Genomic DNA, 72,089 nt, shown 5'->3' on the forward strand with positions numbered 1-72,089 from the left:
TTCCTCATAAAAGCTTTAGCTTCTCCGCGTTTGAACTATTGTACGGTAGGACAGTTCGTGGTCCTATGCGCATTTTACGCGAACTGTGGTCAAACGAAGTCGCGTACGAAGAAGTCAAGACTACTTACCAATACGCAGTAGATTTGCGCGAACTATTAGAGAGTACATGTCGAATGACGCAGGACAAACTCGCGAAATCTAGTCGTAGGTACGCGAAGTACTACAACCGAGGAACACGGAGTAAAACGTTTGATGTAGGCAATCAAGTGTTCGTGCTTCTCCCAACAAATAAAAATAAGCTGTTATTCCAATGGAAAGGGCCATACGAAGTCAAACAGGTGAAAGGCGAAATGGAATAAATCATTGACGTGGAGGGTAAGTCCAATATATTTCACGCCAGTATGCTTAAACTCTACCTAGAAAGACCTAGACAAACAATAGATAAAGGGATCTTGAATGTAGTATGCATAGCGGTGATAAAGGATAAGCCGTGTGACGAATCGGAATCGTCTCCAGTACAGAAATGCCCCTTGAATACCCCATTGGCGTAGGGAAAGAAGGTATTGACCAGATCAATGTATGCCCGAATTTATCAGTGGGTCAGCATACACAGATATTGGAGGTTTTGTCCCAATACCCTGACGTGTTTACGGACAAACCGGGCCGTACTGGATTGATTCAACACGAGATCAAGTTGAATACCTCTGACCCGATCAGGATTAAAGAATATCCAATACCCTTTAATGCGCGGGAGACAGTCAACGAAGAAGTGGGGAAAATGTTAGACAAGGAAGTGATAGAACCTTCCAGTTCCCCGTACTCGTCCTCTGTTGTGTTAGTCAGAAAGAAAGACGGGAAGAACCGTTTTTGCATCGATTTTCAGCAATAGAACAAAATCACCGTGTTCGACGCAGAACCAGTGCCAGATATGGAAAGTTTATTTTCGAACTTGGCAGGTCATAAATACATTCCCAAATTAGACCTTACCAAGGGATATTTGCAGATACCAATCGCTGTAATGTCCGCGAGTTAGCGGCATTCTCGAATCCGAAAGGTCTTTATCAATTTAAAGTTATGCCTTTCGGTTTAGTCAACGCCGGTGCGTCATGCGTTCGTCTCATGCGCAAACTGTTGAACGGTATGGAAAAAGTCGACAGTTTTGTAGATGGTATCTTTGTTTATACACATACCCATGTATGAACATGTTAAGGTATTACTGGATCTGTTCGATAGACTTCACACTGCAAATCTTACAGCATAGCCCACCAAATGTAGTATAGGGTATTTTAGCCTAAAGTGTTTGGAACATCTCGTGAGTGGACTCTGTCACTTGAAACCTCACCCAGATAAAATAGGAGCAATCAAAGATGCACCTAGACCAGAAACTAAAAAACAAGTACGATCTTTCCTAGGTTTGATTGGGTTTTACAGGAAACGTGTCCCCAATTTTGCGGCTATTGCCAGTCCATTAACAGACTTGACTAGGAAAGGGCAACCTAATAAAGTTCCCTGGGGGGTGTGCCAGGAAAAAGCATTTAATGCTTTAAAACAGAAACTGGTAAGTGCACCAATCTTAAAGTTACCAGAATTGAACAAAACGTTTGTGATGAGGACTGATGCGTCCGATACGGGTCTTGGGTCTGTTTTACTACAGGAGCAAGAGGGGATGAAACTGCCCATTGCTTATGCAAGTAGGAAATTGCTCCCTAGGGAGCAAAACTACTCCGTTATTGATAAGGAGTACCTAGACTTAGTATAGTGGATAGGAAAATTCCATACGTACCTTTTCGGGAGAGAGTTTACCTTACAAACGGACCATCAGTCGCTCTTATACTTGAACAAAGAAAAGGTCACCAATGCAAGATTGGTGCGTTGGGCGTTGTCTTTGCAATCATATAGTTTCCGGATCTAAGCGATTCGAGAATCGGAAAATGTGGGTGCTGATTTTTTAAGTAGGGTGTAATTAGCAGATCATTTTCGTTCAGTATTCAAATTGATAGTTTTAACAATTGTTTATGTTCACATTCCGTGATTTTTCTAAAAGTGTTACCACTTATTTTGGGGGGGGGGATGTATTGTCACGGAATTAAATTCTTTTATTTATTGAATACATGTACTCGGGTTTTGTTTTTTGTTACAACTTTTACGAAGAGTTTTGCTTCGTAAACTCTAAGTCAATCCGATTCTCAATTCCGAGAGAGAGAGATAGAGAGAAGAAAGGAAGTTCAAGTTATTTGATGTAAGTGTCACTCGATGATGAAGACGTGACTACATTCTTGGGGAATTGAAGGTACTCGGGATCTAGCTGCAAAGACAAAGCCTGTTTGAGCTTCTGGCCAGCAAAACTTTATTGAAATACTCAACATATAAACTTACATTTCAATATCAAACTACAACAAGCTCAATTTTCGGATATAAGAAATACATATAAAACTACGATATTCTTTCACTTACCAACATCATACTTGTACAACAACTGCCTTTTTAGAATGTAATACAGATACTTAAATATCGAATAAATTCACGATAGCAAAAGAATCTAAAATTCAATATTTCAGACTAATACCGTAATTGAAATATATTTTACTGAATTAATTCTAAAATGTCAACATATGAAACTCTATTATTTAAAGAGTATTTTATCTCTAAATTAACTAGTACTGAGTATGAAGTTGGTAGCGAACGTTGCTTTTACTATAATCAATAATATAATTATAAGTAAATATGAGTTCTTCAAACAATTAAACTTTCCGATACATTATATTAAAGAATAGCAAAGAAATATTAAAATTATCTAATGTTTAAACATACTGATGTTAGGTTAGCATCTTAACACTAAAAATTCTTATAACACTAAAAAGTCTTATACTATGAAAAATTGTACATAGACGGTTATCTTACCTGCAAAGACAAAGCCTGTTTGAGCTTCTGGCCAGCAAAACTTTATTGAAATACTCAACATATAAACTTACATTTCAATATCAAACTACAACAAGCTCAATTTTCGGATATAAGAAATACGTATAAAACTACGATATTCTTTCACTTACCAACATCATACTTGTATAATAACTGCCGTTTAGAATGTAATACAGATAATTAAATATCGAATAAATTCACGATAGCAAAAGAATCTAAAATTCAATATTTCAGACTAATACCGTAATTGAAATATATTTTACTGAATTAATTCTAAAATGTCAGCATATTAAACTCTATTATTTAAAGAGTATTTTATTTCTAAATTAACTATTACTGAGTATGAAGTTGGTAGCGAACGTTGCTTTTACTATAATCAATAATATAATTATAAGTAAATATGAGTTCTTCAAACAGTTAAACTTTCTAAAACATTAGGTTAAATAATAGTAAAGAAATATTAAAATGATCTAATGTTTATACATACTGATATTAGGTTAACATCTTAGCACTAAAAATTCTTATAACACTAAAAAGTCTTATACTAAGAAAAACTGTACATAGACGGTTATCTTACCTGCAAAGACAAAGCCTGTTTGAGCTTCTGGCCAGCAAAACTGGTGTCGGCCCGTGGCTGGGGCTTTTTATACCCGCTTTCTTAAGACAACGCCAAATATGGCGCGTTCCTTGCTCTTTGCAAAGGCCAGAATCTCAAAGTGAGGCTTCGTAGTCTTTTACAGATTATTGTCTAGGTCTATGTACATTATTACGTAAGTACTTATGCAATATCAGCACATTTGCCCTCCATGGGAATCTTAGGAATCTGTCTAGTTCGCTATTTTCATAACCTGATGAATGTACTTTTTTGTGCTGAGTCAGAGATACAAGTAATGTTTTGTATAAGACGGTTCGTACTTGATCATAATAGCGTAATCATTGTTGAATAGTAGTATATAATTGTAACACGAATAAATGGATTAAATCTCAATATATTTTAGTAGAAGATTACTTCCAATATGATTTATCAATTTACTTCTAATACAATTTAATCAAAACTTACTCTTAATACAATTTAGAGGAATTTTCAATCTTGTTACTTGTACTAAAAAATTCTGTCCTAATACAACGATACCCGAGGATGATTTATGTATATTGTGTCGTATTTCGAAATAGATAGTGAGTTCGGTTCATCCCATGCCACACGTGCGAAGTGCTCTCGATGGGACGAACCAATGCATATAATGCACAGACTATGTTTGTGTATAAATACTTCACCGTACGTAAGTTTCTTTACAATACGGAAGTCTTGTCAGCCTGCAGTCTGCTTCAAAAACTTGCACATCTTCAGCTGTCGAGGTCTGTAAGTTTATTAATTTCTAGTTTATAAGCTATAACTACTGTACTACCACGTTTATTTTTTAATCTTTGCTATGTAGGTTTGGTTTACGCAATATAATGCACACATTTCTATTCTAGTTTTCTACTTAGCAAGGGATTTATATTAGTAATGAAAGGCTACATTTTCTAAAAAAACTTTAATATAGTAGGATTCTTATCGAGCAAGATTAGGTGTTATTTTTTAACCTGTCATTTTGTTAATTATTGTGCTGATAATGTAATCTATATAACTTATAGTGTATAACGTCATTACGTTATTATGCCCGTGTCATATATAGCATACGGTATTGGATATATTTTCAGCTGTCTGTGACTGGAACGTCTGTGACAAAGTGTCTGTGTCTGTGACCAGAGTGTCTTTGTCTGGAGTGACCGGAGTGTCTGTCTGTGACCGGAGTGTCTGTGTCTGGAGTGACGTGTCTGTGTCTGTGACCAGAGTGTCTTTGTCTGGAGTGACCGGAGTGTCTGTCTGTGACCGGAGTGTCTGTGCCTGGAGTGACCTGAGTGTCTGTGTCTGGAGTGACCGGAGTGTCTAATTTCCGGGGTGTCCGGAGTGTCTAATGTCCGGGTGTCCGGAGGGTCTAATGTTCGGAGTGTTCTGAGTGTTTCGAAGTGTTCCGAGTGTCCAGAGTCTGTAGCAACCGTGGAGCTGAAACAAAGTGTACTGATGACGGAGTGTCTCCGTACATGTAATTTGTTAGCCGTGGGCTAATTTTGGGGTTCGTAAAACCCAGCGTATCTTTCGGGACTGTACGGATAAGTTGTATATCTGTCCTTCTTTTTTATCACCATAATTTCGCTACCCGAGTGAATGCATTTTACTACTTGAGTAAAATTTTACATCGTTTACTACCTGAGTAAACTACATCCATCGTTTCATTGCCAAATCGTTGTGAACCATTCACCTCTTGTCTTTGTATTTGCTAAATAAATTTTTTATTTTTCAAGTCTGTGCGTTCTTATGTTAATTAAATCCAATATTCGGATTATATATACACGCACATATTCATAATTAATTGCTCATGCAAGTCATCCATTATTAAACCTAGTAGTTATATCATCGTCAAAAGTGTTCTGTTGTGAATCCGAAAAACCCACCCGGTTATCTTGTTACACCATGGTGCGCCCTTATTTCGCTGTTTTCTCTCGACGAAATGTCATGACGTCCTTGGTTAGTGGACTTTATACCCTAGGATTAAAATATCCATGTAAAAACCTAATAAAGAGGGGCCGTAATGGCTCAAATGGAAACGTGAGATATAATCTTACAGCATCTAAAGAGTTCTGATTGCTTTATCTAGCCACGATGTTCTAGAAACAGGCTGGAATTTTTTTTTTCTTTCTAATTTTCATACTGTTAGGACGGATCACTACTTTCCTACTGTTCAACAGGCGTTGAGATCAAAGTTCTCTAATCAGAAGTTCAGTTAGTACAAACTCTTTGATTCAGTCTATTAATCTGTGCGTGTTTTTTATACTTGGTACCCGTCGGACGCACCTTATATCGCGGTTTGCTATCGACAAAATTCGTCAGGACTTCGTTCGAGAGTTGACTCTATCCCCTAGAGATAAAATATAAAAGAAGGTTCCATATCAAAACGGTATATAAAGATATAATGTTCTCACGGCATGTCTTACTCGACTTTCATCTAGCAGTATATTTCTCGAAGTCGTCTCGACGAATTTTTTTATATAAGAAAAAACTTTTAGAACGTGTACCTAGTTAGATAATATGCAGAAAACGTTGAAATCAAAATCCTCTTAGAAGGTGTTCAATTAGTACAAACTATCGATGCAGTATATTATTTGCGTGTTGTTGTTTTTGTTGGGTTTTTTCGGGGGTGGGGGTGGGGTAATACCACATACCCATAAGGCGTCCCTTATTATGCTGTTTCCTCTCTACGAAATTCGTTAAGACATTTTTTGTGGACGGATCTCTATCCCCTAGAGATAAAATGTCAAAGAAGGGTCTATGTTATAATCTTACGGTATGTGTCGTACGAGACCTCCGTCATCTAGCTGATTTCTCGAAATCGGCTCAACGAAATTTCTCAGGACTTCTTTCGTTACTACACTATCATCTAGAGGTAACATCTCATGAAGGGTCCTCGTCAACTCTAAAGTCTTTAAAGATGATACTTAACGACCAAACTGTATAAGTAAGATATAATCTTCTTGCGTCATGTGCTTTACCAGCCCTCCACTCCTCTTTATAACCCCAATTTCTGGAAATCGGTTACAAGTATGCTAAGTTCCCCAGTTCCAAGGACTTCAAGACAATATTCAAGTCAACTGAAGGCGGCTTAAACTCGTAAATACTCCACATAAATCTCCTCTAAGGACATGACGACCACACACGATAAATCTCCAAGTTCACACTTGTATGTTTTTTTTTTGTTGTTGTGGTTTCCCTTTTACTGAGTCATTAGTAAGCTTTTCGAACCCGAATACTAATACTTAACGCTATGCAACACAAGACACGACCCAAATGCCTAACACAACTAATTAATCCTATATCAAATTACAAAACACGTATTCCTATCAATATCCTAAACGATTCCTACATATAGTCAGTGATCTGTCTATATTTAGCTTCATATAACACTCTCCAATCAGGTTAGAATTACACCACTGCATGCCCTAAAAAGCTTTCATCTGCATTAACTAGGTGGTAACCAATTACACACTGAATTGGGAATAATGAATAAAAAAAATTTAAAAAACCGTGTGAACAAGGAATAAGTATTAAAATGTCTAAAAATATTTGAATCGGGAATAAGCAACTGGTTACTTATTCCTTATTGAATCGGTAACTGGTTACTTATTCCTTATTGAATCAGGAATAAGGAATAAGTAACCAACTTGATTTCGCTCAATATTATTTATTCCTATTTTAAGTTATGTCTCTGAATTTTAACTGTTGTGTTCAGATATATTTTGAGAGGAATAATTTAAGATTTATTGGAATGTCACTAAAAGGATACTCTTAATGAGATTGCTAAAATTTAAGCCAGATTTCTGGTCACTCCATGCAGTATGATACTTTGTAATTGTCAACGCTGCAATACTTCATAAGTGATGTTATTGCTCATATGCTTATCTCGTGTTAAAAAACACAAAGAATTAAGGATCAATATATTTGGTCGCATATTATCAATAATTTTGATGTTCTACTTGATGCATATCTTCATGATATAGCTGACCTATCTTCATAATATATCTGACAAACATTTCTTCAGCGCTTACTATGGAAGGAATGTCCATACATATGTACAGAATGAACCTGAAGTCTACAAATGACCCTAAAGTCTACAAATACTGTATGTCAGCAGCAGTATTTTCTGCAGGAAGCTTAAATGAATTCTGCATCAAATCAGAATGTTTATTTGCTTGTTTGCTTGTAAAAAAAATTTAAAAGGCTAACAAAATGATGATAAATCAATGAATATTATCTATTAGTTTGCTTTGATGCAAGCAACCTTTAAAAAGTATGCTTACTCAGTTATGGTAGTTGTGCTAACATCATGCACCCAAGGTGATAAAAGGATGTTGCAGAACAAAGGCTCACTGGTACTGTATTCTGAGAAAATTCCCTCTTTACTCAATCTAGATTTATGGTTTAAACAATTAACTATCCTGGATTTTTGTTGGAAATAAAAGGCTAATCCAACAATTATAATCAAAAGGAGAATGAATAATGTGTGGAAAACTATGATTCGGTGTTGGTCTGGAAGACAAAATCAAACTAGATCAATGATGATCTATATTCAGAATTTTGACCTATATAATGGTCAGTCTTTAATGAACCCTGTATGATAGTTGTGTGAAATATGCTGGTATTGTGCCTAATGTGATTATTATTATTCATACAGATTACGTAACTTTGTAGGATCTTTTATATGACTGAATAAAGTACCTCTTAAGCATGTGAAACTAAATAAAATAACAATGGGTACATAGCTAAATTGTGTTCTGGAAGAAAGAGATTTGTTGAAAACAAATGAATAAAGCAAAATCTGCATGAAATAGTTTGAAAATGTTGGCAGGTATTTTGTGCCAAATAGTTCCAAAGTACCTCTAAGCATATAAATCAGGTACAAAGGTTCACAGGTATCTTTGATTTCAACGTGATGTACATGTGATGAAATTAACAACACAAAGAATGAACGAAATTTATGAAATAATAATACATGTAATAATAATTGAACAGACTCATTCTTTTTATATATTTTGAATGAACATTTTTGATTAAAAGTACCATAATTGAAATAATATAAATGGCTAAAATTCATAATGAAATATAAATCTTTTAGCTGTTAGAACATTCATTATCAGTTGCAAGTACCCTGTATTATCTGTGAAAATTGGATTCTAATGAGTGTAACACTCGAAGGCAGGCTCAAAATTTATACCTCTCTCTGTCTCTGGACTTGATACAGAATCCTGCATGTCGTAAGAGGCAGCTTATGGTGGAAACCTGTGTGCCAAGGGATACATCCTGTGATTACTGAAAAGATTTTGGATGTATGAAGAAAGTGTGGTTCCTGTAACAAGACTGACCCTGTATTTAGGAAAATGACCTTTATTTTCCCTTATCATGGTTTTCTTACGCTTTATTTGTGTGATTTTAACATCTTTGCCATTCATCTATTGTCTCATGGTGTATATTAACTTCTGGTTGGTGATGATTCAAGTAAAGTTTTGCCTTTACCAGTGCATGGCACGTAAGAGCCAGCAATGTGCTAATTTGCCATGAAACCACATATGTAATTATGTTGCAGTAGTCCACATGAGGTTGAATATATATAAAAGTTATAAAATATTATCATGTGGTTTAAGGTTAGAAATTCTTTAACTTTTTATAGTAACCAGATATTCTTGGCCATCTTTTTGATATTACTTATATGCTCTTTCCATAACATACTTGTATCAACTTAACTCCTGAAAGTGCCGCATCATTAAAATGGTTGTGGAGAATATTAACCTCTCCCTCGACAACTCACGCACAATGGTGTCCACAAACATCGACTGCACTTTAAGCAAGGGCGCAAGTTACCTAGGAACCTCTAAAAATTGAAAAATTCCACTTAGACATCGAGAAAAGCATGGGGGCGGGTGAGGTTGCTAGGGAACTGGGCTGTTTAATGGCTGAATCTTCCTTTTACAATCACCTCGATAATAATTGTTAATAACATGCTTTCTAACTAACATTTTTTTTTCAAAATGTCCAACATGTGAAAGATCATTCCAACTGGTTTCAACAGCCATCACATGTACACGGAAACATCTGTGCATTATGTCACTGCTTTTTTTTTTGTTGATTAGTCTGCTTCCCGGAGTGGTATAATATAATACAGTGCCAAAATGGGAGTGAAAGCAGCAGGGAACTAGACTAACTGTTGATGCACCATCAAACAGGATTCCTTTTCTTAAAAAACTAGCAATATTTATTTCATGAGACAATTGTCTAAGTTGAAACTCAATGTTTGTGTTGTTCAATTAGTACAATACTGACATAGTGACGTCATTGGAAGTAATAGTAAAACTTTTTATTGTCCTTGAGGACATCTCTAAGTGCCAGTTCTGGAATTCTCTGAAACTCGCTTGCCTACAATGGTCTATATCTATTTTGATTGGTTGCCTTGCTACTTTTGATCATAGTTTTGAAAGAGTCGGTTAATTTATGGTAGCTTAATTATGTTACATACACAATAACATTTATAACAGTGTTCGATTGATCAACTGAAGTGAGTTCACCCAACATATGACTGGGGCTGCTAGAATTTAAGTATGTAGGATTTGCATGCATTTTAACTTTTCTTATATTCCACCTCCTTTATTTGATTCCAAATAGGTAATTAACATAAAAAGAAGGCCAGCTTTTAATACAGTGCAACAATACAACAAATAATTCTTCAAGTCAGTTATCAAAACACGGTTATCACTTTATTAGGTTCTCATAGACACGCTTGCGGAGATAGCTGTTACAGTAGATTGACACATTTTACGTTTAAATATACATTGCATTTATGATTACACTTAAGAGGAACAAGAAGATAGAATTAAAACACAAATTTCACTTTTAATTGGCATTTAAGTATTAATGTACTGCCTACACTAGGCATGACATTTTTCTTTATAGAAATTTCCTCGAATATCTTTAATTACGGTGAACTAAGAATGTTGTTTGGAAAGAAAATGTAACCAGTTGTATGACTTCTTATTAGAAGCTGATAATTTCAAAATGTTGATTAAAATGTCCAGGTCCTATCTACCGTTTGTGACCATAAAACGAGCAATATATCATTGTTTCAGTTACCAAGCTTGATCATAATTTTCTTGAAGTTCAAGAAATAGGGATCAGTTTTTGGAGTATTTTCTGGTTTTAAAAAATGCGATCCATGCCTGACCCCGCGTCATTAGTGGGTTTGCAAGTTATCAGGGCACAAGTTATCGTGGGAGTGATGTATCTATAATTTTGCTAAGTATGTGAGATGAATGGTTTTTAGCATTACTTTAGTTTTGGCTACATTAATGACCATTCCATAAGTTTACAATATTCGGAGAGTTTTACAATTTCATTATGTATTTTTTCTACAGTATATTTAAATGAGCTAGTATCATATGCGGTGGTGTCACTATACCAAGGTTCTTACAGTAGCATAACGTGCACACAATACAAAGTCCCAAAGATACAAGTACTAGACTAAATGGATGAAGGTGCCACCCAGAATGTGCATTAACTTGACATAAGTGTAATGACACTCAGTACATTTTACAACATAATGTGCACTGGCTCTGGCCTTGATATATATATATATATATATATATATATATATATATGCACACACTATCAAAGTAGTCTCTAACATATCGTATAAAACCTATCATATAAAAAAGTAAGTTTCAAACGTGTACAAACAACTGCATTCAAAGTTCAGTGTATCAGTTACAAAGTTCTCTGGAGATAATCACCTCTCTGCTTAAAATATTATTTCCACATTATCATCTCAGGATTTCAGTTCCACAATGCAAGAGCTTATGAGCCATGGCTGGTTATAAAAAGGTGTAAACAAAGATGGAAACAGAAATATCTTGCTGAATTCTATGAAATCAGATTGAATCTCCTGTACTGGACACTGCTGCGCGCAGTTTTGATACTCGCCATCCTGGCAGCAGTAACAAGCAACCAATCAGAATACTCACTAGACCACTGGCAAAAGTAAGCAAATAAGGCTGCTTCAAATCAACGGAGGACAGTGGATGTTACATAACAACATCGGCATCCTCATTTCACAAAGTTCATATTGAGTGGAAAAACTGCTATTTAAACATACGATCACCAGGTACCATATTTACTGTATGTATTAGGACACCGTATATGTTGGGACACGAATATATTAATTTTTTTTGTGCACTATATGTTCTGGGACACGGTTTTTCGTAAGATGTGGGAAGAAATTCATTTATTTTTATAACAGTATATAAATATTTTTAGTTCATAACATAGGGGCACATTTGTAATCATCAGTAACTGGAACCATCTCAAAGACAAAACTATGGAATAATACTTGAAATTGTAGCATCATAGCATGATACCTCATCCATATCTGGCTAGTTCTACAAAACTATAATTTTCCAAAAAGACTTCAGAAACTATGACCTTGACATTCAACCTTTTCATCTCATTTCAAAAAGCTTTTATCCATGGAAGAAAGGAACATCACAGAATGTGCTGAAATCTATTATGTGCCAAGTTAAAAGGTAAAAACATATGTTTAGGAACAGTGCCCTTGCTGTTGCATCTAATATAATGTACCAACACCTGAATCCAGTTGCTTCTTTGGTTTTTGTGGAACATACACAATATATTTCACAGACATCTGCCTACTAGACCTTAAATATTGTGTGAATATGGCAAGGATTTAAATTTACTAGCAGTGACACACTGATCTTCAAGAATCTGAACCTAAAATACAGGGTTTTTCCTTTCTTTCATTAAAAGATACACAATAAAATTGAATCTGGCTCTGTTTTCAAGCTCAATTTCAAAATTTTTGCTCAAGTAGATTTTACCCAAACAAAATCACTCAATTTATGTGGTTTCTTAACTGAGAATTAGATAAATTATTTTTTAAGATACAAACATGCACCATTTTGCTCGCTTGACTAAATAGTACTGTATATATTGACTTATAAGTCAAGTCTGAATACAAACTGCACAGACTCAAATCTGCCATCACATAATATGCCAGAAGATCTGGCTCTATGGAGATTGTTGGGCGTAAACAGTAGAACAAGCGACACAATGATCTGTGAGCAGATTATGTAATGGCAGACCATGGTCTATGTTGTTTGCAGCTGACTCAATTTAAAAAGAATATATGGTATTATTCAGGTAGTTACTGAAATTTAATCACTGATGGGACCAATTAAGTATTTTTAGTGGTTTACATTTAAAGGTTTGTAATAGATATATACACTAATGGCAATTTCTTCTTTTATAAAGAGCTTATACAGTCTGACTAAACATCCATGTTTGTTTGTACCCCTCTTCCAACTTACATGACAAAAATGTTTAATGAGATAAAAAGTGCACAGAAATAAGTCAAATGAATCACTGATTTATAATTTCGAACCTGACTGTGACCAGAATGGCACTAATACTGGCATCAGCTACACCTTTCATGTTTAATGGACTTTACATATCAACAAGGCGCCATACTGCGTAACCTATGGGCTAGTTTATTTCTATCATACAACATAATGATGTATTTTATCCTATTTGGTAACTGCCGGATAATTACGTAAATTACCATAACATTGAGCGTTTGGAATTATATCCCTTTGCAGACATCAACATAGGAATCATACCGCTTGTTAAATCCACATGAAAGGCAAATATGTTGTTGTCATTCTTTTCTTTTGCTTGATTCAATATTGTAAATATCAGAAGCAGACGACATATGTATGTACATTTGTAGTGAACACACCCCTTTGCTGAAAGTGGACTTGTCCAGGAACTGGAAATGGATCTTGAGCATGTCCGTCTATTATATTCAAAACTTCTGTTAAGCGTGAAACACACAGACAATGATGGTGTTAGGACCACTCTACACACAGTTAGGTTAGAAATTATAAACCAATGAATGAATTGACTAAGTTCCTTGCACTTTTTTCATATTAAAGGTTTCCATTACTGAAATCAGTTGGGGGGTACAAGCAAACGGTTTGGTATAGTCAGACTACAGTTCATTATGCACCCACTTTTCCATGAAATCAGCTAGATCTTTAAACCTAGAAATTGAAACTTTTACAGGAGTGCTTATTTCAAATGATATGTATGAAATTAGTTTGATTAATTTATATCTTTTGCAAATCCTGGCAAACAAATTAATGAAATGATGTCCTTCATTAATTTCACTTGCAATGAGCACAAATGCATGATTATTTTGATCACATTAAAAAATCCTTAAATGCAGTATGTATCCGATAATAAAACCAATGTCTGATGATAAGGTCACCCCAATACCAAATCACATTTTGACAAAATTATGGCGTATAGATTAAATTTAGAAAGAATATCTTTGCCAAATGATAATCCCCCCCCACCAAGTTTTGATAAATATATTAGGCTGGCTACATGGTCTTATCATAAGACAAAAAATGTGATATGCCAAATGTGTATTCAGAATGGCTTATAAATGTAAAGAATTTTATTACCTCAGATAAGCACTGGAATACATAGCACTGAAAAACTGTCTTGGTGACTTGCCCGATCTTAACAGCAATATCATGTTTTCCCATGGCATCATTATACTGAATCACTTGAGGTACTGTATGTAGCGGATGGCGTTGGAGATTCTCCTTTAAGTAAATGAAAAATTACTTCAATGCAATACATCAGTTGGTTGTTTTTTAATGGTAATTGTAACACAGTATTGGTAATACCATGCTGATGAAATGGAAATATACGCCTTTTCCAAAGACACAATGACGTGGCCAACCTAGTCTGGCCCAGTCAGGTATCTAACCTATAACCGTAAGATTACAAGACCCACTGTATCTAGCCTATAGACTGCAATAATCATGTAATGTAACTTTCAAAAGTTGAATATTGAACTCTGATGTTGATATCTGCATGTAATGCTTATATTTATGAATCTGCTAAAAATAGGCTGGTAGCACAACACGAGTTCGATTACAGAAGTTCATACTTATCTTTTTTGATGTTTCTGATCACAGATACTTCTGGTGTAGATGTAATTATACACTGTACATACACTTAAACTGCTTATTGGTGAAGTGATTCATGATATGAATTGTATCAATATCTGTGTTACTGATACCAATATTTATACAGACCCAAGAATCTTGATGCAAAAAAACTCATTTAAAATATCACTGTTCTTCTGTAAGAAACTATCTTTAAATACATCTTTATGAATATATTTAGACCATAATAAAACCTTGTGAACTTACTGTATATACATTCATAGAAGTCAAGTACAAGTCCAAACAACACAGACCTATATCTGCCATTACATAATGTGCTGGCAGATCTGAGTCTATTCAGTTTGTTATGAGTAATTAGTAGCAAAAAAACACAGACCCTGATCTGACAGTGAAATATGTGATGGCAGATCTGGGCCAATACAGTTTGTTAGGAGTAATTAGTAGAACAAAATAACAGAGACCCTGATCTGCAAGTGCAGTATGTGATGGCAGATAGGGTCTATGTTTTTTTGGGGGGTGGGATGGATGCACTTATAAGTTGGCATTTAAGGTAATCATTTTTAATAATACATTTGGGGAAGAAACAAACAAAATACATATTTCTGTCAACCCACTTTGTATTTTGTGTGAAAGAAAATAACATTAACATTATGCCTGATCTAAACAAGTCCTTCAATGAGACTGATGTTCTTCTGGCTGAAAAGAATATTCAGGAATCCAAAATTAGATGATTTATTCTTTATAAATGCTGAGTACTGAAACCATCTAACATCCTTCAGCAACAAAAACAGTTTTAAAATAGCAACAATGGTAGCTATATTGGATACATGACTGACATCAATTTCATTTAAGACCAAATAGAGATCATAAGAGGTCTTTTGGTCAACAGGATACAAATTGTATCTGCAAATGGAATACACTCCAGCCCAGTTGATCTATGTTGTGGTGTTCTACAGGGGTCTGTTGTTGGACCTGTTCTCTTCATTATGTACACTCCGCAGCTCTCAAGTGTCATAGATCCTCATCCAGTGTCTCACAATTGTACACTGATGACACCCAGATATACAAATCTAGCCACCCAACTGAAGTTGATGCTACCATCCAAAGTGTAGAGAGGTGCATTTCTGATGTGAAATCATGGATGACATGTAACAAGCTGCAGATGAATGATGATAAAACTGAGGCTATTTTGATCACAACATAAAGACTTTCACATTCACATCCTTTACCTCAAACAATAAATATCAGCAACACCAACATTAAATTAACACAATCAGTACGAAACCTAGGTGTTACTCTGGACAGTACTCTCACATTGCACCAACATGTCATGAACAGATGCAAGGCTGCATATCTTGAGCTGAGACGCATCAGCTCAGTTCGCAAATATCTTTCAGCTGATGCCACTAAAACACTTGTGTGTTCATTAGTACTTTCAAGACTGGACTATTGTAACTCAATTCTGTCTGGTTCATCTCAATATCTGCTCCAGAAACTTCAAAAAGTTCAAAACACAGCTGCTCGGATCATACTTAGAGTACCACGATCAGAGCACACCTCCCCGCTGCTCTGTACCCTACACTGGCTATCCATTCGATCCAGAATCAAACACAAAATTTGTTCTCTGTGCTATGTGTCACTGTCGGACTCTAGTCCAACATACCCACCCAACCTCACCCAAGTGTACACACCAGCAAGATACTTACGATCCTCTTCTGACAAGTGTATACTCATTATTCCCACTATGGAAACAAAGTCATATGGACAGCGTTCTTTTGCATACCAGGGCCCAGCAACGTGGAATGAATTGCCCATTGAACTTAGACATAAAGACACAGTGATCACATTCACGAGGGCTCTCAAAACTCACTTATTTCGACTGCAAGAACAAACTTAAAGACCTGAGAATGTTTCCTACCTTAAATATTCTCAGCATGGTGTTTGTTTTTGTAATCATATCATTATATGTTTTTTCTCTTATAGGTGTTGTCTAATGTAAAGCGCTTAGAGCTCCTAAAGATTAGGCGCTATACAAAGTCCTCATTATTATTATTGATATTAAAACTGTCATACAGTCCATAATGACTACTCTCTATATGAAGTCTGTGTAATGTGCAAAGAATAAAATGCTCCCTTTGCTGCTTTACTTCATAGATTAAATTGTCAACCTGGAGTTGTGAAATTAAGTTTTACTGGGCTTTGGTTGCTTTGCAGATGGACCATCCTTTCCTAAATCACAGCTGCATTTCAACATTTTGCCTTCAGAAAAAGAACCACACTTCGATACTACACCAACTAACACAATAATCATGTTTTGCATTTTATATATGAAGAGAAATCAAACTTCAAAGAAACATCACCACTGATCAGAAACTTATCAATAATCTTACAGGCACTTTAAAAACTGTCATTAAAGCAATGAGGTGGAACATCGGAATTACCTAACTTCAAATGAATCCAGATGTTCCACTTTACCTATGCAATCAGCCTAATGGGCCCTCACAGATATTGGACACGATATCAAATAGAAATTAACAGTAAGGAAGACAGTTTACTATTTATACATGGGTTAATCATATATTGTGCTAGTCAATGAACAACCATGACCATGCCAATAGTCTAGGAGTCAAAACCATGTTTCTTACATGATACACTGTGTTATGGCAGGTATGATATGACCATCCATTAAAAAGAAATGATCAGATATTTAAGATGACTACTACAGCAGTCATGCAAGAGGTCAGACCAGTACCATTTCTATTTAGTAATAAAAATTCTGGTGACAATCCCTATGTTGACATGACTTTCCATTTGAGATGAGAAGCGATAACAAGATTTTCAGGGGCCCCGAGTGGCCAAGTAGTCTAAAGCGCTCTCCGTTACGGATCACTGCCATCTCACCTCTGGGTGGGTTTGAGTCTCGGATTCAGCCAATGTGGGTATGTGAGAAAGCTTGCCAGTAGCTTCTCCTGGGGCGGTGGTTCTTTCTGGGGTTTTGCCTGGGTTCTTCCTCCAGCATTAATACTGGCCGCCATGTATAGCCTAACATGTGCTAAAAATGGCGTTAAACCCTACAACAACAACAACAAGATTTTCAAGATGGCTGTAGTGGCAGCCAGAATGAATACAAGATTGACACAGTTTCATTTAGGACCAAAATGATATTGTAATAAGTCTTTTGGTGAAAAGCCCATTTTGATATGACCATCTTTCCACCAGAAGAAACAAAAACATTTTCAAGAGGACCACCATGGCAGCCATACTGGAGGTCAGATAAGTACCATCATCATTTAGGACAAACTAGATATAAAAAGGTCTTCAGAATCTGGTGAAAACTCCATGTCAATAGAACGTTTGAGTAGCAACAAGAAATAGTGATTGTTGCAACGAGACTGGATGTCAGATCAACACCATTTTCATTCTGAACAAACCAATCATAATAAGAACCCATTATATGACCATCTTTTCAGTTTTTCCCTTTCTAGGCCTCTCCCCAAAATATAGACTCTTTTTCTCTAGTTGAGTTATATAGAAGCTGTCTCACATACCTTAGGAGACCAGAGATGGTCTCTCCAGAGTAAGTTGATGTATCTTCCTCCACCTCTTACCTATTCTCCAAAGGTGTAATGATCAGGTAACATATTTGAAGAAACCAATTTTTTCTTGTAAAATGTTTCTTCAATAACACATAGTCAATTATAATACACATACACCCTCTCAACCTCCCTGCAGTTACATAGCAAGCGTGCCTTCAGCTCCAGTAGTAACTGAAGAATTCAAGGGATTTGCCACCAATCCCTGTACTAAGAGGAGATCAATCTAACTGCCACCCTGGTGGGCAGATAACTTTAAGCTTTTCAACTAAAATGTTTTAGCCGGGGAGGGCTAGATTTGCATCGCAGTAGTAGTTATCCTAAGGTATTATGAATAGGTGACATATTTGATTTGGATTAGGGTTTTTAACGTAGCTTTAACAATTTTTCAGTCATAATGCTACACAGTCTGCATTGTGGCAGTTTATAGTGATGTTTAGCATTGGGGCATCATGCCGCAGACATATAGCATGATGTCCCACTCAGTTACATTATCTTGACACCAGGCCGACCAGTTCTAACACTAACCTCTTAATGCTGAGCTCCTAGCAAGGCTGCTGTTAGTACCATTTTTGAAAGTCTTTGGTATGACTCGGCCGGAGCTCAAACCCATGCTCTAACCGCTAGGCCACTGAAGTGGTTTGACATATTTGAAGAAGAAAATATTGATACAACAAGGAAATGATCAGTGGCAGTATGGTATTATTCCAAAACATGATCTGAAAACAAAACACTTGGCACAAATTACCAGTGTGAAAAATGCCCACAGTGACCTATATTTTTGTCATAATGTATTAGTAATGATAAAGCATCTGCTTATTAAGTCATCTGATTCAGAAGGAAATAGGTCAAAGAAACTTATCAAAGCTTTAATACATATATTATCACTTTTGTGAACTCAAATTTTATTTGGCACTATATAGCAAGAATTGAGCTGATGTGCTCTTAAACCATTTACATATGTGCCTACCTACCTAACTACCTACCTACCCATCCACCAACCTACCTACCTACATAAATACATTTTTAATTATAGGCAAATGTAGTCTAATTTTTTGGGAAAGATATAATATTTCTCTTTACAAATCAACAAAGAATGTAGATGGCACTAACATGACTATAGAGCACGCAGATGTTTTAAATGTACAGGTTGCAGGGTCTATTTAAAGATGATCAATTGTGGAATTCACGCTGAATTCTCAAAAGAATCATGCCCAAAACTCAAATGAATGCCAAAAATTGTGAATTATATTTGCTAGCCATACCTGAACTTCAACATTAAATATCTTCAACAGATTTTCCAGTGGACAGTTCTTCAATATTTACCTGAACCTGTCTGATATGTGTTACTAGATGTATTTTCCATTAAGGTACTGATTACATGTAGAGTCTATATGTACCTGACAAAATACTGAATGAAACAAGATATTTTCCATATCATATTATTGTTGTAAAATAACTTTATTTCCACATTAATCTTTGAATATGTACTATCAAACACTGGAGTTAAGAGTTACATCAGAATATATGTATAATAAAAAGTACACATTATTCAGAGTATTTGTGTTCACAAAATACATGTCTTTATTTCTCAAAAATTATTGAGCAGGAAAACTGAGCAATTACTGTCCATTTAATTTTAATGGAGCAAAACATTTCTTTTATTAGAATTTGTCAAATTTTAACTTTCAGAAATTCTGAAATTTTGCAAACAATCTATAATGGAAAAACGAGACAGAAATGAAAAAGAGACAGAAATGACAAAGTAATTGGAGAATCAGCCATTTTGATATATCATTGTTTCCTTGTTTACCTCTTTCATGTGTAATAAAAAAACATCAAAAATACAGAAACAAATTGGCATTAGGATTACTGTACAATCCTTGAAAATTGAAAAAGCAATTACTGTAATTCAATATTTTTGAAAGATAAATTGTTCAATGTTGGTTTTTTTTTAACTTTCTAATAAGTAGTTTGTGTGAAGAACAAACTTTTTTGCTTTCATACTATTTATGAAAAGTAAATAAGTAAATAATTACCTTTATCATTACTGATTCTGAATATGAATTCAATTAATAAATGACAAAAAATTATACAGATGTAACTAAAGTCTCTGATAGTCAAAACTGTTTACATATTTAAGTATGCAGGACATATTCAAATTTGATCAATATAATGAACATAAATTTATTTATTGCTCTATTAATAAATTGTCTATTTAAATTAATGATTTAACTCACATGTGTGTTTATTTCTCAGGGATAATACTGTTCTCACAATAATGCAAACGAATTAGTTATGAAAAGTGAAGGTACACATTGTTCAGAACTTTAGCTGGATTGATTGATAAGGGCCAAACATAAAAAATTTAATTTCTTTTGAAGACAAATCTGATAAAATTATTTAAATAATTCAAAATTTAGAACTATGAAATAAATAACTGATAAAAATAAGAATTCAATGAATTACAGCCTTGGAATAAAAACAAGTTACCAATTTATTCAAAATTACATGAAGAAAAGGTTTAAATTATAACAATCCAACTTTAAGGTACTCAACTCACAACTAGTTTTTTTACAATGATGCACTGTTGCACTAATAATTGTCCAAATAAATTATATTTACAGTAAATGTGTACAAATTATAGCTTCCACAGCACTGAGTACTGGGTAATATCATTACCATAATGGCGGAGTTTTACACGATACATAGGAGTACCCCTTAAAATCATAACTAAAACGTCTAAATTTTTAAAGTTCCATCTTTTTTTCAAATGGGGGTTGGGGGATTTCTAATACATTTTCAATTCTAGAATATGCCCTCAGAGCTGGATTATACTGCAATCTGGCCAAAAATATGGTTTCTAACATCTATTTCAATTATTCTTGTGTAATGCACTAGCAGATCTGGTCTATGAGTTTGTTAGGAGTAATTGGTAAAACAAGCATCACAAACACTGATCTGCTGGTTTATTATGTGATAGCATATCAGGGTACATGTTGCTTGCAGATGTATTTGACTTATAATGCTAATATGTACAGGAATTTAAAATGTTACCAAAATAATATGCATTTTTGAAATGTGTCAACTAAGATAAAATGATACAAACATGGACTGCCATACCTTTCCTTTGATGTCCAGGACCGGCAATCCATATTGTGACACACTCAGTTTCACTTTGCTATCCTCCTGCACCAAGCTGGGCAGCTTGCCATCAATCTGTATAAATGGACAATGAAATGTATGAAGTGCACTTAAGTTTAGAGCAAGAAATTCACTGGCTTTACAGTCAGCACACCTTAGGCTGCCACTGAGGCCCCAATCAAAACATGCTGATTGATGGCCACCCTCCTCGCTGTACACAATTTTCCTGTGCCCTTTGAAGGAGTTGCCACATCAAAACAAGAAACACTTCATGTCCTGGATTGGATGACGAGTTTCTCTAAAAGGGTTCAAGTATACAAGGGCTGGTTCATTTGCATAAAATTGGAGCAGTTCAGTCCCTCCAAACTGTACCCCTCTAAATAAAATCCTGCTCCTGTACCTGGTTTTTGAAAATGTTAAGATTTTGTGCATCAGATAATTTCAAAGTGAGTGTTTCTGCTAAACTGAAATGGAAGTTTGTTCCCTGCATACCACTGCCACAAATCACCATTGCTCTATTTTGAGACTTCCGAACTCAATAAAATGCCTCATGGAAACATTCTTATTCCTATCAGTTGCATATGTGTATGTTGAAATTTATGCAGAATACAAAAGTGAATGTGCTTTTGTCTACTTTTTATCTGAAAAAGATAAAGAACTTTATTATCAGTAACATGTACATCAAAATATTCTCTTATCTGACAACAGTACCCCTTCCATTAGAGTGTTTGTCATACTCCACTCCTCTGTAATCTCCCTTATTTAATAAGAGTGACCCTACCATACAAGTGCCAATCTGGCTCCACTCCTCTGTAAGTTTCCTTATTTGATAACAGCACCCCTCTCATAAAAGGTTCCCATCATATTCCCTTCCTTTTTAAGCCTCCTTATATGTTAAAAGTGATATTTCATAGAAGATGCCCATCATACTCCACTCCTGAACAGTCCGGTGGCCTCAGTGGTTCGAGTGTCTGCCTTGGACACTGGAGGTTGCAGGTTCCAGACATGATTTTGGTCTTCCATAAAAAAGACTGAAAAAATTGTAAGGGGGGGGGGGGGGTTCCTCCCTAACGGGGTCTCGAGGGGCTGTGCCCCTGATCATAAAAAACTGCTCCTGGTGCAACTTATAATCATAAAATAAACCAAAATAATCATTTAAAAAAACTAATAAACTTACCAAAAATGTTCAACTTGACTTCAATAATTTCACAATATTTATAGTCACATGAATTTATTCTCCAATACTATTGATGCAGTTTATTTCATGTGCTTGTCAGTGTTCACATCGTAATTGTCACAATAATTTCTCAAATTTTGCAGCAAATATATCATACTTCTTTTTTTTCATAACAAATCTGGAAAATAAATACTCTAGTACATCAACCATATACAAATAATCTTATGCATTCACTTGTCTTTTTCTCCAATGGGCACAACCTGTTGACATGCCAGTCAAGCTCTTTTTGTGACTTTGGCAAAGATTTCTTTAGCCTTCCTGTTTTGTCACCACGGACTTTTTGCGCTCAATGCGGAATCATTTTTTAACCTTCTCAATGACAGCCTTTTTCCTTTCAAGCTGGTGATTGTACTGGCGACATGCAGTACGCATATTCTCACAGAGGGCTACATCTGTTCTCTCATGCAAGAAATCTTTCTCTCTATAATAATTAACTGCACTTTTTCCAGATCCCTTCTGAGCTTAAATTATTCCATATGCAGCTTCTTTTGAAGGTGATGTTCCAAACTTTTCCAACCGTGATTACCGTAATTCAGAACTTTATTGCAGAGGTCACAAAATGCCAGTCCTCTAGCAGTCAGTTTTCTTATAAACTGACCAACTAAATTTCTGTCAAATGTTTGCTCCAGTCATTCCCATTTCCATACGTTTTTTAAACCTTTATGTAAACTTTTCGTGTCATGGTCTCTCTGAACAACTCGGGACGCCATGTTTTGCATGCATGCTTCTTTCCATTGCCATCAGTTTCCATTACATGAAGATTCACTGGATAAATTTAAACCTTTGTCCAATCAGAATACTTTTTATGAGAGTCATGTGTTAACTAATACATGGAACAAACCATTTACAAGGGTCATTGCGGAATGAGACTGGACAGACCGTTTAAAAAAACGGATTGGAGGTGAGATAAAAAACATACTACCGGTATATCAAGAAAAATCTGATTCAAGTCAGGGGAAAAGGAGAATTCCGCTTTAAAATGGAGAAAAATAATGTCTGAGGTTCACACCCATGACGAGTCATAATAAACACTAATAAAAATGGTGGAATGAGCTGCCTCACTTGGCACTCAGCATTAGGAGGTTAGTTTTAGGACTGGTCGTTCTAGTGTCTGTATAATGTGTCTGGGTGGGACATGATGCCATATGTCTGCGGCATGATGCCCCAGTCCTAGACATCACTATAAACTGTCACACTGCATACATCATAGCAATATGACTCAAATTGTTAGAGTTACGTTAAAATCCAAAAATACACAAGCATACTCCACTCCTTTGTAAGCTTGAAATGAATTCAAGGAACACAAATTATGAAATGCATCCAAACCAATGGTTGAAAGTTGAACTAAATGTTAAACTAAACTGGACATCAAGATGAATAGAAAAGGGTTACACAATCACTAGGTGATTGGGCATAAAAATAGCATATACTTGGAGCACTACAACATTTGCTACAATAACTGACCATTTCTTTCAAAGAAATGTTTATAATGAAGTGTGTTTGCTAGGTATTTAGCAAAGATTTATTATAATAAGAGCCCACTTATGCTTTCCTATTAAAACCATGACCTGTATTCTGGAAAGGTTTTGAGCATCTTTGTGAGTTCAAACTAAAGCTATAAAAAAATCAGATAGAATTTTACGCATGGAATATGTCTACTTGGTAAATTTAACATGCACTTAGGAAACTTGGAAAAATGTCAAGTTCTACAATTCTAATTTTAAGTTACAAAATGTCACCATTTGTGGACCTTAATAGCATTCTTCGGTTGACCATGTTCAAGCAGTAACATCTGGTGGAGACCAAACTTGTAATTCAAGGGAAATTCAAGCTTGCAAGGCAATTACATTTCAACTTTTTTGATAATGGAGTTTATCATTTGATGCCTTTGTGAGCATAATTACCAAGTCATTTAGTATTGAAATTTCAGCAAATAGGAGAAGCAGGTCAAAAGGGAAATAGAAACAAAATACTTGGGGATTTATATAATTACAACTCATATGATCAATAAAAAGATGTATACGTGTACATGTAAAATTAATAGTGCGAAACAAACTGATCCCAAACAACATTGAAAAAAGCCAAACTGATGTGAAACAGGAGATTTTTGGAGTGACGATGTCATATATACCACTAAGCATCCACAAAAGGTACATAATCAAGTTTGCTTGAGAAACTGGCATAAATGTATACTTCACCATGGTGGATGTGTGAAATGTAGGTCAGTGACCTAGTTTTGATGTGATGATCTAGTACTCGATATAATGGATCCATAGACAAAGCTAAATGATTGTACACTCAAAGTTGTAGGACATGCTGACTATTTGCCCAAGGAAAAAAGGTCCCTAAAGCGTGAAATAAAAACCATGGTGATCTATTTATCAAGTTGGATTCACACTTAACTACAAGTGAGAGTGTCTGATCTATTCTTTAACTTTGAAAAGTCAATGGTAAAGATTGTCAATCATTATTTGTTTTCTTTTCATTATTAAAAGTTAAATAAATTCTATATTTTATATACCTGAATTATTTATCAAACCTCTGATCAAGTTTCAATTACACAAAACATAATGCAACCAAATAAAAAATATCCTTTGTTTATTTCATATGAATAACTGAGTAATTAGAATTGTCAAAATTTAGGGCAACCAGACTGGGACCATCCCAATGGCAACCAAGATTTTTGAAAATATTTCTGCCCTTGCATTAAGCATAAGCTTAAACCTAAAACATTACCCACAAATTGCACTCAAAATACCTGGACCAGGTACAGAAAAGTAATGAATAATGGCAGGCATGAATTACTTGACACACAAAAGCAAAATTCAAGTGCAGAGTTCCTCCTTACAAGCAGCAAAGAAAACATACATGTAAACTTTAACCTAAAACCTTTTCCTGCATAAATTGCAAAAATATGAGTAAAACTGGGTACAAAATAATTGTACAAGGTCTGTCACAAGTTATTTAACACACAGACATAAAATGTAATTGCATATTTCTTTCACATAACTATAAATAAAATACTTACATAAGCTTCATATAAGCTATACATTAAAAGCTAAACCAAACTTTAACCTGCAGTCTATACAGTGGAAACCTTAATGCAAACTTTAACCTCAAACTCTGCCAGTAGTGCATATGAATATATTTCCTTTTTAATCTTGGAGTATAAGATGATGATTTTAAATCATGACAAATAAATGTTCAAATTATTCTTCGTGCCAGTAAAAGCCACTGTTAACATTTTTCTGCCTATTTATTTTTCCAATTTATCCTGTATTTAACACTTGAAAGTTTGTTTTTTCTTCTGACTATTTATAGTTTTCTCCACATGTGTTCAAAGGTTTATGCAAATCATAACAATTTACTGATTTCTAAAAACCTACAGAGTTTTACGGTTATTTACCTGTGCCTCTTCTATGTGGTCAATAAGTTGGGCCTCAGTGTCTCGCTGCTGAGAATTCCCCATATTAATATTTGGCACCATTCCAATGAAGTACACTTCAAACGTGACTTTTTGGTACAACACCCGCATGTCTATCACATCCTGCCCCTCCTTTAGACTGCTCAGATTCTCTGTGCTGGAGGTGCTCTGTGAAAGAAAAAATCAGCAACAAGCATTCAGATGTTGCTTTCAAACCTTCACTTTGCTCACAAGAAATTTTTTTAGAGATATGAGTTTATCAAATCAATGGAGAACCTATTGGGCCTTCCAAGTTCTTGCCATTATTTCCATCCAGTTTCTGTCTTCCTGTAATGGATAAGTTTGTAGAATTCAGTTTCCAGTACAAATCTGAATCCTTTAAAAATTCTGAACACTGAATATTACTGAGAAACATTTTTTTCATACATAAAATGAATGCGAATTTCTACTTTTTCTCAATAATGGACTTTAAAAAAATTCAAAAAATGTGCTCCAAACAAATCCTATATTTTCTGTCAGAGGAAAATCAAATTACTCCATAAATATATGTATACAGTGTAGTTCATACTGAATGTTGAGAAAGAGTAAAACTGACATGATGACAAGAATCAGAAGCAATGCATCTATAATGTCAACTATTTTACTGTGTACGGGTACTCATAATGGCGTATACAGTATTTGGTATTATGCTACACTTATTAAAAACATGTCAGCATCATTTGATGTATTGCACTTTATAACATGTATATGATTATTTTTTTCTCCACTAACTTTACAGTACTTGAATCGTGCAATATTTTTCAGTGCTACACTGCCTCATACTGCACAACGGTCTAAAAATAGTACATATTGTGTATTAGTAATTACTTTAAAAACAAACGATGTATGCTCATTTAGTAGACACTATAACTTTTGGTTTATTAGCTGTGTTTGTGGATGAACTAAACATGCTGTTTTGTCCATTTGAAAGTAGAGATGATAAAGTTAACAACGCTGATGAGTTCAATGGTGTCTCAGTCGTCCCGTAGCATCAGACTAAAGTTTAATAAAACCCTCATGGGACTTGTGTCTATATTAAAAACAACAATCTGCAAGATGTTTTGAAATATAAATTAAAACCAATACCATATCCTCTAACCAATCTTGGTTGCACTGTCTGTGGATAATGAAAAAAAAACCCCACATCTGGCTTCACCCCTGGAACTGAGAAATATTTTGATTTGTACCCCCAATTACACCTTATAATTGACAACAGGCAAATAGTTCTGTTGATTCAAAGCTCAAGTATGCTCAAGTTCGAATAATTATCAATGCATGATTTGCAACACGTTAAGTCAAGCCTTTGCAAAAGCAAAATAAATCATACAAAATTTCATGCATCATCTGTTGTATAGAAGATATTAAATGAGTAATACTTTAATAATGAATTTATTAAACCAGTTGAATAATTTCAAGTTTTGCAAAACTTGGTAAGCACCATCTATAAATAATTCAACGAGTGTGACATATTTAATATTAAATATTTTCCCATTTGAGATTTTGTTATTCACGTTATTTTATTTAGTCGAAAGAACTTAAATATAAAGAAGAAAATTATTTCATTTTATTCGGGATCAAATGATGCACTTTTCAATTCTTACGCGTGAAATAATAATCGCAGACGCGAATTGAGTCAATAATGCACATCCAGTACTCTTGAAATTTTAAAAATTGTTAAAATTCAAAGAGCAACTGCCCTTCCAAATCAATACAACATTTGACACGGACAACAAAATATTTCAACACATTTTCTCTGATGTGAATTCCTGTGAGATGTATCAGACTTCACTGGAGCAAGAACTGATAGATTAGATGGAGTTAGATTCCCATTGTTGAATACTGTTGTGAAAGAATGATTATTGGATGCATACATTGTTCTAACTCTAAACAATAAAACGTATGTTGAAATGGTGCTAAGTATAATGATTCCACCTATAATGCTTTTGTGAACGGATATTTGCAATTTATGATTTGGAAGAATGAACGAGTACAGTGTATACCTATGATTTCATTTGACTTCTTGGCCTGATTTTTATTTACAACGATTTGTGCTGATAACCAGTTAAAAGCTAATGATTCCTGAATGTTATCATAATAAAATACATTTTACATTCCTGTAATGTTCTGTTAAATGTTGATGGTTTCTTCTGTACATGATTTACGTTAATCAACTTAATATTGTGTAGGGGAGGTGACATTATCTGCATAACATATCTTCAGAACAGTTTTCTGTAAATTTTATAACATGGTTAGAATATTAAAATGTTGTTAATTTATCCGTACTATATAGCACGTCACAAACATTCTCCTTCTACAAACTTATGTACCATTTGCTACATCCATGATATCTGAACATTTGATTTAGATACAAAGAATTCGAAACAAGTCGCACATCTTTTTTGTATGAGGCGTTATGTGGCAACCCTGTGTTGGTCTATTAAAGATACAAAGCCAAACTAAAATTTTAAATCCTCAAAAGTTTACGACAATTTGATTCGGAATTAAGCCTGGAGTGAAAATGTATAAGGTCGTCATTAGAATTATATGCTTCACATTCTTCGACTTTTTTTCAGGCTTATGCCAACAAATTTACAAGCAGTCTGTTGCTCCAGTGTCAGGCGAATACCAGTTATGTACACCAACCTGGATAAACGTTGACGTGTTCTGTGACTTTTACGATGGGTACGGCTACACATATATATCAAGAGAAAGTCTGGGCATTCTCAAACCCTATCCCAACTGTACACCAACCAAAGCAATGTCGTTGTGCGTCATCGTCATACAAATGGAACCCAAAAAGGTGTCAAGATAGCTCCTCTTTCAGAATTCAGCAACACGTATCCAATAAGCGTCCAACTAAGTCAAGCTGTTGGGTATAAAGTTCCATTAAATGCAGCAATGCAACCATACATCTATATTGGATTTCTGCCTGAATCTTACGCTAAGAGCACGTCAAAACAAGGATATCAAGTAACAGGAGTGGACTACACATTCACAAACTGCGACTCCAATCCAAATTCCTATTTGGCCTTCTTTACTAACCCATCCAATGGCCCTCTTAATGATTACTACACACGATGCTGCATGACAGATCTGGTTGGCGCTTGGATTACAAAGGCAACAGATACCCCATTAACCCACTACCTTCCCAAAAAGTACTTCTACGACTTCGAGATGCACATGGGCGGCTGTGGGGGCTATGTCAGCACTGGTTCATTCCCCTCAATTTCTGGGGCTGCTGTTGGTTTCAAATTCGGTATGTATTCAAGAGATGATCTTAATAAAATAATTTTTATTCTTAGTTCTGAGAAAAGATGATACTAATAGCATTGCACTTAATGATGATCAATGTTATTTAATTAAACCAATTCATTTAATATCAATGTTATTAAATTGTGCCGATTCATTTAATAACAATGTTGTTAAATTGAGCCAATTCGTTTAATATCAATATTAGTAAATTGAGTCAATTCATTTAATATAAATGTTATTAAATCGAATCAATTCATTTAATATCAATGTTATTAAATTGTGCCGAATCATTTAATAACAATGTTGTTAAATTGAGCCAATTCGTTTAATATCAATATTATTAAATTGAGTCAATTCATTTAATATCAATATCAATTGTGCCAATTAATTTAATATAATTGCCTTCATTTTACAAATACAGTTCTACTTCTGAAGTATTATAAATAAAGGAAGCATGCAAGACCTTTAATGCTGACATTTTATTCTAAAACTTTATTATCATATTTCAAGTATCTCAGATGCAATAGGATTTGTATAAGTCCTTACTCTTTACAAGTCAGTTTGCGTACCGAATATAACTCCCTCTTGAATTGTTTTGTCATTACATATTTTATTGCACAAACTCAGCTGAAGAATACTGTAACATAAAAATCAACCCTGCTTGTTTCAGAGACGAAAGAAAACAAAATACAAAACGTTACTAAACTCTGATCAGACCATTAGAAGATTATCAGGAGGTATACAAGCTGTGACCTTGTAAAGTAGAATGTCTAACTAAAGATAGTGATTTTATTTTATTTGAATTCTACAAATTTGGACATAATTTTTATTTCGTCTTCTTGTTCACGTATTACATTATGTTAACTGTAAATGAAAAATAAATGACTACGTAAGTCCTCATCCCAAGTTCATACACACTGGTACATAAAAAACAAATGCTTACGTAATTCCTCATCCCAAGTTCATACATACTGGTACATAAAAAATAAATAACTACATAATTTCTCACCCCAAGTTCGTACATACTGGTCATAAAAAACAAATGACTACATAATTCCTCACCCCAAGTTCGTACATACTGGTACATAAAAAACAAACGACTACATAATTCCTCATCCCATGTTCATACATACTGGTACAAAAAAAACAAATGACTACATAATTCCTCATCCCAAGTTCATACACACTTGTACATAAAAAACAAATGACTACATAATTCCTCATACCAAGTTCAAACATACAGGTACATAAAAAATAAATGACTACCATAATTCCTCATCCCAATTTCATACATACTGGTACATAAAGAACAAATGACTACATAATTCCTCACCCCAAGTTCATACACACTTGTAGATAAAAAACAAATGACTACATAATTCCTCATCCAAAGTGCATACATACTGGTACATAAAAAATCAAATGACTACATAATTCCTCATTCCAAGTTCATACATACTGGTACATAAAAATAAATGATTTTTAACCAAGCAAGTGTGTTCAGCTAAGCGTTGGTAATTAGTTGACAGAAGTATGTAAGAATTATATACAAGACTACATGTGACTCTGCAGGTTGCAAGATCAAACTTATTTATCAATTTGCTCATTATATACAAATAACAGTGCAAAGATAGTGCGAAACCAGCCCAGGCGCTTTCGGAATCCGCCTGATTCCTTTTTCAAGGGCTAAAAGCCACAGAAGAACAGTTACACAATTTTCCTGTCTATCTTCGTTGATCCAGTACCCTTGAACTGGATTAAACAAAACATATTTTGAAAACTTTTTTCCAAAAATATTGTAAATCTATAATGTTTTCACATAAAGAGCATCCATGTGAAAGCGCTTGAAGGAATAAATTATGGATATTTTTCTGATCTGTATATGTTAACTAATTTTTCTGTGTAGTATCCGGCACATGAACGGATTCCGTGTTTGTGTGTAGTTTATGTTGCTTAACATAACTCTTTTTTCATCTCTTCCAGTTGTCTGAAGATCTATTCAATGGAATATGCCTAGCTGTATTCGTCTAGGAACCTGAACTGCTTGCATTTGATCTTATTATGCTTTCAAAATAATAACTCCAATCTTTCCGATTATGTTTTCGGATATGAATGTGATTACTTAAAATCTTGTACAGAAAACATTAAATGTTATAATATTTAGAATATTTTGTCTTTATAATTTATATGTTTGGAAACTTCCGGTTTGCATGTATCCTCCTGTCTGATTTCGACAGAAAATAGTCAGGAATTTGTATGATTTTGTATATCGAACTTTCTTTTTTTTCATGTATATTCTTGTGAAAACGAAAAAACTACTAGCATAGAAGTGAGAAGTACAAAATAAATTAGTACGTGAAAATTCTTCTAACGTCACTAAGTGTTGTCGGGAAATGATATTGGTATCCATGTTTTGTTTTTGAGCATGCATATCCAATCAAAGAGGAAAACTGTATTAATTTTTATAGTAATCATTTTTGTGTGCATGCATTTTTTCGAATAAAATATTGGCTTAAGTGACTCTGTGATGTGAGTTCATGCGTTCTTAAAGTAGCGAAAGTTCTCTCGTACTTTTAGAAACAAAATAAAACTTTCAACTTTGCGATAAACAAACGCAGGCTTGTATGCACACAATACACACATCCAATATCTGGCGCAGAGTTATAATGTCACGGTTTGGGGAGGGACAAGGGCCACTTAAGCATAAAGTGACGTGACTTTGCAGACTTCAGCATTGTTAAGAGTATATCGTCTCAAACTAAGCAACAGAAAGAAGCAAAACCTACAAGTTTTGGAAAACTTAACGAACAATTTAATTATCAAAGTTATAAATGAAAATGTGAGAGTAAATTAGATTTATGAAATGAATTAAAAACAAATCCTGTAAATACGTTATGAAAGTCAGCTTCAATGAAAAGTTCTGTATAAATTTCAAGATTTACTGGTCAGCCAAGAATAATGACCTTGTTAGGATGACGCCGTCCAGAACTCATTTCAAAAATTCAAAATAGTTCAAAATAATTTTATAGTCCAAATAATGAGAATTTTATTATTTCCACTGAAGAGCCCAAACATTTCTTTCCTCTCAAATAATATCTAAGTACAACATAAAACACGTCTGTAGACTTACTTCAGGAATACAATAAATAAAAATTACTCCAAAAAAGGAATAAATGTGTTTGCTCAGTTCTCTACTTATATACTTCTTTATTACGAATATATTTCACAACATACTCCCAACATGACAGATCGTACTACTTAATTTATCTCGACCCTGTATATTTATGTGACCTAGCCCAACCAATCGGAAGTTACTGAATTCTTACAAAACCATCGAAACCCCATCAATAAACGAGAAATTAACCTAAGTCGTCATTTAGTCATACATACATACATACTTACTTACATTTTATCTAAGTCATTATTCTGCTTGAATTAACATTACTACCGACCAAAAAATTGTCTCTCTGTCTCCCTCCCTGTCTCTCGTCGGTTTGACTTAAGTTTTGCCATCATTCATGTGCATAGGTCCAGAGACATGGTAGTATGACACAAGTGAAAATCCTCTACGCTCGTCTTTTATGGGATTTTTTACCTGTAACTCGATAAGATGATCCAGAGAGAGAGAGAGAGAGAGAGAGAGAGAGAGAGAGAGAGAGAAATGGGCGGGGTGGGGGTCTTTTGACGTTTCATATCTAATTAATAATAATCGATTTTAAGATAATTATAATAGATTTGAGAAACAACAACAACAACAAAGCATTAAATTACAGTATCTGTTCCTCGTAACCAAAACTTTACCGTATAGTGTCTACAGGATATTGCAACTTTGTATCTTTGGTTATATAAACAGAATGATAAATCCCAAATAAAGTGTACACATACCATTATGGTATAAGTTCAGTTCCAATGTTTTCATCCAGCCTAAATTCTTTTTCTCTATCATTACATAGTTTGCGTATTTTGATTTTGTCCCTTATGCACGAGAAGGGAGGGAGAAAGTAAAACAGAAAGGATTGCGATGAAATTGATTTCCATATTAAATTCATTTACAAAACGGGAATTATTAATACTTTTGTCGTTATTTTCATTCGTGAATAATGTTTATTGAGTGGAAATTCATTGTCATCACATCACATCGTTGGTTTATTCCTTATTCGGTCAATATTTTGGACCAATTTTTACCTACAGCTGGTATAAGAATGCATTCCAGGATTAGCAACACGGTTAAGTTCGTATTTTCAGTTGTTTGTTCATTACACTGTCAGTATCTTGGACTCTGTTTTATTTTTTTTAAAACAACTGGAATTTAGATACATCGTAACATAAGTAACTCGTTCATACAAAAAGCACGGCTAATTGGACTTACATGTAATCTTCAAGCTTGAGTGGCATTTTTAATTTCAGATGTTCGATCATCACACCCGTAATATTTTGGACCCAATGATATATACACTCGAGAAAACTGGTTTGTAGGTAGGTAGGGGTCTTAGAGAGGCAAGTGATTTAACGGCATATCATTGCAAAACCTTTCCATTAGATAATAATTCTTTATTTCAGACTACACGGTCCATACATCTAAATTAATATATATATATATATATATATATATATATATATATATATATATATATATATATATATATATATATATATATATATATATATCTTATGTACAAGTATACAGACACTTCTACAACAACGGACTATGCCCTGCATTGTTAAGAATGAAATTAAGTAGCACATTTAAAGAGTATTTTGTTCTATTTACTAATATTACCAGAATTCAAAAGAATGTCCTAGTACTGGTTGAAATATTTTCCGCTAGTTGAAGGTCTAAATTGTAATTGTTAAGAAAAATGAATCCTTCCAAACTAACAAATCTTTACTTCAAAAACGCTTTAAAAGTTATCTAAATAAAAGATAAACATTTTAAGGATAACTAATTAAATCACACTTGTTTTGGAAGTTGTATTCTTTAAAATGTCCAATCTATTCAATATGATACATCATCAAAGAGCTTTTTTAATAATTCTCAGGTGCTACATCATCAAACACCTGTTTAGTAATTAAACTTTACAAGTAACTCTTGCATAACTATATATTCTAAAAGTGTCCAAAGTATTAAACCCTAAAAAAAACCAGTGGTTTCAATAAAGGTTACTCTCTACAATTTTTAAATTTACAAACGGTTTGTCTTTTAAAGTAAAGGGATTTTTAAGGTTTTCTTGACTGGTTTGCCTGGTTATTTAAAATGGGTTTGCAAATTCTAGGCATTGTTGAAAGAGTTTTTAATTCCATTTATTTGGGCGAATAATGGATGGACGTAGTTTCGGTTGCAGATTATACTGCTTGACCTTACTTCAGATGTGAACCATTTAAAAGGCTCTTATCAACCTTGGTCATTTTCACTTCTCTGGACTAAAAAAGGCATTAAGGGAACAAATGAGCCTATAACTTTTTAATACTTTTTTTTAATATATTTGTGCTTCATTTATTTTACTTTCTGAAGTTTGTATTATCAACTCTAGCAAAATCCATTTCCCTATTTTAGTATCTGCTGAGGTTAGGATACTTTCAGGCTTATTTTTCGAGCACATGGGATGGGAGTGGATATTTCAATAGTTAGCTTGAGATAGCACATAGTTTCCATAATGACCACATGTAAAGAAATTTCAGTAACCGTACGTGAAAGAAGCATAGGCGTTTGACAACATTCCCTCAATTGTATTGTGTTAATTGCCAATGCAAACAATTTCACCTTATACCGATCCCTCTCTCAGACGTACACACTATCTGGAGAAAGAAACTATTATACATAGCATTTTAGCCAATGATTTCATTGATAAAATACATCTTGTGATGTACAGTTTATGTAATGGTTCACATAAAACAATAGTGCGTTTGCTTGGCAGTGTAATGTGGTGAAAAGAGTAGGCTACATTAATGACAAACATAAGGATACAATATGTAATTAACACGTAAATAACAATCTTGCTCTCTTGCTATCCCTCGCATGTCATTTAAAACAATAAATATTGTGTTTGTGTTGTGTTTTTTTTTACATCGCCGAACAAGATACATTAAGCACTATTATTAATATTGCAATCGTTATAATTGATGTTGTTGTTTTGTATATGTACCTCTGTAAAGGGAGCACCGTAATTTCCAATCGCCTTGCCATTTAGTAGAAGAAACTAGTAAATGTTTTAATACAACAACAAAAATATTTTGGTGCACTCCACTAAATTAAAAATGTTTCTTAACTGAGTTCACGTAATAAAGATCTATTTCCACGAAAGTAACTTCATCATAATGAAAACAAGGTCGGTTTGATCTAATCTACATGCAGGAGTTACTTTCATATTTTCAGCTGTTTTACAGAAAGGAGCTCGCCATACCAAACCTGGGTCAATTAGGTCACTTTAACTGTCCATGCATAATCTTGCTCTTCTGCTATATAATTTTAATTACCCACGCCTTCCGCGCCCTAATGTTCATTAGCCTTAAAGACAATTATATTAAACCAATCTATTAAATATAAAGCATATTTAGTGGTTCCTTTATACACCATTGCTTTATACAGACTGCATCGATTCCTACGAAAATATATAAGAAAACATACAAATTAATGAATGAAATATTACCTCATGCGAAACAGAACTGAACTATTGGGTATTTTAAGATTTTACCAAATCCTTAATGATCCGAATGAAGGTTAAATTATTCCCACTCTTATAAGTGGCTCCTTCTAAATATAAAGTAGAATTGTATGTGATCCATTATCATTTTTCACGTTTTATGTCGTATTTATCAATCACTGATTCATTTTCTCTACATAGTTTGAAGTTTAATTTTTCATGACGAATACTCGTCTTTGTTGATTGAAATTAATTTTACAAGGATGTGTTTGTTACAATATGTACATTACTTCATGTGTTATGGAGTAGAACATATTGACATAAATGAACTCCTTTATAAGTCAATTTAATACATTTTTATTTCATTCAGCAACCCATACAAATAACCCCCAAATCAGCACCTACTATATATTAATCAGTCATTCAATATCTTAAAATTTCAAACAAATTTGTCTTAACAGAGTCGCTCAGATTGGTCAAAAACAATATTGTGATTACAGTCAATTGATCAAACGTCTCTTGAAACAGGATTTAAGCGCCACGATTAATAGAGCGACCCCATTAAGATGCATGTACTCAAGGTTTCCAGCAGAAACGTCAAATATTTTGCAGCATAATAGCAACTCCCCGTCAGTTGGTCCCCTGAGATGAAATTATGGCATTTCAAATTCTTCATTACAATTTGGGTTCGAAGATCACCGTAAATGCCTAATTTAAATTTAAATCACCAAACGATCCGCGTAATGAAAATGGACTAAGATGAAATCTTTCGAATTAACAATAGGGTTGGAAATACTTTTCTTTTAAAGAACCGGTAATCGCTAGCGCAGCTTCAAATTGATATGTGCATCATTCAAACCTGGTAGAACAATTTGAAAAGTGCTGACTATATTGGTCTGAATCTTGCCTCCGACGATGGAAGAGTTCCTTCCATCTCAACGGAAAGCAGCAGTACGCCACAAAGCTATGCATCTCCCAGACAATAAAGACTTGTCCACAGTCTGCCTACTTCTTTGGATGCTTAGAGCGTATAGTTCATGCTCGACAAAAGTAGACTGAAACTATTGCACCAGCGAAAATAAAAACAAATATAAAGAAGAAACAACTGATAGGAGCGGGATACTGGATTGTCAGAACATGACAACTGGCCTATCCACAGTCATTCAATACATCAACGAGGAATGTAGAATTGATGTGGTCAATGTCGAGGGGAAGAAACTAAACGTTGACATTCCAACCTTCCAAGAAACATGCTTAGCATTGACTAAATCGCTTGGTGAGAACGGGTGTACCTTATACATGCAACTAAAGAGCCTAGAAGACACAAGAGAATACGTAGTCGGCTTCTCAGTCAGAAACACTCATGGGGATGATCGACTCTCCCACGATCGGTTCAAGCAAAGAGTCTTGGTAATGCGCCTATTAAGTTTTAAACGCCATGTTTACCTTGTGAGCGTGTACGTACAACACTCCACTCGTCTTCCAAACAAAAGCACCAGTTTTATAACGAAATCAATACCACCGTCAACGCATTCCGAACATTGAGCATCCAAACCTGTTAAGGGTTTTGAACGCACGAGCAGGTGCTGATTGCAGCTCATAGTCAACTTGTCTAGGGCATTATGGTACTAAGAACATAAACGAAAATAGGCAGAGGCTGACTGATCTTTACTCGTACCATGATCTCTGCATGTACTTCCAGCCAAAGCCTCAGCACAATGTGTCATGAAGATATCCCAGACCTGGTCAGTGGCACCATCTGGATCTCATCATCACCAGGTACAGCAATCTCAAAAGCGTCCTCATCACTTCCAGCTACTCTAGAGCTGACTGAAGCTCAGACTAGATATTTTCGAAACGGCCTTTCTGTTGTGGGAGTTGCGTTTTGCATCAAGAGAGATGTTGTCAGTGGTGCTACTCCCAAGGTGTGGGAACTTCCTGACAAATTCGTAGTTGTTGATGTTGATAAAAGATGGCTCTTCAACAGCTTGATCCATGACTACCGTCATTTCCAGGCTGATGATAAGACCAAAGTCCTGGCAAGGTTGTGAAAATAGGTAAATGAGGTTTTTGAGATGAGCCTCTGTGTGACTTGTCTGATGGATTGGCACCAACTGTATGGTCCAATGGTGCAGATTGTCATTTAGCTTTTCTTGACACATGTCATTGCTGTGTAACAATTGGACATCTCTTTTGGTCAGGTACCTTCTTAAAAGTTAGAAGTTTGAAACCTCCTATTAACTTGATTAATGTGAATAGTGTCCATGTAATCTGAAAAATACAACATGAAAAAGCTTATTAAAATATTTTTTCCTTTGGAAATTTAATAAAATACTGTGGATTGTGGTTTTGAAACCACTTCCACCCCTTATATTAAGTTCTGGAATAAACCTATATTTGGAAAATTGGATTTACACATCATATATTTCAAAATTTGAAATTAAATTATTTTAAATAAAATATTTATTATGGAGTTTATTATGTAGTTGCTTTTTGAATTGTTTTTACTTTAGGTAGAGTTGAAACTGTAATAAAATATTTATTTTGTCTTTATTAGGCCTGAGACTATAAGCAACAGCAAGTTATGTCCTGCGATTAACTGTATCTTTGTCATGCTGACTTCAAACCAAACTTATCTCAGACATGGTACTGATTTTATAACACCTGCAAACTGTTGTAACATCAATGAAACATGATAAAACGTGTCACACTAATTAGCTAACAAAGGTAAAAGCGAATGCACATATACCCCCATGTCAATGTCCTGTCGTTTATTTCGACATGCAATAAACGTTTCTTTCCATTTCAACGATATTATAACAAATGATGGTTTTACATTCGTCTGAAAGAATTTAAATTTACTGGTTTATCATTGATACTCTTATAGAACTATTGTATCTGTCAAACTGAGAATTAACGAGGTGTGAAGAACATATAACACTCTTTTCTATCATTCAAGAACCTTTGAATAAATTGTGTACGTAATTATTTTAACTTTTTAATGTTTATACAAAAGATAATTTAATTATTACTTGATAATAATTTAATAAATGTTATTGTAGATTTAAAAGTACTTCCTTTTTATTGTAAATGAATCGTGTGCGATACCAATATAATGTGTGAGAATTCATAATGGACTCTTTATTTAAAATTTCTAAATATTGAAAAGTCATTGCTGAAATTATTTTTTTATTAAGGAACATGCCAAACTTTGCAGGAACAGAAAGATTATGTTATTTTGTTCTTTTCCAGCGAAACATCTCCTTGTAGTTTGTGAAGACGTATGAGGCGTCTGCCTTACGTTGTAGAGGCCCTGAACAGTGAAGCAACTCTACTTAGAGGCAAGAGACCTACTGATGCCATTCGTGAACCTATCGTTTCTGCCGGGATGGCAGCGCCAGCTGTGTGTGTCACGCCTACAACCGAGGCAAAATATAAACGTCTGGAATTGAATGCACTAGTGCAGTAATTATTTGTGCCAGAAAGCTGGAAGGAGGGCAGATTCTGTTGTTAATAATGCATTATTTTTCTCGGTAACATATTTTCCGGTATAATTACAAGAACTTAATTTAGTCAAAGGTTATTCATGTTGAATATTATCAAAGTGTAAATATCACTAGAAACTGACGGTGCTCTATTTTAAACTGAAAAAACCCAAACTGGTTCAGTTTTCAAAGTTGAAAAATATGGTGGTTCTTTTTAAAATGAATGGGGCTTTTTCTTTTTCATTTTGTCTTTTTTATTTTAGTTTGTCTGGTAGTTGTTTTGCCCCGAAAACTGTTATAGACAAGAAGAAATTAGACGTCAGTAGAACAGAGCTACAAACTGTCAGGTTCTATACCCAGCATTTCTTTTAATAGTAGTTAAAAAGTACGCTTGCTATTGCACGTCTCTTACAGATCCAGCGAAGTCCATCTCAGTCTGTGAACATGGAGGTTTCTAGCTTTTTGAAGTGGTTTTTCTTGCATCGGGCGTTTTTCACATTCCGAGAGGTATTGTCGCATGTCCTCAAATAATCTCTTCCAATATAATATTTGGCGTATTTTCTTCAAGCTGGAAATCGCTAAATATGGAATGCTTTTATGGAATGTCCAAAGCATCCGTTCATTCCTTGTAAATCAGGCGAAAGCAGTCTGATCCGATGTGACGCGTATAGGATGAAAATGTTCATTTCTTTGTACAGGATTTAAGGCTTTTTACAGTTATTAACTTTATATTTTATTTTATGTTCATTTTGCAGAATTTTAACATCATTACGTTTAATTTATCGTGTTGTACTTCGTGTTTACATCTATTTGGAAGGGTATATCTTCCATTATCTTTGTGCTATCAATTTTTAAAAAAAAATTCTAAATGTACCTTTAGTTGGCACAATATAGCCATATAGTGTGATGTGGTGCTGTAAAATGATACGCTATACGAACATAATGTGCATAAAGACAACTGATCTTAAGCACAGGAGTCTGATGTTTTATCAATAAAGTACGGCGAAATCTCTGACAACATGAAATCACCTTATCGGTTATATAAATGAACATTTGTTGTTGTTGTTGTTGGGTTTAACGCCATTTTTCAGCACTCGATAAGCTATACATGGCGGCTAGTATTAATGGTCACATTTAAATGGTTTTTCTCTTGTTTTTTCTTCACGTGAACAATATTGGGTCTTTAAATGAGATACTCCACCAAATGATTTCTGAAAATCATGTTTTGATCTTTGAAAACTTGTCATCGTTAAGTATACAAACACGGTAACTCAAAAAGAACTAATATGATTAGAAACGCTTTGGCTAATTACATGTTTCTCGTAACAGATATTATAACCACTCAAATATTACCGCTGGAAAAAAGAAAGGGTTCAAAAACCTTGTACAACTACATGCAAACTGCAAATAGACAATTTTCATCGTTTCGAAATTCCCAGTAACAGCTCACTACAGCCTTTGTAATGCATCAGCAATTTTATCAGCGCTTATGGTTCTTATATGCGCTTATGAATTTATCTGCGAGTAAACATTTGAGCATGAACAATGTGAATCGTTAATGTTCACAAAATTAACGTTGTGTATTTTAATTATATTTAATAATGATGATAATCAAGACTCCTAATACGTTAAAGGGAAATAAAGAAAACCACGTTTGCTGACAATCATCATTGAGAACAACAGGAACAAAACATAAATAAATAAATAAATAAATGCATAAGTAAATAGACACAGCGAACCTGTTTCATGGGATCACCTTAGGGACCCAATACAAGTTCTCTGAAGACACGTATGTCTTAATACATGTAAAAACCCGAAGTATGGAATGGACAATTTTTGATCTCGTTGAGTTGATCTTTACTATAGGTTTAAATAAGAATAAATACTATAAATACATAAATACATGAAATAAGTATTTATCAAGTTCGTCTTAATCAATGTTCGGTTGTTTTGTCTTAGCGGTATAAAAATCAGTTTCAACTTTTTACAGTGTCTCTTGTGAGATTTTGTATTTTACATTGATTTTGGCGAAATCAATGAAACAGGATAATAATAATAATAATAATAATAATAAAATTAAGAAAATTCCCTAGCGGTGTACAAATATATAATCAATTACGCAATAATGGTGCTATACAAGAAACATGTCAATTTTCAATGGCTGTGACTAACTGTTGGGTCCGGTTCTAAACGCTGAATTATGATATGGCCATGTATTCAACAGAGTAAAAATTCAATCTTACCCCTGCAAACCAGAATGCCTCTCAAGCACAGATTCAGAACAGAGGTAGTCGGGTACGTGTCCCGTGTGTGTGCCAAGATATGTTCAGACCAGCTACAAGTTATTATTGTTTCAAACTTGATGTTCCTTTTTATTATCTCAGGCACACCGATACGTAACTTTGAAATCGTAACTATTCCTTTAACCATGACATATACACGGCACTTTTCACACGGTACAACAGAGGATAAATATGCATAGCAGACGATTACGAATCGAAAATACTATTGCAGCGCTTTCGCCAGTTTCCATTTTGCTTCAAGTTTGGTATAGCAACACTTTACCACATGTTATTCAACCCTTTACGGCACCATACAGTTTAAAAAGTTTCTTTCGACACACCTTAACAACTTACCAAACTCAGATATATATGTTTCTGCCAGATACTTATTGTCAAAGAGATGATTTTCTTAATGCAAGATCAATAATCAGTTGCCGAATATGTAAGTTTTAAAGGAATGAAATTTACAATTATTCTGTAGTGTTTGCAATGCACATATTAAAAGTAGAGAAATATGTAAACTGCTTATAACAAATTGAAAAAAAGGAAACGTTTGCCTTTTCATACAGCTGTTCTAAAAGCTTCTTTATATTTATACATGGACTTTAGCTGATCGCGATATATATATATATATATATATATATATATATATATATATATATATATATATATATATATATGACCTGATAAGCATTGAAATCCAATCTTATGAAAATATCAATCAGACACTTAACATAAAATCGATGTTTACCCCAGAATTAACCGTTGGTCTGCATCCAGGCGTGTTGTTGTTCATTCGTCTTATGTGTCCAGGCTAATGACCTAGACACTGATCTACCAGTGAATTATATTAATGCAGATAAGACTATTTTATGTTTGCAGTTGAACCTCTGAAGACTGTACATATTGTTTTTAAAAATTCAATTAGATGTACTGTGTACACCGGAAAGGTCTTATTACACACGCTAGTAGGGCAGGAAACAAAGTGTTGCTTTTGGGTAAAATGTTCATGTTGTGGAATGACAATTAGTGTTTACTTATAATGCGCGTCTGTTATTTGTTAGCTACAGTTGTAAGTGTAATAGATTTTCAGCATTATAGAAACGTTAATGCGCTTTAAAAACTATTTTAATTGAAATTTATTTGATGGTAAATAAATAATCCAGGCAATCTTGGAACAAAATGTTTTTAGAATTTTTATTTGCAATAGTGTAAAACAAAAAGAATCAATATAACTACTTGTCCAAACTCTCTGTAAACTGGAAAAGTAGCTCCATGTTTTACATATGTAACAAAATCATTTTATTTACTTATTACCGCGTGCAAGTATGGCTATTTTTATCACACTGAAGAGGGGAATAGAACTCAGTTTGTTACCTACCATAGCATTGGTTTTTTTCCAACTTTATTATGTACGAATCCCTTTGCTGCCTTGTTCACCGAAATACCTTTTCCATATTTTGTTGAACTTTTAACTAGTCCCTTCTTCCTGTCCTGATGGTCATATGCTTTCAGCATTAACTATTTAAGAAGTAAAACCTGTTCTATCATTTGCTTTTAGTTACCTAATCACAACGACCTTTTACACCCCCCCCCCCCGGCAAATGTCCTAATATATGTCCTGTTTGTAACAGTCATCTGCCTTCCGCGATCAGCGGCTAGTGTTTCTTTAACCAAACAATGGTTAATCCATGCCTCTAGCGGTCACTAGCGCATAACTACAGTGACTGCTTTTTCTTTCATCCTGATGAAGACCACGTTTAAATCAAGAAATATCACGTGAATTGATGTACTCGCGCTCCAGTCACATTGACAATGTGACTCAGATGTATCAACATCCAGAATTCGGAAAAGATAGTTTTATAATTGCGGGGGTGGTTGTTTCGAAGCAGTGCGTTTGCTGGATGGTAGGAACTACTTGCGTCATCGCGGCAGAACTAGAAGTCGCCTTTTGTTATCGCGTGACAGATATATTTCAGTATCTTAGTATATATGATTCACAAACTAAATCTATCTCTCAAGAGAAAACGTTCGTTTTTCAGAAGAGATAGGAGTTACATCCCTTTTAATTAGGGTCGGGGTCATTTAATATCTAAAACCTGTCTGCATGGACGGGCATATTTTCAGTTCATGGGTCACAAATAATAGCCACATACGCATTCTTTTGATTTCTTACTCATCACACGCTTTCTGTCTTGGTGAGATGAGCAACTGTCCTATCCAGATTTTATTTTTTAAAAGCGTGAGCAGCTGTTTCCAAGTGAAACTTGTACAATTTGACCGACTTAAGAGTCAGTCCGATGTTTTACAGTCATATGTAGGCTGTCAATCAGATGCGAACTTATTATTTGGACATGGCAAACAAAATAAACATTGATCGTTAATTATTTTAAGGCAATGATGGTTTATCTTATTGCATTAATGTACAACGGTTAGTTTTGCCGTCTCCAATGGATGGACATTGTTTACAGGTTTTACTTTTTCAGTCCATGATTCCCCTTCTAAACTCTTGACGCTTACACGCTTTCGGCACAACTACGCGCTGAATCGTCTTTCTATCATCACCATCCTCTAAACGAGCTGTCTTTAGGTGACTCGCTCGGACTGGTCAATGGAGACTGTTCATTGATGAGGCTGTAGCTTCGCAAGTACGGTATAAACACTACTTTACCTGTCTTTCATTCTTTCTCTCTAAAACGATGGTATGGCTATGTACAGTTGTCCATGACAAGTCCTCTCCCAGAAGCACTTACGATTGTGTTTGAATACTTTAAACAGGTAGGCATTCAAAAGTTACAAAAATTTGTTTATTAACCACTCTTTTGAAACGTCATCATTTTAAAGCGGGCAATCAATTTTCCAAAATTTTCCATAATCATACGAATTCTCCCCCCCCCCCCCCCCGCGCTCTTGCCTTTTAGGTGGAACGATCCAGTCAATTTATTGACAAGAGATAAAAATGGGGGCAAGTGGGTGTGATTTTGTATACATTTATTTAAAATAATTGTAGATAGAATTATATAGGTTAGCCAATAGGTAGATGCAAATGTTAAGTACACAGTGGTTTAAATTCCAGTAGATTTGAACTTTGCATTGAAAAACACGACTTAATGTTTCCCACCAACAATTATACTGCTCACCCTGTAGTGAAGAATGCATCAGATCAATCTATAAGAAACATTGGGTCTGTACAATATTTTCTATCTGCAAATTGTCTGGGCTAAATATCGTTCGAAAAAAATCTTAGTTCATTTTTGAATGCAGTGTTACATTATTCATTTTGTGTCGGTTGTGAAGTTTAGGAAAACAATTATTTGTATTATATCTACCAACGTCAAAAACAGTTTTCACGCATTTAGCTCTATTTCATTTGAAACTTCTAAATTCGATCTAGTTCTCTTAAACTCACGTTTATATTCATTACCGCGATGGAATCGTTACACTTACTGATGAAAGGACTGCTCCTTGTTAGCACAAATAATGACTTTGTTAATACATTTACGCGGTACATTGTAAAGCATTACCGTTACCCGTACTTTTGCTGCGATGGAAAAAGGTATAGTTCTCAAACCTGATAGTTAAATTCATTTCGAGGAATCATCTGCACTTCTTGGGCAAGAATGTCATAGGTTATGCATTTGGTTTTGTGATGTTTTACCCCAACCCCTTGTATTATACATGTATTTATAAGTCTGTAAGTGGAGCCAGGTAAGCTTTGTTTTTCCAAGTGCCTAAGTTGGCTAATCCTCTTACGTAACCCAGTCTTTGTTTGAGCTCTTGAGTGGAAATCTGGCGGGAATCTTTGTACATGGGAACACGTGACGTAGACAACTTCAAAGAGCCGGAAGCCGACAATGGTAGGCTGGACAGTACATGGGGACACACAGACTGACATTTTTATGATTGACAGTTCGATCAAATGACCAGAGTCCGTCGCCATCCAATCGGGATGCGTTGTAGGTGGGACTTGATTCGAGAAGCTGGAATAAGACTTGTACAAGCCTGAAATTCGTCAGTTGGTGTTTAAGAGTCGCAGTGACACACACTCCGTTAGCCATTCGTAAAAATTGGCGGAATTTAGGAAATTCATGAAATAGCTTCGATCAGGTAAGTTTGATGTTACGTTGATTCTGCTTGATACGACTGCTGTTAATTGAAGAGAATTTGTCGTATGTATACATTTTACTTGTATTGAAGTATGAATAGTTAATTATGACCTTAATATTTTGCATTTTTTTCATGACTTTAGCTAGTACTTTTGTTTACGATTGATTACGATGTTGATTCGTTGCATCATTATTCATAATGTTACTATGTACACCTTATTTTGTGAGGCGAAAATGTTCTCTTCTTTCGCTAGTAATATGTGTGCATATTATTTCGTGGATTATTACGTTTACGCCCTTTTGAAAGGACGATTTGTATTTGTGAAGAATTGTATTGCTCGCTAGCCGCTATAAGAATTAATATTTCTTTGCGTAGTTATATTTTGGTAGACAAGAAATTTGTTTACGTAATGATAGATTTTGCCATTGAGTAACGGATTGCCGTTTATCACCATTTGAATGTGAATATTGTGGATTTGGTACGCTTGTGTAGGAAATATATAAATATATATAAATATATAGATAGTCATATTACTAATCGTAGTAATATTTTAGTACAATCATATTTGAAATATTTTGTATGTATATACTGATAGGGCTCAGTATGTAGATATTTGAGTCCTTTGTGTGATTGTGTTATGGCGCCATTTTTGTAAGCGGCGGAAGTGTATGGGAATTTCGATGTGTGCGCATGCGCGACCCAAATGTCCCGCCTTAAACTGATGGTTCAGTTCAGTGACGTAGTGTGAGGGAAGATTTTTATAACCCTATGCTAATGCATTATACCTTTCAACAGGAAGCTTTCGGGGGACGAAAGAATCTCAGAGAATTTCGGGGGACGAGAGAAGTTCAGAGAATTTCGGGTGACGGTGAGAGATACCGAGTGAATTTCGGGTGACCTCAAGGGATATCGTCAAGGGTTCCGGATACTAGAAGAGGAACCGGAAGTCAAGATAACGGCAAGGAACAAGGATAATAGAAGAGGAAGCGGAAGTGGAGATCACGAAAGGAGAGAAAGACAAGGGAACGAAGAGATTTAGATGAGTAGCACTCAAGAAGGGAAAAATCTCCTCACACTGTGAACTCAAATGATGATCAAAGGGATCATTGGGTGAAAGAGAGACATTGATTACTTTAAATTCTTTTAAATTTCATTTATTAAATTGTTATTGTTTAAATTTCATCTTTGTATTTCTTTTAATTTAACTGTCGGCATTGCTGACTGGGGGCTCGTAGCCATAAATATATTTAGTCAATAAATAATATAGTGTCCAGAATTAACCTTCTGAATAAGGACCAGGGGAACTTCTCATAATTCGTTAAAGTCTATAAGAAGAACCCCACCCCTAGACAACCACTACACCCCCACAGTGGGCGCTTCGTCCGGGATATGAATTAGACATATATATTATTTTGGGACTTAAAGTTATTGGTAGAAGTATTAGTGAACAGTGTGAGATATTTTCCATTCTTTGTATTTGAAATTTTGTGATTTTCTCATCTTGTATTTTTATTGTCATATGTGCAGGCTTTGTAGATCTTCCATTCATAGCAGTACGTGTGAAGCAGATATCGAACAAATATCTTACCTGAACGAAACTAGTTGTTGTCGACAGGTAAGTATTTAAACTGGTATTACAAATATCTGTATATTGTTTGAATTTTGAGACAAGGTATCACTTTACATTAGTATAATGGCTACCGAACGACAAATGATAAAGGAATACCGCGCCATGGGGTCGGAAGATCTTGGATACGAGGGAGATCGCCTGGCAACCTTTGTAGAAGAAAGGATCAAGGAATGGAAGGCCGAAAAAGCAGCGGAAAGAGAAGCCCAGAGAGAACTAGCCAAGATAGCAGCGGACCAAGAGTTAGCCAAGATAGCCGCGGACCGAGAAGCCCAGAGAGAACTAGCCAAGATAGCAGCGGACCGAGAAGCCCAGAGAGAACTAGCCAAGATAGCAGCGGACCAAGAGTTAGCCAAGATAGCAGCGGACCGAGACGCCCAGAAAGAGCTGGAGCTAGCCAGACTCGCTCACACTCTGGAGATGGAAAAGGTCAGAGTTGAAGCTAGGACCAACGGACGGGACGACGCCAGTACAAGCTCTGGAACAACCGGCCGACCTTTCATCGACCACCGGATAGTCCAGATCAACATGTCACGCTTCAATGATAGGGAGGAGGCTATTGACGATTTTCTCGTCCAGTTTGAGAAACTCGCACGCGCTCATCAGGTCCCTGAACAGCACTGGGCCATTAATGTCTCAGCCTTTTTGCAAGGTGCAGCTCGGGAAGTCTACCACGGCTTAACTGCAGAAGAGGCTGATGACTACACTGCCCTCAAGAAGGCGCTTCTCTGCCATTATCGGCTGACCGCCGAGACTTACCGGAAACTTTTCCGGGACTCGGTGAAAAAGGTAACAGAGACCCACTCTCAATTCCACAACCGTGTTCGAGGTTTATTTGAGAAGTGGATGAAAATGGCCGAAGTCGAACGCACGTACGAAGGGCTACGCGAGGTAATACTCAAGGAACATGTCCTGGGTACTTACCGTCGCGAGTTGACAGTTTTCTTGGCAGAAAGAGAACACCGGACGCTCGAAGAGATCGCTAACATGGCGGAGCGATACGAGCAGGCGCACTCGAAGAGTGGAGGTTCCGGGGTTGCTGACCGACCCCGACCCTCTGAGTCGCGTCGTATGGGGGAGGTTGAGCCGGCTGTCCGTAACCGTCAGGGCGACGGGAAGGTCGGAGGGGCACCTACAGGTAGGGCTGCCGCCTATCGACCTGGACAGGCCTCACCCACGAAACCAGGACTTGCAAGTCGGCGAGGGCCGCCGACATGTTTTAATTGCAAGCGCCTGGGGCATTTTGCCAGGGACTGTCCCAAGGGCAGGCAGACCCAGGTGAATGTCGTAGCTAAGAAGGAATGTGTGCCGGAAGCGAGTCGCAACCCAGCCAACCTTGCGGCCGCAACTGTCAATGGTGAAGGCGCCACCATCTTGTATGACACTGGGTGCAGCGTCCCCGCGCTTGTCGACAAGAAATATGTCAAGCCGGAGGACTATACAGGGGAGGTAATAGAAGTTCAGTACGCGAACTGCGCGCGTGACTCATTACCAGTAGCTGTCATTGACCTCGATTCACCCTACGTGAAGGGGAAAATTGAAGCTGCTTGCTTGGAGGGGCTATCACATGACGTCATATTGGGTTGCCGTTATGTGTTACCCCAGCCGAACCCCGAAACCTGCACACCTATGCCAGTGAGTGCTGTTGAAACCAGGGCCATGAGTCGACAGCCGAAACAAAAGCCAATCCAAGTTACATCGACACCGGTTAGTAATGTTATTCCAGCGGAGTTAAGGAAGCTGCAACAGGAGGACGCAACTCTGGCGCAGTTGCACAAACACGCAGAAGCGGGAACAGAAAGGGAAACTCCGAACGGCGCGGTGAAGTTTGTCTACAAGAAGGGAATCTTGTATCGCCACGCCAGGAAACACAACGAACACTTCAAGCAAGTCGTCGTGCCAAAGGAAAAGCGTTGCGAAGTACTGAAACTTGCACACGAGAGTCTCATGGGTGGACACATGGGAATTGCTAAGACGCGTGACCGTCTTGTAAAAGAGTTTTACTGGCCAGGGGTCCAGGGAGACGTAAAACGGTTCTGTCTCTCCTGTGACAAATGCCAGAGAATGGCACCGAAAACGGATCAGCGACCCATCCCTTTGGGGAGTACGCCCCTTATCGATGAACCATTTAGACGTGTTGCCATGGATTTAATCGGACCGATAAAACCCGCGTCTGCGCACGGAAATCGATATATTTTAACGGTTGTCGATTATGCTACACGCTATCCGGAGGCCGTTGCGTTGCGTAACATTGACACGGAAACCGTCGCGGAAGCTCTGTTTGCGATCTGGTCAAGAGTCGGAGTGCCCGACGAGATCTTGACCGATCAAGGAACACAATTTATGAGTCGTGTGATGGCGGAGGTGAATCGTCTCATGTCGATTAAACACCTCACGACTACACCGTATCACCCCCAATGTAACGGATTGGTCGAACGGTTTAATGGGACCTTGAAAAACACGCTCAAGAAATTGTGCGAAGGCCGCCCCAAGGATTGGGACCGGTATATTCCGGCCATGCTTTTTGCATACCGGGAAGTACCGCAAGCGAGTTTGGGGTTCTCTCCCTTTGAACTCTTGTACGGGAGAACCGTACGCGGCCCAATCGCCGTACTGAGACAGCTGTGGACAGACGACCACGCTGTAGAGGAAGTACGCACTACCTACCAATACGTCGCGGACTTGCGCAACAAACTGGAAGAGGTTTGTTCTCTCGCGCAAGAAAACCTCAAACGAGCTAAGGCGCAACAGGCGAAAAATTACAATAAGCGCGCAAAACCACGTCAGTTTGAAGTAGGGGACAAAGTGTTGTTGTTGTTGCCCCAGGAACACAACAAGTTGCAAGTTTCCTGGAGGGGTCCATACGTCGTCACCAAGAAGGTCGGAGGTCAAACCTACCGGATACAGCTACCGACGAAAGAGAAATTGTACCATGCCAATTTGCTCAAGAGGTACCGGGAAAGGGAGACCGCCAGCGATTTTGTTGTCGCAGCGATAGTCACCGAGGATATCGAAGGCGATACGGAAGGTGCTAACACTGTCCCGAGCTGTCCATTAACGAGGGCCGAGACTCCGTCGGACGTGGAGTGTGACCCCATGTTAACTGAAGGGCAGCGGAACGAGATAGAGACCTTGCTGGCCGGATATTCCGACGTGCTAACAGAAAAACCCGGGAGGACGACGCTTGTCGAGTTCGGGTTAAAGATGGTGGACGACCGACCAGTTCAGCGTAAACCCTACCCCTTGCCCCACGCGAAACGACAAGTTGTAAGGGAAGAAATCGAGCAGATGATTGCTCTGGGAGTAATCGAACCTGCCGACTCTCCGTACAGCTCACCAGTAGTCTTAGTGCAGAAGAAGGACGGCACCCATCGGTTCTGCGTCGACTACCGGAAGCTGAATCAGGTGACAGAATTTCAAGTTGAAATGCTACCTGACCCCGAACATATCTTCGCTTCGGTCTCGAAAGCGAAATATTTTTCCAAACTGGATTTGTCCAAGGGGTATTGGCAAATTCCGGTAAGGAAAGAAGACCGACCGAAGCTTGCTTTTGCTACTCCCGACGGGACATACCAATGGTTGGTGATGCCGTTCGGGGTACAAAACGCGCCCAGCGTCTTTACCAGAATGATGCGGAAGTTGTTGGAGCCCTTGCGCGATAGGGGTGTCCACAACTTCATGGATGACCTCTTGTTAGCTACAGAGACATGGGGTGAACACCTCGCTCTGTTAGCTGACGTTTTGGAGCGGCTACGTCAGGAGGGCTTGACAGCCCGCCCTTCCAAATGTCACCTTGGTTTCAGGACATTAGACTATTTAGGACATACCCTGAGCCAAGGCACGCTGTCTCCAGAGAAGTCGAAGGTGGAGCAGTTGAGAAACGCCGCACGCCCCACCACGAAAACGGAAGTGAGGTCATTCCTGGGACTGGCCGGATATTACCGGAGGTATGTCGCTAATTTCAGCGCGATTGCGGGCCCGTTGTCTGACCTAACCAAGAAACGGACCCCGAGTAAGTTCGTTTGGACAGATGCGTGTGAGCACGCATTCCAAACGCTAAAGGATAGACTTACATCCGACGCAGTTGTTCGTCTACCGGACTTGGATAAAGAATTCGTTCTGCGCACCGATGCATGCGACACGGGACTGGGAGCAGTACTGCTCCAGGAGCATGACAAGACGCTTTTTCCTGTCGCATACGGCAGCCGGAAGTTGTCTGCTGCCGAGAAGAATTACTCAGTATCGGAGAGGGAATGTCTCGGAATCGTGTTCGGCATATCACGGTTCGAGCGATACCTATATGGACGTAAGTTCATATTGGAGACCGACCACCAACCACTCGCCTATCTGGCGCAGGCAAAGTTGTCCAATGGTCGATTGATGCGATGGTCGCTGTTTTTACAGCAGTACCAGATGCAGATCAGATACGTGAAAGGATCTGAAAACGTAGGCGCAGATTTCATGAGTAGAAGCGCCGAAATGATATAGATCATTTGTTATATTTTCGTGTTCATACTCAGTTTAGCATTTAGTTCATTTTGCTGATTTTGTTCTTTATATCGTGTAACACTTTTGTTTTTTAGTTTGAGTGAATAAAATCCTGATTTTATTCTCAAGCGTGGGGGGATGTGATGTTTTACCCCAACCCCTTGTATTATACATGTATTTATAAGTCTGTAAGTGGAGCCAGGTAAGCTTTGTTTTTCCAAGTGCCTAAGTTGGCTAATCCTCTTACGTAACCCAGTCTTTGTTTGAGCTCTTGAGTGGAAATCTGGCGGGAATCTTTGTACATGGGAACACGTGACGTAGACAACTTCAAAGAGCCGGAAGCCGACAATGGTAGGCTGGACAGTACATGGGGACACACAGACTGACATTTTTATGATTGACAGTTCGATCAAATGACCAGAGTCCGTCGCCATCCAATCGGGATGCGTTGTAGGTGGGACTTGATTCGAGAAGCTGGAATAAGACTTGTACAAGCCTGAAATTCGTCAGTTGGTGTTTAAGAGTCGCAGTGACACACACTCCGTTAGCCATTCGTAAAAATTGGCGGAATTTAGGAAATTCATGAAATAGCTTCGATCAGGTAAGTTTGATGTTACGTTGATTCTGCTTGATACGACTGCTGTTAATTGAAGAGAATTTGTCGTATGTATACATTTTACTTGTATTGAAGTATGAATAGTTAATTATGACCTTAATATTTTGCATTTTTTTCATGACTTTAGCTAGTACTTTTGTTTACGATTGATTACGATGTTGATTCGTTGCATCATTATTCATAATGTTACTATGTACACCTTATTTTGTGAGGCGAAAATGTTCTCTTCTTTCGCTAGTAATATGTGTGCATATTATTTCGTGGATTATTACGTTTACGCCCTTTTGAAAGGACGATTTGTATTTGTGAAGAATTGTATTGCTCGCTAGCCGCTATAAGAATTAATATTTCTTTGCGTAGTTATATTTTGGTAGACAAGAAATTTGTTTACGTAATGATAGATTTTGCCATTGAGTAACGGATTGCCGTTTATCACCATTTGAATGTGAATATTGTGGATTTGGTACGCTTGTGTAGGAAATATATAAATATATATAAATATATAGATAGTCATATTACTAATCGTAGTAATATTTTAGTACAATCATATTTGAAATATTTTGTATGTATATACTGATAGGGCTCAGTATGTAGATATTTGAGTCCTTTGTGTGATTGTGTTATGGCGCCATTTTTGTAAGCGGCGGAAGTGTATGGGAATTTCGATGTGTGCGCATGCGCGACCCAAATGTCCCGCCTTAAACTGATGGTTCAGTTCAGTGACGTAGTGTGAGGGAAGATTTTTATAACCCTATGCTAATGCATTATACCTTTCAACAGGAAGCTTTCGGGGGACGAAAGAATCTCAGAGAATTTCGGGGGACGAGAGAAGTTCAGAGAATTTCGGGTGACGGTGAGAGATACCGAGTGAATTTCGGGTGACCTCAAGGGATATCGTCAAGGGTTCCGGATACTAGAAGAGGAACCGGAAGTCAAGATAACGGCAAGGAACAAGGATAATAGAAGAGGAAGCGGAAGTGGAGATCACGAAAGGAGAGAAAGACAAGGGAACGAAGAGATTTAGATGAGTAGCACTCAAGAAGGGAAAAATCTCCTCACACTGTGAACTCAAATGATGATCAAAGGGATCATTGGGTGAAAGAGAGACATTGATTACTTTAAATTCTTTTAAATTTCATTTATTAAATTGTTATTGTTTAAATTTCATCTTTGTATTTCTTTTAATTTAACTGTCGGCATTGCTGACTGGGGGCTCGTAGCCATAAATATATTTAGTCAATAAATAATATAGTGTCCAGAATTAACCTTCTGAATAAGGACCAGGGGAACTTCTCATAATTCGTTAAAGTCTATAAGAAGAACCCCACCCCTAGACAACCACTACACCCCCACAGGTTTTCCCGATGGAGTTGTTGAGCAGGTGGACAAAAGCACTTCTTTGAATTCAAGTTACAACTGTCACCCACGCGGGAAATATTTGTCTTGCTTGCTTTTGTAATGTGTAGGTAGAGATTGTTTGGTTAAACATTGTTTCTATTCACAGCACCGGTATTTTGGATGCTTTTGTACCGTTTAGTTTGCTACCAGAAAAGATTATTTTGAGGAACAAGACTTTCATTATTGTATAAAAATACGTCTTAAATACTGTTCTTAGTCAACGATTTCAACCGCTATCCTATGTACTGTGAAGGGAGGTAATACAGAAAACCTTTCTTACTACTCGCAGTATTTTATTTTGTTATTGTCCCGTTTAGTCTATATCCATAATAGTTTGATATTTGTGTAAGACCCTAGACTTTCAGGATCTTATAAAATAAGTACAAAGTACTTAGCCAATCATTTAAACCGTGTAAATATATAAAGAGTTTATCTAGAATTATATGCTTCATTTAATCAATTCGACATTTGCAGGATCATGCCAACATATATACAAGGGGTCACTTACTCCGGTATCAAGAGAATACCAATTATGTACACCAACCGGAAAGAAATTTTGACGGTTTCTGTGACTTTCACGATGGACATAGCTACACGTTTGTCTGAAGAGAAGGTTTGGACGTTCTGCAAAACCTATCCCTATTGTATACCGATAGAAGCCACGTTCTTGTGCGCCACTGTCAAAAAGATGGAATACAAAAAGATATCAAGCTGGTGGATTTAGCGTTCCATTAAATGCAGCAATGAAACCGTGCATATATCTAGGATTTCTTCCCGAATCTTACGCACGAAACCGGACGACGCAAGTCTACCAAGGCTGCCAGCACGTTCCAGTGCCCATACTACCACGGCTACCTCAACATCATCAAAAATTGATGTTTTGGTAGCCGTTCATATACGGTACTAGAACGTGCAGACACTCTCTAAACTTAGATATATACATTATTTGTCCCAAGATACCTTGGCACTGGCTAGGTTAGGTTTTATTTATATAAGGGAGTAATGTAACATTACTCCAAGCACTGGCCTAAGGAGAATTACTCTTAAGACTATACACTTATATATAGGATGTATATTAAACTCCCTATGGTTGACGAATATAGGGACCATGATTACTACAAATATTGACACCCTCAGCGCTAAACCAGCAATTTCAATAATTCGCTCCATTCTGGGTTTCTGCTTGGTATCGAACCTAGGACCTCTTTATGCGAGGTAAGACAACTATCGCGTGCCTGCACGTTTCAGTGCCCATACTACCACGACTACCTCCACATCACTAAAAAATGATGTTTGGTAGCCGTTCATATACGGTACTAGAACGTGCACTCTCGAAACTTAGATATATACATTATTTGTCCCAAGATACCTTGATCTCTCTCTCCTTATATATATATATATATATATATATATATATATATATATATATATATATCGTGCCTGTATGTATGTAGTTTTAAAGTACATATATCTGGTACAAATCTTTGAACACTGTATCGATTGGACTTGGCTATATTAACTCAATGTATTACATACAGTTAGTCACTATATCATTATACAAATCTAAGCAATAATCTTTTTCATGATATTACGCATACACTGAGATGCGCTTTGTGTTCTTTTCTTTTTATTAATCAAAAATGTAAATGAACTTTTCGAGTATTAAACAGCTCACGTCAATTACATTTTATGTGTGTTGTGAATAGTGGATTGCATTTGAAGACCATTATCACCCACTTGCCTCTCGGCAATACATTCACAATATCAGAGTTTGTTCTCGAAGTGTTCTTATATGTGCCCATAATTATTATTACTCTGTTTTGATTTATGTCAAACGTTCATAATATGACGACTTCATGGTCATTATCACTTTGCTGTACAGTTCATAATACTAAAGTATGTACTCCTGTTAGCCCAATTCGTGTACATGAATATTATCACTCTGCTTTTGTATCGATAATACGTTCAAAATACGAAGCTTTCTACCTCTGGTAACATGAGGCTTCCATCTCGCTAGTGTGTTCATACTACGAATTTCATGTACTCTAGGTGGTCTGAGTCGTGTACCCGACCTTTTTCTGCTTCCCGCTCAAAGTTTTGGGATACATGATTATATAAAAGAAATTTATTTAGAATTGCACCATTATAATCAAATAGTTTCGACAGTTTTAATTCCTTGAAAGCAGTATTCGTACATGATCTGCTTGAGCTTCTTACATCTGAATCATTGAGAATAATTACTTCAGTCACCCAGTTTTCTCGTACTTTCTTCATTTATAACGGCCATTAACGTACAGTTGCATTAAAACTGTAAATAATGTTGCGGAAGGCTGAAAAGTAACGTCATTCACGGTCTCCTACGTTTTAAGCTGTATGTCACGTTTTTTGTAATTAATAATAATTTAATAATAATAATAATAATAATAATAATGATAATTATTATTATTATTCTTATTGATAAAGTTAAGAAACATAAGTAAGGAGTAGGGACAGTCAGGGGTCTTACTTTATCTAAATGAGAAGGACTATAATTTGACATGTTCATTCACATGTCACAAAACCGGTCAACAAATGATCAAGGACACAACGTGTCACTTTATATGGTAAACATGTCTCGTGTGTATCTTGCATTTTTAATGATTGTAGACATAATGAATGCGATGAATATTTGCATAAAAGTTGTGGTTTTTAGATTCAACGCCCTTTTAGCACCAGATAAATCAAACATGTCAGCCAGTATGTGTGGTGGGGGAAGACCCCGGGTATAAATAGAGACTAAAGTAGAGCTACTGGCTAGCCTTTCACACGTATCAACATTGGTCGAACCAAGAATCGAACCCACACAGACATAGGTGAGATATCACTGAGATCATTAGGACACTCAGGGCCACGGATAACAATTGTGCCTTCTTCACATTATGTTTGTTCTTTTATCAAAACACTTATGCAATAATATGCAACTGAAAATGTAGTTCACTTGCAACATCAATATACATACACGCTCTCTCTCTCTCTCTGTCTCTCTCTCTCTCTCTCACACACACACAACGTGATCAGATTGAGCTAAAAGTCTTCGCAGCGCCACGTTCGTGAAAACGGAGACCCTCGTTTGTCAGAAACGTCGGTAGATTTTTGGCTGATCTCTCCTCAACTGCATTTCAATTGCGTTCAGATTTTTCAAATGTAATGAGTAAAATAAATTCAGTCAACTGAGGCCACCATATTATACATTAGTTTCGATCATACCTTGAAATGCGTGGGCTGGTAATCTTTTTGGAACAACATTAACTCTTCCAAGTTTCTTATCTTTTTCATTGAAAACCGCCATCAGTGTTAGCAACTAATTTCGATGTTAAATGTTAAGGAAACTTGTCGAGTTGGAATGAATTCTTGCATGCAAATTTGTTTAACTTCATCAAATATTATCATGAAACCAGACTATCTAAGAATTATATGAAGCCACACATATGCACAATATCCTTCAATATAGTACATACATATAGCATACCAACAGTTGTTAGATCCGGGTGATCAGTGCAAATAGCTCAAAGTATTTCCTCGAGATATGCTACAAGTGTATTCGTAAAAGTGGAAAATCCGGCCTTCAAACTCGTTATCATTCTAGGGGGTTGAAATCGTCTTCAAGGCTATAGCTAATACGGTATTCAACATACAGACCGAAAACAAGCTAGCGCTGTTCATTACATTGATGAAATAAAAGCAAAATACAACCTGCTGTTATACTTTCTCTAGAATATCAAATGATTATCGACAGGTATTTAAGTGGCGATCATGTAATCTAAAGCGGCTGAGTAACGCATTTAATTTTATTTCGTTCAAATTCTCTGAATTTCTACAAAAGTTCATATTTCTTCCTTTGGCCCACGTTTCACATTAAGTAATTTTTTGTATATAAAAAATGACCTCATGATTTCACATTGCAACTTCACTTTTAAGGAATTTATTATGACATCACCTGCAAGCTGTTGGTTTTCTTTTTTATTCTGCAACTTTGGAAATTCTTTGTAATTTGATTGAATTTAAAACAACTAGAAATATATACTCCTGTAACCATCCGATGGCTTTAAGGAGACCTATTACATTAACAAAGTATAATATTTAATTTTATGACAGATTCCATTTTGTTTTGACAAACATTGTTGTCTACTTAGGACGTTCCTATTTGTACTAGGATCAGTCTTCAAATACAATAGTTTTTCAAGGGGCGGGTGGCTGCACAATAAATATATATATATTCCTACCCTTGGCGTGTCATAGCTTGTTTGTGTGCATGTAGGTATAAAGTATGTATTAGTTCTTCTACCCTCTTGTATGTTAAATTTCCCTTTTCCCCCAGACTTTCATACCCATGTTATATTTCCGTTTGAGTACAGAATTTATTCTTGTTATACATTCTCGTTTGGGTATATACACGTTTTACCCCATTTAACATTTGGACTCATGTTTGAGTCTCATGCGACACACTCTACTACTGACAGACGCATACCAGTTTGCATCTGAAGATCACTTCTCCATCTGTTTGTTCATACTTGGTTACACATAGCTGGATCTCTGATTAGATACCCTTAAGTTCTTTCTTACAATAGTATAGGCAAAATGATGCCCTGTGTGATCAGAACTAAGTGTCCTCGATCTTTATTGCAGTATTTTGTACAGATGTAAGTAGTGAATGGGGGCACTTTAGCGACAATGGGAATTAGCATTAAAAACCACCCTGGGTCACTTTAGCGACAATGGGAAATTTAACATTACGAAAACCCCTGGGTCACTTTAGCGACAATGGGAAATTAACATGGGAATAAATTTTGGGTCTGTTGAGCGACAAGGGAAATTTAACATGGGAGAAAAAAAGCAATTCTAGGGACAAGGGGAATTTAACATGGGATTTTTTTGTTTTTTAAAAAAATAAAAAAAAAATAAAAAAAAGGGTAGGCAATTGAAAGTCGATCTCTTTTCGAGAGATGTGGGTGGCCCTGAAAAGGGCCTTTGGGTTTATATATGCCCTTAACATGAAGGGCATCTGTGACTTCTTCTTGTCCTTAGGCTTCGTCTCACTGTAGGACCGTAAATCAGGACTCTTTTGAGGCATCCTTGCCTCTCCACGTAAATCCTACGTATCCATAGGTTGCTGGCGGTCCTATGGACAACTGTCCATTCGGATCCGACATACATCGGTATGTCCGTCCTGAACATCATTGTTGACACAAGGGTGGAAGATTCAACGTCAGTCCACATGCTGAGGCGACGAGAACAGGTAAATCAATTCAGTGAACTGCGCTTATTTATAGGTAGAGGAAGGATTGAAACGGATTGAGTTCATTGACCAATCCAAACACGCGTTACAAAATTCAGTCAGCTAGCATCCAATCCGAAGAAAACAGTCTGTGATGTCACGTGGTCTATATAGATTCGCTACAGCCTGTGTGCAGTCAATCGATGCGAGACAGTGATTCAACTTGACGGAAACTCAGAAAACGATCCATTGGGGTGCACCAGCAGTGGAGACTACACAAGGGAACCAGGACTTACTTTCAGAAGAGGTGAATTGGGATTTTGTGGATTTTTTTACCTCGCAAGAATTTGTTCCGGAACCTTCGTCACCTTCATTACCACACGTGGAGAATTTTAGACAGAGACAGAAAGACGAATTTTAGAAATTTATACAACGACAAAAGGAAGCGGAACAAGCTTTTCTTTTACAGCAACAACAGCAAGAAGAGGTAAGAAAAGAAACAACAACAACAACAAGAAGCAGCAGCAAAGAAACAAGAGGGTGAAAATCAAACGGTCACGGTACTGTTAGACATTTTAGCGGAGTTAAGAAGTCTGAAACAAATGTATCAGACTTCTTTATCACGACCGAAGAGAATACGACCTTCCCGAGCTAAACACGCCAATCCTGTGACTAAACCTACCGTACCACCCTTAGTGATTTCAACCAAATCATCATCATCAGAAGTAGGTCTCGGCCGTGGCAAAGGCTTAAGGCAGTTAAAGTTGATTGCTTAAACTCACCCCTACACCAAAAACCAAAGGCCCTTTTCAGGGCAACCCACTTCTTTCGAAAAGAGATCGACTTTCAATTGCCAATAACTCAAAAAAACAACAAAAAAACCCCCATTTTACCCCTATAGTACGTGTATATGAGTGCGTGAGTGTAGCTTCTTATTTAAAATCAAAACTCAAAGACACTTACTTTTCATACCTAATTTATTCCTTTATAAATAGTTACAATCCAATTTACAATTCACAACAGAGTACTTTAAAAAGTACATTCACTTCTTCTGTCTCACTGTTTAGTCTCTCTGTTTTTTAAATTTCTTCACCGTCACAGTCTTTTCCTCCTCTTCCTTCTCACTTTCTTCCCTTCTTCTTTTCTTCTCCTGTTTCTTTTTCTTCACCTGTCTGCTATCTTCCTCCTCTTCTTCCTCTGAAAAATCCCTCTCTTCTTCTGACTCCTCATGTTTCTTTTTTGGGCAATCTGGAGACCAATGTCCGTTTTCTTGACAATAATAACAGGTATCTTGACTTTTGTCTCTTTTTAACCCGTTTTTCTTTTTGACGGTCTTGACACTCTGAAGACCAATGCCCTTTCTTCTGACAGATATAGCAAGTATCTTCCGAAGGCTGGTCTGAAGAATATTTTCTAATGACCCCTCCCAAAGCTCTGATGAAACGTTCGATTTGGCTAGTCTCTTCCATCGTTGTGCTCGGTTTGAGAGTGAAATGAATAGTGAAAGGACAAGACACACACCCTTTTATATACGCTGGTCTGCCATGACTATAAATTAGTCCATGCTGTTTAAACTTTAGTCATTTGACGTTTTGCACTCAAGATGAAACGATCCAATTCATTTGAGAAGAAAGACGAAGAAAGTAAGAGGCAGAAACGTGATCTATCGCCTCGTACCAGGGCTGAAGTCTTGGCACAAATTCATGCCAGTGATTTTGAAGAGGACATGAGTGAACCAGAATCCGAACCCTCTAAACAAAGTTCACCACCCTCAGTCAACCCTGAAAAGTACTATTCCATTCGAGAGACAGAAAAGCGCTCCCCTAGAAAATTTAGAACCACGGCTTACAAATACACGGTAAAGTTTAAAGATTTCAAGGGTGAAGGACCGTTAGAGAAAGCAGAAGGGTTCATCACCGGGGTGTGGGATTCTTTGCTCACCACACTCAAGCGACAATGTCAACCCAAAGAAGACGATCGCTTGAGACTTTCCATACAACACGACGGTTTGAAATCCCCTGTTTGGATCGAGTTTAGCAGCCCTGCAGAATTGACTGCTTCCAAAGTCATGGACAAGATTCAACACGTACAACAATCCAATGACCAGTTTGACATCACCAATGGAAAAGCCACACTGGACATGACCCACGTCTCTCCTCCTCAAGGGACTGGCCGCAAAAAAGTCTTATTGGTGAACGACCTTCGCAGCACCAAAAAGAGTCTCGTCCGAATTCACAACCCTCAAGACCAGATGTGTTTAGCCAGGGCTATCGTGGTGGGACGAACCTATGCTAACAAAAATGACACGGTAGAATGGAAAAGAGCCTGGAAAACTATTCAACGATCCGACCGAGCCAAACAACGAAGTGAAGCAGAACTCCTGTTGCAACAAGCCGGCCTGTCCAAAGACACACCCTGTGGCATTCCTGAAATGCAAACATTGCAAGATGTCCTAGCTCCACGCTACACCTTGAAAGTGCACCCTCAAGAAATGCGTGGGCCTCTGTTGTTTCGAGGGAAAGACTTTAAGGATGGAAAATACATTCATGTCTATTATCACGATGACCATTTCGATACCATTACCAGTATCACCGGATTCCTGGGATATGCTTATTACTGTGAGAAATGTGACCATGGCTATAACAATCGAGAACAACACAAACATTGCGGATCGAAATGCTCAGGATGTTTGGCCTCTCCACCCTGTCTGGACGAAGGACGAGTGCATTGTCCAGCTTGTCTGCGCACGTTTGTCAGCCCTACCTGCTACCAACTACATCTGAAGACGCAAGGTTCACAGCAGAAATGTGCTTGTCAACTCCTGAGATTGTGCCCTACGTGTGGACAAGGCATAGGTACCAACAGTACCAAGGCACATGTATGTTCAGGAAAGAAAAAATGTCACATTTGTCACAACATCGTGGACTTGGAACACCAATGCTACGTGCAAAGATACCAACCCCCACCAGAGAAAGAGGACGGTCACAAGAAGAAAGGCAATTTCATCTTTTTCGATTTCGAATGCATGCAAGAGACCGTTATTCACGTTCCTAATTTCTGCGTGGCTCATCGAGAGTGCGAGAAGTACATTCAAGAACCTATCTTCAGTCGTTGCCTCACTGCAGCAAGATTCCTTGAGGACTTGAGAAAATATTTCGGGGACCGAACATGCTAGCCGATTTCGCCCAATAGGTCTTAGACCCCATCGACAAGACGTGGAGCCAAGAGGACATCGAACGTTATGGAGATTGTCATCGTCATGCCACGGTGATGGCTCACAATTTCTCCGGATACGATGGACAGTTTCTTTTGAGATACTATACGGAACAAGGCACCAAGGGTCCTAAAGTCACTTTGAACGGAGCCAAAATCATTTTCATGCAGGTGGGACAAGTACAGTTTAAAGATTCGATGAGTTACTTGGCCATGTCTTTGAGCCGAATGCCTAAAACGTTTGGAATGACAGAAATGGCTAAAGGGTACTTTCCACACTTTTTCAATACGGAAGCCAATCAACACGCCGTTCTACCCCATTTGCCTGAGGCTCACTATTACGACCCCGACAACATGCGTACCGAACAACGAGAAGCTTTCTACGCTTGGTACCAGGCTCACGCCTCGGACCCTTTCGACTTTCAGGAAGAAATGTTAAAGTATTGTCGTTCCGACGTGGACATTTTACGACGTTGCTGTGGAAAATTTCGAGAACTGTTCATGGAACACGGAGGGGTCGATCCTTTGAAAGAAGCTTGCACCATTGCCAAAGCGTGTTCCTTAGTGTACCGGCAACGATTCATGTCTGAAAACACTGTGGCTGTCATCAGTCCTCAAACGACCAACTATGTCAAACATCAATACTCGGTCAAAGTCCTACGTTGGTTACATTACTTGTGCGACAAGGAAGACAAATGGATTCAGCATGCCCGCAACGGAGGGGGCGAAAAGACCATCGGAACGCATTCGGTCGATGGCTGGGACTTAGAAAATCCCAAGATCGTGTACGAGTTTAACGGTTGCTTATTTCACGGATGTCCTGTCTGTTACCCTGACCGTGGCACAAAAAGCAGTTTTTACAACGGACCATGGAAGACTTGTACCAGGACACTTGTCAGCGACGCCTAAAGTTAGAACAGGAAGGATACCAAGTGGTGGAAATGTGGGAACACGAATACGATCACCGTTTGAAAACCGATCCCGAGTTTAAACGCCTCGTGGAAAGTTACCAGTTCATGGACCCGCTGAACCCGAGGGATAGTTTGTACGGAGGAAGGACCAATGCCACCTGTTTGCTGTACCAAGCCGACGAAGAGAAAGGAGAAGAAATCAAATACTTGGACGTGTGTTCGCTGTATCCCTACGTGTGCAAATATTGTCGCTTTCCTGCAGGGCACCCACAATTGTTCACGGAACACATCGACCTGAAAAACATTCGACAATACGAAGGCTTGATCAAGTGCAAAGTTTTGCCTCCCAAGGACTTGTACCATCCCGTCTTACCTCACCATTGCCAAGGCAAACTGATGTTTCCTTTGTGCCGTTCTTGTGCCGAAACGTGCAACCAAGATCAGCCTTGTCAGCACACCCAGGAAGAACGGGCTTTGACGGGAACCTGGGTCAGCGTAGAATTGTTCAAAGCTCTGGACATGGGATATCAACTGTTAGAAGTGTACGAAATTTGTCACTTTCCCAAGACACAACAATACCACAATGGTGACCCCACGCAGAAAGGCATTTTCGCCGACTACGTGGATGCCTTTTTGAAACTGAAGCAAGAAGCCAGTGGCTATCCTTCCTGGTGTCACACTCCCGAAGACCAAAAGACATTCAAAGAGAAATACTGAGCACAAGAAGGCATTACTTTAGATCGCATCGAGAAAAACGAAGGCAGGCGATCGTTTGCCAAAGTGATGTTAAATTGCTTGTGGGGTAAAACGGCACAACGTTCGTGTTTACCCAAGACGGAGTATTTGACAGAACCTTCCTGCTACTTTCAGATGATTCACGAGAAAACCAAATTCATGAAACACGTGGACATCGTTCGCGAGGATTTGATCTTGGTCAATTACGAAGAAGATCTGGACTTTGTACAAGACAACCCTTTTGGAAATGTCATCATTGCGGCTTACGTGACAACTCATGCTCGCTTAAAATTGTACGAAGCTTTAGAACTGTTAGGGGAACGCGTCCTGTACTTTGACACGGACAGTTGCATTTACATCCATCACCCGAGTCAACAGCACCCTGACATCGAAGGAGACCGTTTAGGAGCCTGGACAGACGAACATCCCGACGACAAGATTCTAAGTTTCGTCAGTGGCGGTCCAAAAAAATTACGGCTACGAATACCGGGATCCACAAGGAGAAGTGCACACGAAGTGTAAAGTGAAAGGATTGACTCTGAATTATGGTACCAGTCGTGTGGTCAACTTTGGGGTATTGAAAGAAGCCTTGCAATCTGGAGAGGATGAACACTTTAAAGTGACCACCTATCAACCCAACAAGATTGTACGTTTACCCACTCACCACATCGTCAGTCGACCTTTGGAAAAAGTCTATCAAATCGTGTACCAGAAGCGAGTGCGACTTCCCAATCATTTCACCTTGCCGTAGGGACACGCCGGTATTGGTCTGTATATAAAAAGGAACCCTAGGCAAGATCGATAGTTCATTGTGACTACCAAGACCAAGTAAACAAGATGAATACTTTCAGAGAAACACAAAACAAGTTTAGAAAGGCACAATTCAAGTGTGGGGCTTCTGAAGTGGAATGCGATTGTGAGCCTTGCGACTTTTCACCTGTGTTAGTGACAGTACCAGAAGAACCCGTCACCCAGGACAGGACTGTCGTGGACATCCCTGAAAGACCCTTTCGGGAGGACACTTGTGTGACCTTACCCCCTATAGAACTGGTCAGAACATTACCCAAAACATGTTGTACAGACACTTGTTTTTATTCCACGTTGATGGTTATCATGCGCCTTTTATCCTTGTACTTAAGCCTTTGGCTTTTATGTATTTTTGTCTTTCGTATTCATGTTTAAAACATTCAATAAACGTGTCCTGAAAAAGTATATAAACTCTCGTCTTGTTTGTTTTCGTGTCACAAGTGACATTTCTCACACTATGGCTACCTCTGCTGTCTCTGCGCGCTCTTCCCCCACTGTCAAAGTCATCGACGAACACTTAGATCGTGCCAGTTGGGAGGCTTTGTATCTTCGCCATCCCTTTAACATGCTCATTGCTGGACCTAGCGGTTCAGGCAAAACCGAATTCGTCAAACGTTTGATCGAACATAAACATCATTTGATCTATCGGCCACCTCAACGCATCGTGTGGTGTTACAAAGAGTGGCAATCGGCGTACAGCCTCTTGCGAGAAAGTCAAGGCGATTCCATCGTGTTTGTGGAAGGCATTCCTAAAGAAGACGACGGCATCATCTCTGACTCCCGTCAAACCCATTTGGTCATTTTTGACGACATGTTAGGAGAAGACGAAGAAGAAATTAAACTGTGGTTCACGCGCAAAGGGCATCATCGTAATGCCAGTGTCGTTTACATCACTCAAAATTTGTTTCAACAAAGTAAAGCGCATCGCACCATCAGTCTCAATGCGCATTACGTGGTCTTGTTTAAAAGCCCTCGAGATAAATCGCAAGTGCAAGTCTTAGCCAAACAGTTAGGGACACCTTGGCTGACTCAGGCGTACGACGATGCCACTCAAACTCCACACGCCTATTTACTTGTCGATTTGAAACCTACGACCCCGATGATTTGCGATTTCGTACCCACTTGTTTCACCACTGGTGCCAAGACGGAGGGCCTGTCCTGTACACATCTCCGTCCTCGACTTAATTTCATTCCACAAAAAAAATCTATAAAAACCTCAGACACTTTTCGTCTGTCTCACACACATTTTGAACATGACGTCCCTTCATTCGCATCTTCCCGTCAAATTGATTCGTGCCTTGTATGGCATCAGTCGAGAAAAAAATCCACAAACACGAGCTCGTGTCTTAGAAGCTAGTCTCAAAGAAGTCTTACGATGGTTCACGGTGACGGCACGTCAATTACTATAAGGGATCATTCAGATTCCTCATCAAACCAAACGCTTTTTTGATCGAAACAAAGTCGCTTTGACCCAATTGGCCGATCACCGCATCGACACTCAAACCAAAAAACAAATCATTTTGAAACCTGGAGGGAGCGGTACTCTAGGAGGGGTCATCATTCGCTCTCTCTTAAGATGGGATCCTAATGCTCCCAAACTTCTCCCCAAGAAAAAAGTCAAACGAAGCCCCAAGAAGAAGAAAAAGACCAGGTCCCCAAGGAGACCCGTGTCTCTAAGAACTTCTCCAGTGGCGGGACCCTCCTCTTACCAGACACCACCCCGGAAAAAGAAAAGAAGCCCCCAGAAAAAGAAACAGAGAAAAAACCCCTTGAAAAAGAAAAGTCCACAGAAGAAAACTAGTCGCAAGAGAGGCACTTCGGCCAGGACGCAACCTTACACTCGCAAACCACGACCTGACACGGCAGTGACTACGTCTCTGGCAGCCTCAAGTTCATCCACTTCTCCGTTGATGACACGCAGAACTGAAGAGTACTTGGAGACGTCGATCACACTAAGAACTTCTCCGTTGATGACCCCAAGAACTTCCCCAGTGGCAGGACCCTCCAATTTAGTGGCAGTAGCTGCTGCTCACAAAGTACCTTCTCCCAAAATCAAAGTCCAAGAAAGATCGGGCATGATACAAAGTTTACTGGATTTGTCCAAGCAAGAACTGGCACGATTTAGTCCGTTACGTACCCCTGCATGACGTGTCATGCCTGTCCTGAAGTTGATACGACGTAAAGACAATCAGTGGCGACGCGTTCCAGTATAAAAAAGGTCTGTGACCAAGTAGGGTATCAGTGTTTTGGTGCTCCTGAAGATGTCACCCTCCAGAAAAGATCCCTCTTCTAAACAACCCGAAGGAAAGAAAAGGAAAGGACTTCCACCACGTTTAGTCAAACATGGGGACATGTTATCTGTCCTGTCCAAAGCTTCTCCACCCCTACGAAAAAAACTCATTCAATCAGCTTCCAAAGAGGTCATCGATACCGTGTGCGAATGTTGTTTGAGCGTCTTGAAAGGCACGATCCCTTTGTCCAAACACCAGAAACAATGCTTAGGCAAACATCGTCACGTTCTTCGCCAAATGGTTCAAAAGAAAATTCCTATTCGTCAAAAGAAGAAGATGTTGGTCCAACGTGGAGGCATTTTACCCCTTTTGTTAGGTCCCTTACTGAAAGGAGTCTTGGGAACCATTTTGGGAGGACTGATGGGAGCAAGATAAAAAGGCCCTCTGAAGTCCCAAGATCTCAGAATCGACCCTTGACAACCCCATGGAAGGACCAAAACTAGCTTTAGTGCCTTACAAACGATGGATGGAATACCGTCGTTGGAAAGAACAACGCACCCCGCATTTACCTCCTAATCCCCATTTGAGCGAAATGTCCCAGTTACAATACGAATTGCAGTCCTTGATGGATCGCCAAGATTTGTCCGAAACAGAAAAATCGCAAAAGTACGGTCAACTCTTGCAACGACTACAACTCCTTCACCAGAAAGCTTTAGACGAAACAGCTCTACCCACTCTGAAAGATTTTAAGACCTTGATGAAAAGTCCAGTACCATCACCAGTACCACCACTACCAGTGACCAAGACAGAAAAAGAAGAAGAAGAAGGGTCTCAAACTCCACCAGATAAAGTACGCAAGTTAACAACACCACCTACCTCCAGAATTGGATGGATTGAAAAGACGATGACCACCCCTTCTTCATCACAAGAGAAAAAGAAAGTGAAGACAGAAATGAAGATAGAAGTGAAACAAGAACCGATATCCCCTGTTCCGACATCCTCCTCTGCGACACCTCTTGCTGGTCACACACGCAAAGCATTGCAATCCAAGAAAGTACCCCAAGAGAAAAAGAGTAGCATCTTCCAAGAGTGGGTGCCTTATTAACACACAAACACAAAATGGAAAAAGTGTTAGCCAGCATTTACTACGATCCTTCTCATCCTGCTGGTTACGCAGGAGTTCAAAAATTGTATCGTGCTGCCAAAACTCGACTGAAAAGTCTCCGTTTACCTCAAGTGCAACGATGGTTACAAGAACAAGCTACCTCCACTTTACACAAACCCATTCTACGCAAGTTTTCCAGAAGTCGCACCCGAGTGGAAGGCATCGATCATCAATGGCAAGCCGATTTAGCCGATGTCTCTCACTTGGCCAGCTACAATCGCGGCTACAAATATTTGTTTTGTGTCATCGACGTCTTTTCCAAATTTGCCTGGGTCGTACCCTTGACTTCCAAATCGAGCAGGGAGTTAGTGCGAGCCCTGCAACGGGTGTTGAAAGAAAGCGGTCGTCACCCTCTTCGATGGCAAACGGACAAAGGCACCGAATTTCTGAACCAAGCTTTCCAAAAAGAATTAAAGAAACGTGACATTCATTTTTTTACCACCGAGAATCCCGAAACCAAAGCCAGCATCGTGGAACGTTTTCAACGCATCACCACACTCTGAAGTACATCGACATCTTACCGCACCTGGTGCAAGCGTACAACCAATCTTACCATCGAAGCATCGGACGTGCCCAGCAAGAAGTGACTCCCGAGAACGAAGTGCTGGTGTTTGAGCGCCTGTTTGGTACGTCCCCGTCGAAGGCTGCCCCCAAGAAAAGTGGAGTATTGACCGTATGAGATTGGGTACGCATTGGCAAAACCAAACGCACTTTCGACAAAGGTTACTTACCTAACTGGACGACCGAATTGTTTCGTGTCACTGGACTAGTGCATGGCCGTCATCCTGCCGTCTATAAATTGGAAGACATGAACGGAGAAGTGCTCAAAGGAACGTTTTAATTGCCCGAGTTACAATGTGTCACCAAAAAAGAAGACGACGTGTACGACATCGGAAGCATTCTCGAACGCAGAACCCGTAAAGTGGGTAAACGACGTGTCAAAGAAGTCAAAGTACGTTGGAAAGGATATCCACCCAGTTTTCATTCTTGGATCGACGCTTCGCAAGTCATCAACTATAAAAAGAAGTGACCATCATGCCCTTTCTCACAGACGCAGCTATGTCGACCACTCCTTCACCTAGTTCTTCTCTGCAAGATTTACAAAAACAACCTTGGTGGGTGTGGTGTGGAGAACGTGTGCCTAAAACGCAAATCGTCTTTTTCTGCCAAATCTTCGTGGTGTATTGTGTCATCGGGGCAGCCATTACCAATTTGAGTTTGCAACAAGGAGACAAACAACTGTGGACCATTTTATTGAGCAGTTGCATCGGTTACCTGCTTCCCAATCCCTCCCTGAAATTCTCTTCGAACGGGAACAACGGGAACCTTGTGTCCAGTGCCAGTGTCAGTCACCACTCCAATAACAACAACAACCCTATTTTGGGCGGAGACACGCCTCTGACGTTCAGTAACCCCACAGCCACAGAACTCTGGAATTATGAGTCACCAAAACCAATTTTACTTAACCTTACCCAGTGACAGTTCCATGGAAGTGTTTCCCCACAACACGTTGTGCTGTTACACGACCAAATTACCTCAGGCCATCCCATTAGATCACGAAGCCCATTGGGAAGTGGCTTTAGTAGAAATCATTCACCCGACTCAAGTCCTCAATGTTCTTCCCAATCAAAATTTTTTTTGATGTGGAAATTCATGACGAACAATTGCAACAGTACTCGGATACCTATGGCAAATATGACAAGAAAACCCCTGGCACAAAAAATCAAAAGTACACCACCTATCACTTGTTCGTTCCCCCAGGCTATTATTTTAGTGGTCAACATTTGGTGAGCACCATAACCTCCAGGTTTACTGTCGTGTTTCTGAAAGCTTTGGAAAGTGTCAAAAAAGTGTCACCATGGAATACCACAAAGCAGCTCGTCGCTTCTTGATGAAATTTGACGTTAGTAAAATCCTGTCCATTTTATTTTGTCCTGAATTGTTTGACATGTTGGGCGGAGACATGGACATGAGAAAGGCGATGCTCAAGAAAAACGAATTACCAATCATTTACGACAACGAGTCTTTTAGCAAGTTATTTCGTGCCCCGGTAGAACTGAACCAAGGACTGAATTTGATGTTTGTGTACTCCGATGTGGTGGAGTACAACGTGGTGGGACACACCTCTGTGCCGTTACTGCGTGTCATTCCTTTCAAAGTGGATTCTGCCACGACCGCTGACGAGGAAGGTGGAAACACTTACCACGTTCGCCGCGAATTTGTACATCCTCACTATTTGCCTGTCAGTAAGTCTTATTTGGACACGGTCAACATTGCTATAAAAGGAGATCTAGGACAAAATATTCCATTCACCAAAGGAAAAGTCACGGTGAAACTCCATTTTCGAAAACGGTTCTCTCACGACTCGTAAGTCATGTATCCAGTGTACCGAGGGGTTGCTCGACAGCGAGGACATGGTTTAGGAGATATGCTGAAATCGGCCTTTCGTTCGGTGGCCCCGGTGTTGAAACCGATGGTGACACGCCAATTGCACGCCTTGAAAGATGCGGCACTGACACAAGGCAAAGAATTTCTCCAAAATGTCATCATCGACAAACAAAATCCTAAAGAAGCTTCATGAGGGCAGGCATAAATGTCTTGCTGCAAATGGGCAAAGACCTTTCGGGCCGACGAGACACACCTATAAATGCCCTACACGCTACCGAGTCAGGCATTCAGCAAGGACAAGGCAGAAAGAGGCGACGAAGAAAACACCCTTTCACCAGACTTCACACTTCTAAAGCTAGAAAGGCAAAGAAAAGAAGAACCGTTCGAGACTTAGACGTTTTCGATTATTGAGAAAGAGAAAAAAATGATGCACCGAGAGTCTTGCGCCTGTTCCAAGACGAAACTGGATCTGTTTGCCATGGCCCCGACCATGATGTCCATGCAAGAATCCCATTGGGTGGAATTTCATTCCGCTCCCATCGAGTTTGAAATCAAAGGACAACCCGAAGATTACATCGATCTGAATAGCAGTTACCTGTATTTGAAAGTGAAAGTGATCAAAACGGACAACACCAATCCAGGAGGCGATGCTAGAGTAGCTCCTGTCAACAATTTCATGCATTCCTTGTTCAGCGAAGTGGACTTGTACTTGAATAACAAACTGGTCAGCAGCAGCAGCATGGATACTTACCCATATCGTGCCTACCTGGAAAGTCTGTTGACGTACATAAAAGAAGCCAAGAATACTCATCTGGATGCTTGCGTGGTATGGAAACCTGACATGGCAGGTGTAGGCACGTTTAGCGACACAGTCCTGACAGAAGATGACAATCCTCACAATGTGGGATTTAACGACCGTCGTAAGAAAATTCTGCAAGGGCGAAGTTTAGAACTGATGGATCGTTTGCATTTGGACATGTGGTTACAAGAAAAGTATTTGCTGAACGGGGTGGATATCCGTCTGAGACTGAATCGTAGCAGTGCCGCTTTCCATTTGATGGCCCATGCCAATGAATACAAAACTATCATTCAAGAAGCCCGACTTTACGTGCGTCGTGTGGAAGTGTTACCTAAAGTGGGAAACGACGTCAGTCAGACGTTGAGCATAACGACCGCCAAGTATCCGATACGACGCGTAGAAGTGAAAACGTTCACCATTCCCGCTGGACAGCGATCTATGATCGAAGATCATCTGTTCCAAGGACAGTTACCCAAACGTTTGATTGTTGGTATCGTCAGGAATTCAGCCTTCAACGGAACCCACGATCAAAATCCTTTTGAGTTTCAACATTACAATGTGTCCAAGATCGAAGTCAGTCGCGACGGCAAGACCTTGTGTACCCGACCCTTTAAGCCCATCTTTGGTGTCGCGAAGAATTATTTGAGATCGTACTTGTCCCTGTACGAAGCCACCGGACAGTTAGGAACCAACACCAGTC

General features: G+C 37.9%; 2 protein-coding genes across 2 annotated transcripts; one reads left to right on the plus strand and one right to left on the minus strand.

Moving 5' to 3' along the window:
* Positions 1–8,475: 8,475 nt before the first annotated feature.
* On the minus strand, positions 8,476–28,765 carry LOC149806656 (integrin beta-1-binding protein 1-like). Its single transcript, XM_089952557.1, has 5 exons — positions 28,742–28,765; positions 25,934–26,119; positions 21,270–21,365; positions 14,041–14,184; positions 8,476–8,824 (listed from the first exon to the last, which is right to left on the minus strand). Exons 1-5 carry the CDS (start codon positions 28,763–28,765, stop codon positions 8,822–8,824), a joined length of 453 nt encoding a protein of 150 aa, XP_089808683.1. The 3' UTR covers positions 8,476–8,821.
* LOC149806657 (uncharacterized) lies at positions 28,722–31,454 on the plus strand. The gene is made up of 2 exons (XM_089976615.1): positions 28,722–29,246; positions 31,226–31,454. The coding sequence occupies exons 1-2, from the start codon at positions 28,889–28,891 to the stop codon at positions 31,231–31,233; spliced, it is 366 nt and encodes a 121-aa protein (XP_089832741.1). The 5' UTR covers positions 28,722–28,888; the 3' UTR covers positions 31,234–31,454.
* Positions 31,455–72,089: the final 40,635 nt, after the last annotated feature.

Source organism: Sinohyriopsis cumingii, chromosome 1, assembly GCF_028554795.1.
Source record: "Sinohyriopsis cumingii isolate HCF-2022 chromosome 1, ASM2855479v2, whole genome shotgun sequence".
Lineage (NCBI taxonomy): Eukaryota > Metazoa > Mollusca > Bivalvia > Unionida > Unionidae > Sinohyriopsis > Sinohyriopsis cumingii.

Coding starts and splice junctions, on each gene's coding strand:
- LOC149806656 (XM_089952557.1), bottom strand. CDS start 28,765: ATGACGCACAACGACATTGCTTTG. Junction 26,120..28,741: donor CGCACAACGACATTGCTTTG/GTTGGTGTACAG, acceptor TTTCTTTCACAG/AGCACCTCCAGCACAGAGAA. Junction 14,185..21,269: donor TCCTGGACATCAAAGGAAAG/GTATGGCAGTCC, acceptor ATTTACTTAAAG/GAGAATCTCCAACGCCATCC.
- LOC149806657 (XM_089976615.1), top strand. CDS start 28,889: ATGCAACCATACATCTATATTGGATTTCTGCCTGAATCTTACGCTAAG.